The sequence below is a fragment of the Diplotaxodon limnothrissa genome, linkage group LG6 (genome assembly GCF_057381915.1).
Source record: "Diplotaxodon limnothrissa isolate DT_005_m linkage group LG6, D_limnothrissa_male_GT1.1, whole genome shotgun sequence".
Taxonomy (NCBI): domain Eukaryota; kingdom Metazoa; phylum Chordata; class Actinopteri; order Cichliformes; family Cichlidae; genus Diplotaxodon; species Diplotaxodon limnothrissa.
This window is the reverse complement of record NC_140601.1, coordinates 24546408-24598306: the sequence shown is the minus strand read 5'-3', so window position 1 is coordinate 24598306 and position 51899 is coordinate 24546408. Positions and strand designations below refer to the sequence as shown.

At 41.3% G+C, this 51899-nt stretch overlaps 1 protein-coding gene across 1 annotated transcript; it reads right to left on the bottom strand.

The window, feature by feature from the left end:
* Positions 1 to 8665: 8665 nt before the first annotated feature.
* On the bottom strand, positions 8666 to 51599 carry pax5 (paired box 5). The gene is made up of 11 exons (XM_085355987.1): positions 51557 to 51599; positions 43535 to 43700; positions 40112 to 40309; positions 39332 to 39396; positions 36381 to 36506; positions 28550 to 28734; positions 20761 to 20893; positions 14020 to 14121; positions 11632 to 11718; positions 10722 to 10808; positions 8666 to 8748 (listed from the first exon to the last, which is right to left on the bottom strand). The coding sequence occupies exons 1-11, from the start codon at positions 51597 to 51599 to the stop codon at positions 8666 to 8668; spliced, it is 1275 nt and encodes a 424-aa protein (XP_085212113.1).
* Positions 51600 to 51899: the final 300 nt, after the last annotated feature.

Here is a 51899-nt window from a genome sequence, read left to right as displayed (position 1 = left end):
TAAGATACAGTCTATAATTTAACAGAGCTCTTTTGACTAATTTCAGTGGGAGCAGTATTGTAGCGTACAGTTTTGAGCCATATCCATACCATCACAGATTCAACCACAAATGCATTTTTAAGTCTGAGCAATAACCCCCAAATATCTGCAGAGAATATCTGGTTATCTGCTACTATACACCAGGAAAAATGCCAACGGTTGTATATGAATACCACAAAAACAACTGCAAAGAAACCCAAAAGAAGGTGAGAAAAGCCCTCAGTGGTCTTTTAGGATTCAGATGAATAGAAGAGAAAAATGAAGGCTGGAGAAATGTACATGGAAGCACCAGATTTAATCTTGCCTAGGAATTCGTCCAACCTCGATAGCGGCAATAAAACAGCGCTTGTTAACTTTCACTCCAGTGTTAATCCTTTACCGTATGATGCATTTTTACACAACATTAAAGGGTTGCCTTTGGTTGGCATGGAACTAGAATAAACACACACACACACACACACACACACACACACACACACACACACACACACACACACACACACACACGCACACACTTCTTGCAGTTCTGGTGTCCTGGGCAGACACCCAAACTGTGGACAGCCTGGCCTGTGTCTCAAGCTGGGTATGTGCTGTTTTCTGTGTGTGTGGCGTGTTGTCGCCATGTCGTGGCTTGTGTCCTATTATCACCCCTCTCCCCCTTTCTCCTCCTCTCTCTCTCTCACACACACACACACACGCACACACACACACACCTCTGCCCCCTTCTGGACTCGGCCAGCAGCCAAGACTGCAGCACTGGGACACTCCATTCACTAAGATTGGTGAGGTGAGAAGAGGGAGGGGGTGAGATGAGATGTGTGTCCCCCAGGATGAAAGCAGCTCTGTGGGGTCACAATGAGACACAAACAGCCACCAGCTCTGTCAGCAGCGTCTACTGTCCATGACTGAGGCTGAATGTACAGGAATGTGGTATTTATGCCAGAAACAACTGTTTAGTTTGTGTGAGTTTGTGTATCAAAAATCAAGTAAACGAGCAGCTAAACACTCACTCAGAAGCTTTAAATTCCAAAAAATTATTTTTATTCTGAATGACCAATAAAATTATGGCAAATATTTACAAATAATTACTTCTTAGTTTCACATTACAGGTACATAAATGGAATAATTCACCAACAACAGTCACTCAGGTGGACGGATGGACAGGTACACAGACTGAGTATGAAGAAATGCATCAAGCAAACTGCAATTTAATATTTCACAGTAAACTCAAAGCCATGAAATAAAATAACAATAATATTAACAATAAAAATATAAAAAATAAGCATAATATCAAATTCACCATTTACTTTCAGTTTTCTGAACAAAACTGATCGCAGTTCAGGAACAAAATAAACTAACAAACAAAAAGTGAAGAAAAGATAAAAAGAAGAAAAATCAAGTGATATGATATCTTTGGCAAATTCGCACTGCAGTAAAATACATTCAAATATTAAGACAACACACAACACACAAAGAGAAAAAACACCAAGTTTTGTTTGCAACTACTAGAAAATTGAATAAAAAACATACAGGTTTTCTTAAAGAAGCATTTCTTTTTACTTTTTTTTTTTTTAATCCTCCCCTCTAGAATATTTGAAGGCATTTCTCGTCTTCGTTTTTGTGTTTGTAACTCTTTTTCTTCTATTTCATATGGTTTTTGTACAAGAGTTTGTCCTTTAAAACAGGCATCACAGGCTTTGGTGAATGTTACAGATATGTTATCTTTTTTGTCCCATTTTAATGTTGAAGAATAGAACACACTGAATCGTTGGACCCGAATTAAATTTTTGCCTTTTTGTCTTTTGTTTGTTCATTTTATTTAAATTCATATTTTATTTTATTTTATTTGGACCAAAATGTCACAGATATAAATATCTCTTCAAAACCCCAGATAGGAAGTCATGGACACAAAAAAAACTCCAGATTGTTACACGAAAGGCCACAGTAAGGTGAAAAATTATGTATCTATTCTTTTTTTCTTTTTTTCTTTTTTTTTGATTGAAACATCTGCTTAAAAAGCACAGTTGATTTTTGTAGGCTGAGTCGTGTGTATTACTCCTCTTCCACAGTTGAATAATATTAAGATGTACAGAACATTGTAACACTTCAGTATGAGATCTGTCCAGAGCCTAGTTATATCAGCAAGCATGAAACAGATTGTGCCACTAATTGCTGTCAAGATGTGATGCTGAATTCCCCTCAGGTTTTGGGAAGGCAGTAGCCTTCTTCATGGATTCATATTGAGATACAGTCAGGCAGTGCGCACTCGGCAAGAAATCATAATAAAGGAGAAAAAACTCATTTGCATTTATTTCAGGTTCTTATTTGACTTGGAGCTGGGATCAAAATTCAGGATGCAATTTATTTTCATGGACAGTAAACTGTGGAAGTGCTGCAAATGAAATGTATTTGTTTGATCTGAAACTGGTGTTTCTTTGTGTTTCAAAATGCTCTACAGCCACACGGAGAGGAAATAGGAAACAGGAGATGCGAGATCTCACAGAGTGTTCTTGTCCAAATAAAGACGCCGGCAGCAATATTGCCATTGAAATGACCTCGCTTTGGCACGAAAAACACCCAGCTTGATTCCTATGCAGAATTTCTGACAGGACAGCGAGCATCACGTCTGAGGAGTCAGTGGGAAAAAGTGAGAGAAGTAAGAAGGAAAAAGGATTAATAGGGCTGTCTGAAGAAAAAGGGAGGACTTCTGAGGAAGGTCACAGCCCTGAAATCAAGAGAATACCTTTAATATTCCTAATCCTGGTGGTGTGGCAGTGGGGAGGAGAGGCGAGATGGGGAGACAAGTGCATGAGATATGATGAGATTAGGGCTGAGGAGGGATGGGGGGGGGGGGGTGAAAAGGGATGGGATGAGCTTCTGATGGCACAGCAGGTTTGGCCTCCCCTGGGGAACATGGGGGCATAAGAGGAGGGGCTACCACCACTTTGCAAAGGACAAAAGGAGGGAGCAAGAGTATGTCTGTACTTATATTTATGTGTGTGTGTATGTAGCCTCTGCCTGCCACGCTTTCTATAGTACCACCCACGGTGACTAGTCCCCCCCCCTTCATCACTGCAGTCAATGTCATAGCTGCCAATCCAAACAGCTGCCGGCCAGTGAGAATCCAGTCTCTCCCAATGTGAACCAGTCAGGTCAAAGCAATGGCAAAGCAAGCTGTGTCCCTATGAGATGCATAGTTAACCAACAGTCCTGTTAATATGTCACTGGACTCTGGTCTACACCGAATGACAACCACTGAGTTTGACTTGTTTGATTTAGCAAGTTGATGCAAGCGGACAACTGGATTTACCTCCTGAAGGAGAATGACTTCAATCAATTATTTCTTATTGTATGCGTGTGTGTGAACATGTTTAGACATCTTTGTGAGGACAGAAAATTGGCATGCTACTATACTTGTGGGGACCAGCAGTGCACTTATGGTGACAAAATGCCTGTCCCTAGGAGTTTTTGAGGCTCAAAATATGGTTTTAGTGTCAGGGTTACAATTAGGTTATGGTTAGGCTTAGGCTGAGGGTTAGGCATTCATTTTTGATGGTTAGGGTAAGCAGCTAGATTATGTCAATGAGATGTCCTCACTAAGATATGAAATTGTGTGTTTCTTTTAAATACTGGGGTTGGAAAAAAGAAATTCATTTTATTAATGAATAAACTTGATATATTTCTGTCATGTTCTTGGCTTTTACTTTTATATATATATATATATTTGTATGTATATATATATATATATATATATATATATATATATATATATATATATATATATATATATATATATATATATATATATATATATATATATGTATAAACATAGTTTAACCGTGATCTATGTTGTGGATATCTCCCAGAAATTGAACTTTTCAGTCACCCATTTCAGAAATATGCAAATATTATGCACTTGGTTGATGTTCGGATATCTTTTAATGACCCTAAAGTTGGAAAAAATATCTCACTGTCCCGCTGCAACCAAAAAAACCTCCTTGAGATTGGTTTGGTTGATGGCAGTTTAACGGTTGCCGTTGTTTTGATGGAAGATGCTGTCTTACTGCAAACACTCATCAAGCAGTAGTGAAACTTGTAAAAGTGTGATCCAAAACGAAATGGAGACCATTTGCCTTCACCTTTTGATAGCAAGCATCCTCCTGCAACCACTTGCAAACTGGTCAGGGAACACAATTTTTTCGTAGTTACCAGTGGTTACCAGTGTCACCAGTCTCCAGACCTATGTGACTGAGGCTTCAGCAGCTGATTTCTCAGCAACCTTTTGCAACCACTCACAACTCATTGGGGTGATACTCATTTTCCCCTAACGATGGGTGGTTGCCAGGATGTCACTAACTTGTCTAGGCCTGGGTGACTGGCTCTGTAAGCAGGTTTTTAGCCCATTAGCAGGTTCTGCATATACTTGTAGAACTGGAGTTGTGTCCTGTGACTTTGCTGACCCATTTCTTTATGGTCAATGTTCCCACACAGACACTACCACCCACTAACAACGTGATCATCTTAGGAGCTTTATCAAAAATGAAAAATGTTGTGCTATGTCAAAATTTGGGATTATTATCTAAAGATAACTAAGAATTTTGAAATAATATCATAGAATTTAGAGCTACAGATGGGGGAAAATATAAATAAAATAAATTCAGTGGTGGAAACAATCTTCCATGACATGACCTACTGTATTGCCACACAAAAGACAACTCAACAAAAAAAGACATCTGTCTTGGTGTCACCAGAAGTTTAGTCTCAGCTGAGTCGCTTGGATAGAAATCGTATGGCTCTGGCACTGTCACTACAGCTGATGAGTGAGGAATCAATCACTGACTTTAATACAACCAGGACTATTTTCTGCTTTTCGTTGCTGTAGCTGCTTAACAACATCTTTTTTTCCTCCGGGTTTTATGACTGAAAAATCCACATTCGGGGAGATTTATTGACTAATGTGGGTGCTGTTAGATCAGCTGTCAGAGCCGCGATGACACTGTTGTTGCATTGTAAGAATCACTGTGAGTTATTGGTACTTTAATCACCTTTATTTATTTGTAAAAGGCTTTGTAAAATCTTCAAACCCTGTGTTTGCCCGGGTAAATAATAAGACTTCTGTTAAATGCGTTGCAGGGAGGAAACTGAATCTAGTTTTAGTGACTCATAGTAGGTCAGGGGGATGTTGACATATAAAACTAAAGGCACTGTCCTTGTTTTCAGCTGGTGTGGTTCAGGTTCAATAATGCCTCAGAAGGATCAAGAGAAAAAGACAGAAATAAGGAAAGGCTCCCGCTGAGGCGCACGCTGGCAACACAGCAGGTGAGCCGTCATAAGAATCTTTCTTTAGAGTTGTGTATTCACAACTTTTAAGGTCTACAAACGTGAAAGGATCCACTCTATTACTATTTCAAAAAATCCCAGAAACAACAAATATTGAGAAACTAACAGCTTTGTTCAGGGTTTATAGTTATTGTATGTTTATAGAGCTATATATTATGCCTCACACTGCAGATTTGGTGCCTTCAATCTGTTTGCTAGTAGACACTACACAGTAGCAATGAAGCGCTACACTCAGCCACATATACCCAAAACAAAAAAGGAATCCAAACACTCGCAGATGATGGCCAAAAACAACACCGCACACCTTAAGTCTTTTTATAATAGAAGAAAGCTTCGACACTAAAATCTTCAGTGTGAATAACTGAAATCGCTATTGACATTGTGACTTCTCCTTCGCTGATTACTGTACAAGTCTGGTGAGGACAGAATTGAAACTGAAAAAGGTACAGGCTAAGGAAGATATTGCCCTCTCACAAGACCAATATATCGGCCCCTCAGACATTTGGGAAGGGAAAACACACTGATTTCAGATCTGTGCTGAGGGGCAAATCTGTCCTTGTCTGTCTGTCTGTACGAGATGGGTAAGGCCTCAACCCTGGTGTCATGCATTGTCACAGCGCAGAACTGATGTGGCAGACAAACAAACGAAAAAAAATAATAATCAGGTTTACTTTTTTTTCACGAAAGCAGTACTTTTATAGAAACAATTTCAGGATTTTAAACAAGCACATGTTTTGACACATACTCAAAACGGGGAAAAGCAGAAGAAGTACTTAATGGTTGTGAAAGGAAGCTGAAAAAGTAGAATGTCACCTTAAGAAGATGATTGAGTCTCTTTGTGCTTTTGTAAGAAGTCAGCCGATCCACTAGGGGGGCCCATCTTTGGGGAGTTTAAAGACAGAGATAGAAAGAGAGGGTGCCACTGCTTCCTGTTGGTCTTTGGCTGATGCTCGACTGGATCAGCAACAGGAGGGATACTCCTCACATTGGGTCTGATCCAGTCTAGCACCAGCCTTCGTTTGGACACTTAGGAAGCAAAATAAAAACACAAAAAACTTATTAAGTGGCACCTTTGTCAACTGATACCAGGCAACAAACTATAAACAGGAAAATCGCAATCTGATCACACTTATAAACAAAGACTTCTTATATTGAAAGTTTTTTCAGAATTCATATTTCACTGCGTCATCGCCGTCGTCATCGTCACTATTCTAGCACAACAGCGTGACACTATTATAAATCATTACAGGCATTCACTCTCATCACGGAGTGCAGCACAGAAAAGCTTCTTAATATATTACTCTGTGTCTCCTCCATTATAAATAGCTCTTGATCAGGACTAAATCTTGTCTGGGGAGGTAGGATACCACCGTCCTGTACTGTAACACAACCTGATGGAACCGATTTTGGTCCGATGTGAAGATGAGTACTGTTTGTTTTACAGTAGTGGGCTCAGATTTTAGGCTGTGCTTTCCTGAAAAGTCTCTCTATGTCTTGGTCAGTGGCTTTCAAACCAACTCAAATGCAAGTGTGAATGTAAGGCATGGATGTATTAAAAGAGCTGGGGCCTCATTTATACATTTTTATTATGTTCAAAGATTGGTTAATTACTTGTGTTTAATTATGTGACGACCATTGTTTATAGATCTCAAACCAACCTAAATTGACGGCACCTGTAATTTCAGCAGAATTGTGGGTTTAAACAGAAATAACCGAGGACCAAAACAGAAAAGAAAACTTTTTTGAGGACAAGCTCTCTTAAGTAGATTAAGAGAAAATAAAAGAGAATCCAAATTTGCCAGTGAATCTGATTCTGATTAGCAGGAAAATCATGGACAGTTCAGACTTACAAATTAAGATTTTACGAATGTAACTTCATGTTATAAATGAGGCTTTTGGATGCAGCGATGTCATTCAGCACGTCCTTCCAATTTTTCTAGTGGTCAAATTCAGTATTGCAGGCAAAAATACCCACACCTCAAAAAACGTTTTTCCCCCCCATTTCTTGAAAAATACAAAAGAGTCATCTGTAGAACTACTAATGTTTCTACCTCTGATAGGTGGGCCCGTAATCGTTCTGTTATGAATTTATCTGTAGGCGTTGACATCCAGTATCCAGCTCCTCTTAATACATCCACTATGTGAGGACACAGTTTTCTTACCAGAAAATTGGATCATGCTTGACTTCAACTACTAAAACCCCACCCCTGAACAGCAAACATCCAGTCATGGTTTATTAACTATCTTTAGGCGTGCCAAGTTTTGGATTTTTCTACACGCTGAACCCGTGTGCATGGTGCAGCAGTAGAAATCACACACAGCATTTAAGGAGTCTTATCTTCTAAACTTTTTCCAATCCTAAAAGTAAAGAATGAAGAAATGAGGTGAGATGCAAAAATGCTCACTAGCTTACATACTGCATAGTGCACTGGTAACACAAAAGGATTGGATAGTTGACAGTTGTGTGATAGTTGTGTTTGTCGTAAGCAATCCGCCGCTTTAAAAATGACTAGAAATTCAGAGCATGTATACTCTGCAGAACTGGAAAGCTTGACCACTATAACAGTAACAAACGGGACAGGGCGAACATGCGTGACCCTGAACGCTCCCTTTGAAATAATGTTATCTCATTTGATGAACATTTCTGAGGGTTCCAGAGGAAAATGTGTTGAATCTGTGGCAGAACGAATAGAATGGTAACGATATGGGTGATTTTGGTCAGTCAAAGTTAGGATGATTGGATTGTCTTTACTTCACTGTAGCATGGCATAGAAAATTGATTGATTAATGTGCGGTCATAAAAATAGCCTACTGTTTGAAAAAGTTGATTTTTCTCTGATCAGCTTAAATAATTTCATCAAAAATATTCCCAACTGGAAAACCCAGAAGGTCACAATACAGATAGTTTTAATGCTACACACAGTCCGCTGACTTTTGGTTTATGACTGGTTAAAAACTAGATAGGAATACGAAGGCTTGATAGTGTGGGAGGGTCCAAATTTCCAAAATCTACTTGTTTACATAATCGGTTATTGACCTTGACATACCTGTGTCCTCACAGTATTGTATACCCAAACAGTATTGTGCTGCAGCTCAGGAGTGTATTCGTTGGTTTAAGTGTCACTCAAAGAAAATGCAAACTTCACCGATGTCAAAGATTTGAATTCTTCTCCTCTTTGAAGTCCAAGCGTAGGCGAGTTTGTACTGAGCGGTTCCGATGCTATCCATCCCTCCCTCATCTCCTTCTCCTCCTCACCCTGCGACTTCCTGTGTCTACACGAGGGTGTCAGTGGCGGTCGTAGGTGGAGGCTGTAGCGGTGGCAGCAGGGCCTGCCCCTCGTGATGTTGCACTGTAATAATATGGCGATCCTGGAGGGGGAAAAAAGCAAACACACAACTTTTTTAAGTCACTTAACTGAAAAAAATATGAAAACGTGATGTGAATCCAGGTTCTTTAACCTTGGGCTTTTTTCTTGTCTACATAATTAGATTATTAAAACCTGTAATTTCTGCCATGTAAGAGCTGAAAGCAGAGAAAATACATTATTTTAAAATGGTGTGTGCTGAGCAATTTACAGGCAGAAACAGAACAGCGATGGGATTTATCTAAGAGCTGTGTTTGATGGAGTCCAATAAAAGGTTTTTTTTTATCTCTACTATTAAGGCCTAACTAACCATCAAGCATGATCGCTTCATGGTTAGTTATCAAGTGTTTGTATTTCCCATTCAAGCTACAGTTGACCACAGTAATCTGCTAGTGACCTGCTAGTGGTGCCACGCCCTCTTTGCAACCGATTTATCCTAGCAACTGTCAGAAATTACTCGCTAACTGCTTAGAGGTTACCAGGCGGTCACTTATTCCACTGTGATAACAGGCTAAATGTATAATAAAAGAAGTTTATTAAATGTGTAATGAAAGACGTTTTGTGATATTTAAGGATTTTTAGTATTTAAAGTTTTTGAATCATTTCACACAAAAAACGAATATTGAAGAAACTGCTTTCATTTGATCCCTTCAGTATATCTGACAAATCCTGATTAGCAGCTGTAAACCAGGTAAAACTGAAAGTGAACTAAGCAAGAACGTAGGCAATTATTCCTCTGTGGGCAGGAAAAGTACTTTCTCTTTCAAATAAGTTTGACTAATCTGGAGATTTGTTAATACGATTGTCTTGTTCTTTTGCTCATTTCGCTTCCCCGTGGACTTCTGTCGCAATGTCATCACACTGACAGATCGCAGCAATTAACTTGGTCAGAATATTTTTTTTTTATTACAGCTAGAACTGATGTTTAAAATGACAAAAAACAGCAAGACGGCTGTAATAAATCTGAATTCTCCCTGAACAATTTACAGCCTACTTAAATATGGTGTAAATGTGAAATGAGCAGCTTCAATTTTCTGTTCAGATTATATTTTACTTTGAATGTGAGCAGTGAAAGGCAGGGATGAGATGACATGAGCTGATGGAGCTAATGACAGAAAAAATAGTCTCTCTTTCATGTACAACCAATAAAATTAACTCCCTGACTCTTTCAGTCTTTCTCTCTCTCTCTCTCTCTCTCTCTCTCTCTCTCTCTCTCTCTCTCTCTCTCTCACACACACACACACACACACACACACACACACACACACGCACACACACACACAATCGTAGTGACGGTCTAAGCTGACACACTGAGTACAGCTCTACTACTGCTGATCCCCTGAGTCTATTCTCTCCCCAAGGGAGAGGTCAATTCAATACTGTAACCCCAAAGACACGCAGAAACCCACACTTACACACCTCAATACACACAGAAAAAAGCAGTCACCTGCACACACACATCCACACCTGTCTCCGTTCCTTCCATCAATCAGCCTAGCTGTGTGTTGACAGGTTATGTCTGTCCACAGTCCAGGTAATCTCAGGAGCCTCTTTGGGGAAGTGAGGCATTAAGCCGACCTGACAAACTATTTAGTCTCACTCAAGGTTTCAGACGCCCTCTTCTCCCCTTTTGCCTCTTCTTGAAAAACTCCCCTTTCTTTCATGTCTCACCATTTTCCTCATCCGTTCCTTATCCTTTCTTTTGTATCCAAGGCTCTCCCTTCCCCTGCCTTCAATCTTAAGCCTTTCAGTGTCTCCTAATGTGCATCTTGTCCTCATATTATGTGTCCACTCATCCGTTATCATAAACTTCCGTTACAGTCTCTCTGCATTTTTTCCCTTTTTGCATGCTCTACTGTCAGCTTTCCTCATTGTGGCATCCCCCCGTGCATATACAGCACCTGCGTGCTCACAAACACAATGCACTTATTTCTGTTGTACTCTCTTCATCTGCTTCTTTTGTCTTTCTCCACCTACCTTGCATCTGTCCTGCCTGGCTGGTGAAGAGACTGGAGGAGCAGCCGATTTCCGTCCCCAGGAGAGACCCATAATCCTGCTGAAACACTGGGGACAGAGGGATGGAGGGAAGGAGGCAAAAGGAGAGGTGAGGAGAGGAAAGGGTGGGGGTATGCTAAAGGTCATCACAGCGTGACCTCTCTCACCTATTGACCTTTTAAACCATCACCTTCTGACCGTTTCACCTTTAATCATGACCCTGAAATGGCTGCTTAGACAATGACTTTGACACCGACTGTTTTAGCTCAGGGTTAATGCCTCCTCTTAAACACTAATGCGGAGATGTAAAGACAGCGTTGGGATGTCTTTCAGAAACACACATCAATGGTTTTGGAAGTTAAAGGAAATGGATGCTGCCAAGATATCTAAAAACATTTGGGGGGGGGGGGTAGGTAATGCTTGCTGCTTATTAGAGTCCCTCAGATCAACACTGGTGACTCTTTGGGACTAAATAAGCTGTAACTGTTTGTTGCTTGGGCAAGCAAACAGCTAAGATTCTAATATATTATATTACTAACATCATTTCTTTAGATTAATTTTTAATCTAAAGGTGACTGAAACTTAAAACAATAGGTGGTCAGAGTCACTTTCCTCCATGACACCTATATATATTTAAAAAAAACAAACAGTTAATTCAGTTCATTCCTCTCTTGCTATATCTGTTCTTCAGATCCATTCACGCCAAAATTGCCTGTCATTAAAAACAAAAAACCCTCTGCAGACTGTCTGCTACATTACTACAAAGAATGAAATGTAATGCCATGAAAAAGATAAATAGAACAGTATTAGAGAGGGTGGAAGTGGGATGTAAGGTGGAATGTGATGAAACTCCACAGAATACGCTACAATAAACAATATGGGATACACCAACCTAATAGGCTGGGGTTAGGAAATCTCCATGATTCATTGTACGTTGAATACTGCGGATGGGAATATGGACTTCCGGAAAAATCTCCCCCTGTAGGAGAACAGAAAACAGAGACACAAGACATGGTTAAAAACATTAAAGGACAGGGAGGAAAATCCCATCTTGGTTTGGTTTAGGTGAGGACTAGCACAGTTTTAGATAATATTCAGGATATTATTCTTATCTCGTTTGGCAGGAACACATGCTTGTGGAAATACTTTGCTCTCTGAAGCTTTAACCGGCTTCTTGTGTTCAACAGAATATTTTACAGACTAGGTGATAGGAACAGAACAGGAGAGCTCGGTGCGAATGTAGTGGTCCTGCCATACAGTGGATGATAGTGTAGCTTTTCTCCCTCATTTAATACTTACTGTCTGGGGTCTACTCTTCCTTTTGCCTTCCCCTCCTGCTTTTCCCATCACCCCTTCCTCTTTATTTTTCTCTCTCGTCCTCTGGCCCGCCTGACTGCAGCCCGCCCGTCACCCTTCACATCAAAACAACATTCTCCTCCATTTCTTCTCCTCTTTTTTTCCTCCACATATCTCTGTTGACTTGCTCTCTTTTTTCACTCTTTTGCTCTTTCTTTTCTCCTGAACCTTCACTCCTCCCAGGGGATCCCTCTCCCATAGCTGACAGTCACAGACCCTGATGCCCCCTCCCTCCAACCACCACCCGTTCCTCCTCTCTCCTTCTCGTTCTGTCGGTTCTGCCTCACTGCTCTCCAACACCCCCTCTGAGTGTCAGCCCCCCTGCTGCAGAGAGAAAGACAGAGAGACAGAGAGGGAGAAGGCGAACAGCAGAAGAGAGTTGCTTGCTTAATGAAGGTATGATATTAGACAGAGCGAACAAAAAGGAGGATAATTTGCCTGAGAAGTGCTGAGATAAAACGTGCCGGAGCTGGAGAAGCAAAGTTTGTAGATTATCTCCTCGACTCATTCCAGTCAGCTCATGGATTCGTGCAGCTTTAAAAATGCACTGAGAAAAATTCAAATGCCTGCACTGTTTGTGTGTGTGTGTGTGTGTGTATATATATATATACACAAAACAAGTTTTCTTTGTGCTAGTGTGTGCATTTATGTGTGCGTTTAGCTGCGTCTGTCAGGTGGGGTCGGGATGTTGTCTCCATGGCATCCGTGGGTGCGAACATCCTCTCCCTTGTCATCACCGTAGTGACGGCAATGTGTCAGGTTGTTTAGGAGACGAGGAGCGGAGGGGAGAGAGGAGGGGAAAGAAGGCTCAGGGGTCTCCCTGGTGTAGCTCAGTGTCAAGGTCGCGCGCACACACAAACACACATACACACAAACAAACACAGCACACGCATAAACATCCAGCAAACCAAAAACACGCACACACACAAATATGCTGTCAAACCTGAGGACAGGACGGGGTGAGCGCAGGGGGACAGGGTGACAGGGTTACCCATCTTTAGACGTGTTGTTCCTACATGTCCACTGAGAGTGTGTGTTTCTGCGTGTCAGCCTATATGTGTGTGTGTTTGTCACAGACTGAATGATTGGGAATACAACTTGTAAACAGCATTGTTTTTTGACTTTGCTTCCCTCCCGTTTGTGTCTCTCCCTTTATTTTTCTGCAGTGTATTTCACACTGACCACGACCACCACTGCAAGTCTGAGAGAGAGCGAGCGAGAGAACAAGAATAGCGGCTTAGGATTGAAACACAAAAGCATCGTAGAAGGCGGAGTGGAAGGGAATGAATGAATTAGTCGTGGGTCACTGGTGATTCTCATTAAAAACAAATTACTAATGTTGAGGAGGGACAGCTGTGCTACTGTGGCTGGTTTCTAATGATACACACACACGCACAGACACACACGCTAAAGAGAAGCGCAAACACACAAATATATGCACACAAACAGACACACGCACCACCCCCTGGGAGCACTGTCACCCACAGTGTAGACAGACAAGAAAGAGGAAGTGGTGAAGCTAAGTACAGCCTCTGAAAACACACACGCTCTGACAAACATCCAGCAGGAACTTAGAGGATATGTACGTAGAGATGGGTTGACATCATGTGTGGCGAGAGATGACACAGCTATGTACATTAAAAGTAAAACAGCTTTAGCAAGTGTGCATTTGCCATTACTCATTTTGTGGTGACAAGTCTCCACTGTGGGAAGAAAAAGTAAGTAAGTTGTAAATATATTCATTTCAGTATGACCTGCTTTTAGGGTTAGGTTTGAGGCAGTGTTGCATACTTGCATGCTTAGAGAAGGTAAGTCTCCACACATCAGTGTAAGGTGATGGAAACATGACTGTGTGTGTGTGTGTGTGTGTGTGTGTGTGTGTGTGTGTGTGTGTGTGTGTGTGTGTGTGTGTGTGTGTACTCACCAGGTACCATTCCAGTGAGGGAGGGGGTGGAGTAGCTGCCCTGTCCAGTAGGAGGGACATGAGGAGGGTAGCCTGGCAGAGTGGTGCTGGCTAGATCTCGACCTGTAATCAAACACACACACACATTTGTTGTCATCAGTGTCTTCCTACTATAAGTGCTATTACACTGCCCTGTGTCAAAAAATAACCTTTCTACTGTTTTCCAGAAAATAATTAATATTACATAATTCACTGATGCTGAGTTGAAAATGGCAATAAAATTATCATCACATTTAATTTTCTCACAAAATGTGAATCCATTTTTCGCATAGGGCCCTTTTTTACTCATTAAAATTCAGCTTCTTTAACACAATTCACATATTTTTATAGGTTTCTTTTAACTGGACAGAATAAACAATTGACATGGATGCAAAGTTACTGCTTTTGTGCAGTAGGACAAAAGGCTGGCTCTGGAGCAACCTGGATCGTGCTCACAACCCACTGCACCCAAAAGATCTTCAGCATCACCAGAATAAACGAAGTCATCATCCATTAGAAAGAATGGAATAAGATCCTTCTCACAATGCCTATAAGAGGAAAGTCCGGTTCCTGGAGCCAGGAAGCTTTTCTCACTGAGTCTAGACTCAAGCATCTCATCTGCTTCCTTTGTCAGATCCGAATCTGGTACTAAGTCATTTAACTCTGACTAAGTGAATAACCGGGGGACAACTGAGACACTATAAGAGATCTTCAAAGTCTTCATCACTACATTGTTGCAGGCAAAACATCATCAGACTCCTTTCTCTCATCAACTAAGCCAGTGCTGATACCAAAGTAAGCAAAACATACCCTTTTCTTTCCTTCTTTCTTTCTTTCTTTCTTTCTTTCTTTCTTTCTTACAAAAAAACTGTTATTTTTTTGCTGCAGTTTGGATGTAGTGAAGCTTCCACGGGGACCACCCGTGGTAATCGGACCACTCATCACACACACACACACATACATATATATATATATATATATATATATATATATATATATATATATATATATATATATATATATATATATATATATATACATATATATATATACATATACACATATACACATATACATATATACATATATACATATATATATATATATATATATATATATATATATATATATATATATATATATATATATATAGGACAGTTACAAGTACTTGGGGATCCCGCAGGCGAATGGGAACCATGAAGAGGCCGCTAGAAAAGCTGCAACCACCAAGTACCTGCAGAGGGTCAGGCAAGTCCTGAGGAGTCAGCTGAATGGTAAGAACAAGATCCGGGCCATCAACACGTACGCCCTGCCCGTGATCAGGTACCCTGCTGGGGTAATAGGCTGGCCAAAGGAGGAGATAGAAGCCACTGACATAAAGACAAGAAAGCTCCTTACCATGCATGGAGGGTTTCACCCCAAGTCCAGCACCCTGAGGCTGTACGCTAAGCGGAAGGAAGGAGGCCGGGGACTGGTGAGTGTCAGCACCACAGTCCAGGATGAGACAAGGAACATCCAAGAATACATTGGGAAGATGGCCCCAACTGACCGAGTGCTCAGTGAATACCTCAGGCAGCAGAAACCCAAGAAAGAGGAGGGAGACGAGGAACCATCATGGAAGGACAGGCCCCTGCACGGTATGTACCACCGGCAGATAGAGGAGGTGGCTGATATCCAGAAATCCTACCAGTGGCTGGACAAAGCTGGACTGAAAGACAGCACAGAGGCACTAATCATGGCAGCACAAGAACAAGCTCTGAGTACAAGATCCATAGAGGCTTGGGTCTATCACACCAGGCAAGACCCCAGGTGCAGGCTGTGTAAAGATGCCCCAGAGACAATCCAGCACATAACAGCAGGGTGCAAGATGCTAGGAGGCAAGGCATACATGGAACGCCATAACCAAGTGGCCGGCATAGTGTACAGGAACATCTGTGCCGAGTATAACCTGGAAGTCCCGAGGTCAAAATGGGAGATGCCCCCAAGGGTGGTGGAGAATGACCGAGCTAAGATCCTGTGGGACTTCCAGATACAGACGGACAAAATGGTGGTGGCTAACCAACCGGACATAGTGGTGGTAGACAAACAGAAGAAGACGGGCGTAGTGATCGATGTAGCGGTTCCGAATGACAGCAATATCAGGAAGAAGGAACACGAGAAGCTGGAGAAATACCAAGGGCTCAGAGAAGAGCTCGAGAGGATGTGGAGGGTGAAGGTAACGGTGGTCCCCGTGGTAATCGGAGCACTAGGTGCGGTGACTCCCAAGCTAGGCGAGTGGCTCCAGCAGATCCCGGGAACAACATCGGAGATCTCTGTCCAGAAGAGCGCAGTCCTGGGAACAGCTAAGATACTGCGCAGGACCCTCAAGCTCCCAGGCCTCTGGTAGAGGACCCGAGCTTGAAGGATAAACCGCCCGCAGGGGCGTGCTGGGTGTTTGGTTTTTTTATTTATATATATATATATATATATATATATATATATATATATATATATATATATATATATATATATATATATATATATATATATATAAATTGAGATTTAAAGGAAAATTGATTAAAACCAAACTGCAAAATCTTTCTCACAGTGATGAGTGATTTCAATTAATATCACTTAATGAAAAGGGTAAGCAGTGTTTTTATTTTACTAAATCCTGCAGGAGCAGGGCATCCTTTTTTCCTTTTGTTTCCTCCAGTCTTGTTTTCCATCTCCTGGCATCTATTAATTTACCAACTTCCCCCGTCTCTCGTTACCTGAATCTCCCCTTCCTTGCTTTGTCTGTCACTTGGTGGATAGGATATATAACTGCATTAGACTACATGACAGTGTGTCGACCCAAATCATTTCTCTATGTTTGCGCGCAGTAGACACTGGAAGTGCGTGGAGAGGGTGCCCTCCATTCATCATCATCATATACACACACTCAACCACACACACATGCATCAACACCCTCCTCCTGCCCCCTGCACACACACATTTATCATCATCATAAACAGCTCGGATGCTAACACCATCAATCCCATTCACTTCCCTTCCACTTAACCACCACTAACTAAGTGAGGAGGAGGAGGAGGAGGAGGAGGAGGAAAGGGGAACAAGGTGGGAGAGGAAAATACAGAATATAAAAAACAAGAAGAACAGAAATAGCAAAAAGCAAAAAAGAGCAAACAGGTACGAGAATAAGAGAGGAGGGATATGTGCTAGAAGGTCAACAGCCGTAGTAGATAAATATTTGTTTTCATGAGACAGTGAGTGAAATGGTTTGGACATATGACCGGGAGGGTTAGTTGATATATTAGAAAAAGGATGTTGAAAAAGGAGCTGCCAGGCAGAAGGAAAAGAGGAAGATGAGGCAAGGTGGTTGACATGCAGAGGGTTGGTGTGGCACAGGTGGAAGCTAGGGACAGGGTGAGATGGGGACAGATGAATGGCTGTGGTGACACCTAAAGAAGAAATTGTTGAGTAAAAACAATATCACAGTATTAGTTTTCTCCATCTCCCGTATAAGTAACCATCCTGCACTCAAAAGTATTTTAAAGAAAGTATTAAAAGCTTAATTCAGTCATCCGGTATGGCAACCTGGATTTATAATGTCACAATCTACTATTTTATTTATATTTTATTTAGTATTTTATAAACTGCCTGTACATTATATTTGTTTGAAATGTATGGTTCATACATTGAATAAAGACTCAAGAACATAGACTGTACAGTAAAGATGGACACAGGAGATTGGCATGAAGTGTAGCCAATGCTGAAATGCTTTAAACTAGCAGTACCGATAATGACCAGCAGAGGGCAACTCCTCAGGTCTGATTGTGTAGAAGTGTGTAGAAGAAAAACATCCCATCGTTCAGTTTATTTATTACTTTTTTAAATGTTTTCCTCACAAGCTTCAATTTTTAATAGTATTTTTCGATACAGCATGATGAAATAAATTATGATCTATTCAGAGTACAATAACCAATAAGCAGGATGTGCTTTAGGGATTTGCTACTCTTGAATTAACAATTCAAAACAATGTAGACCTGCAGTGTGGTTTTTCAGTCAGATCTATGCCTTGCTTCTTTATGAGTTACACAAATACACATCTGGTCAGTTTTGTGTTGTTTTTTGTGTGTGTTTTTTTGTTTGTTTAGTAAGTTGTTGTTTATCCTATTTAATATCACACTGAATAACCCCTAACCCTAATCAAGCTAGCAACTATTGTGAGCATTAGCTTAATAAAGGATCATTTTAAAAGACCAATAAAGAATATGAAACTGCAGAACAGCAGTCCACACACAAACAGGCAAATTCTAATGGCTAAGCCAATGTTACGTAAGTGGACAAATCATTAATTGTAAAAGGTCCTGCTCTGGTCAAACAAAATTCAGCCAGTAAAAGCAGCACACTTGTTTTAGTTTGAGTATCTTAGAAAAAGCGGAGCAGGAGACTGGCAGATGCATTAGTCTAATGTCTGCAGTGATGCAGAGCCTATAACAGGATGTTGTGGAGAAGAGAGTCGAGCGAAAAGCAAAGCTGTGGGTAGTCAATGAAAACTTGAGGATGGATGGATGGATGGATGGATGGATGGATTTTATTGCAACCCATCAAATATTTGTTGAGCCATTTCACTCAACACTATTTAAAATATCTAGTTTCATAAATAAAAGGTCTGAGATCAAGGAAGTTGAATGGCTGGCAAACATTGTCATGTCTATGGATAATGTGGCCTCCAATTACATTTCAGCAAGTATACATAGATAAAAAATCCCAACTGTACATGTTCCCATGCTAGGGAAAGTGGACAAATGGAGCAATAAAAGAAAAACAGCATTTATGGTCCTTATCAGCAAAAAATGAACATCTTAAATCCTTTCATTTTTCTGTCCTCTTTACTTCCTATTTCCTTCTGCACCTCCCTCTCTACTTGTGTTTCTCCCTCACATATTGCTTCCCCACTCCAGCCTCTATCTGTCCCTCCCCGCCTCCTCTCTCCTGTCTCGTGTAGTAAAGTTTTTCTCTGTGTTTGACGCGACAGCGAGGCATTAGTGCAGACGGGCTACTCATCCGCTCAGGGTCAGTGCACAGGGCAAGGAGGAGAGGGAGGAGAGGCTGAGAGAGAGGAGAGATGGACTCTCTACAGCCCAACTTAGAGGGGGCAGACAGGGCCAGATCCTCTGAGGTGTGTATGCATGAGTGTGTATGTACACGAAAGTGCACACAGCGTATTTGTGCATATGTTTGCCAGTTGTATTGATGTATCTGTTCTCCACAGCTTTCCTGCAGAGGTCAACGAACAAGTACAAGTCTCCTCCACGCTCACTTGCAGCTACAGATGAACACACATCCTCTGCCTCTCTTACTCTCATACTGTCTGCCTATCTAACTCTCCCATTTCAGCCAGCCATCAAAGCAACACATGTCAAACCTGGAGGGATCAAGCGGGCACAGTGTGTGTCCCTTTGTGTGTTTTTGTGCTATAGTAGACTGGGTGAAGTTCAGGATAAAATAAAATGCCCTACAGATTTGGAAAGACCTTAGAATTGAGGGATGAGAGTGTGAGCGTTGCTCTACAGCATGTGTCCAGTGTATCACCACTTCAAGGATGCAATAACATTGCGTCAAACACACAGACGTCTGATCCCCTTAAGGGAGCTCTATTCTCAGGGAAAAAACAGGCAAGGAAATGTATGCATAATATTCAGAAGGTGTGTGTGTGTGTAACAGAATGTGTGTGTTTGCATGCATAAGCAGAAATGGAAATTTTGATCTTGCTCTCTTTTGCTCATGCTCTCCGTGTCTCGCTCTTTCTCTCTTCCAACACGAGCAGGTAATATTCCTCAGTGGTTTCAGGCGGCAAAAACGAGCCCATTCCCAGATATCCCAAATTCCCAGCTCTATGATTCCCCTCATTACAGATGGGAGCGTCAAAGCCTTGTCCAAGTGCTCCCTGGTCTACTCTTAATTAACCACTGCCTCTCCCAGTGCCCCTAAATGGAAAAGGAGGAATAGATGAGGCTCTCACTTTTCATCCATCCTTCCACCTTTCTTTTCCTCCTTCCCTCTGAGTTTCCTTCCTCCTTTGAGATCCAAAGCGTTAAGCTCTTTAAGCCCTGACAATTTTGGAGCTCCTGCCACTGCTGAGGTAGACTTAAAAAGCCTTTACTTTACTCTCTGGGTGTGTGTGTGTGTGTTGTTTAAATACGACTGTCAGAGCTCCAGCTAAAGCTTGACTCTAAAGTATAAAACACCAGAGTTTTGTCTTCTGACTAAAATATTTTATGGAATTTTTATGTGTGAATTATGGGATTGTGCAGCAATAGGTTAGCAGTTTTAATCCTAAAACTAAACAAACCCAAGCAATCTTTTAATTCTCTCTTTAAAAACAACAACAAACATTCACATTTTTTTCGTGTAACCAAATAGGAGGGTAGAAATTATAAAAGAATTCAAAATCTCACTCTTCATAGTACACATGCACTACTTTTTTAGACTCTTTCATACATTAAATATCCACAACAGATCATTCCTCTAAAAGGCAAGAGCAACATGAAGAAAAGAAATGTGTACAGAAACTGATTGGAAACGGGTCATTACCAAGTGAAGCTGAGGTTGGAAAAAATAACTGAGTACAAAACTTCATGGAAAATTAACATTTATATGAAAACCCTTTATTTAGTCATTTCAAAATGTCTCTCAGAGGTGAAGTTAAGATTATTAGCTAGGTGTAACTTTTACCTGGAACTAGTGAGTAGGACTGTGGACCAGAGACGCTGGCTCCTAACTCTGCCCCTGTGCCCGGATTGGCCAAACTGTTCTTCATCTCATCCAGTCCTCCTGCTAATGAAGCCATGGCTGAATAATCTGACGTCTGGAAGAAAGGAGGAAGTAAACAAAGGGTAAACTTATTAACAAAAATCAAAAACAACAAGTACATGTTATGAGGCTAGCTTGTTGTTAGATCTAACGCGGATGCAGTGTTTGTTACATCCTGCTACATTTTCAGCATGCTGCACTTTCCTCAGAGCAGAGAGCAAAAGCGCTTTAGAATGAACACAAACTCACAGACACACACAGACTCACACGCACATACAGAAACACACCTACAGCTGAGAGTTTATTGATCTGTTTACAAAGACAGGGATTTACTGTGCAACCAAGTCCAACAGTCTATAACCACAGGATCAGCTTGCTCTTTCTCTTCATCCCTCACACACACAGGATACATAGACACCCGTATATATATCCACACATACGCGCTGGCATTACATAGACCACGGCTAACACAAAGCCTCTTGTCTCCCCAGATACCAACAACAATAAGAACTGTGATCATCTCAGCACACCTACACACGTTCTCCCAGTGGTGTTAACCCAGCATACACACACGCTGCAAAAACTTAAAAAGCACTCAGAGAAGGCTGAAGTGACAAAACAATATGTCACTGTCTGAATGTGCAGTTTCTTTAGAAACAAAATAATATTGAAGTTTAAAAAAAGGAAGGCTGAAAAGAAATAAAGAAACATGTGATAATGTGATCCAAACAAAAAAACACTGCAAAAAAACAAAACAAAACCCACAAGCACATGAAAGGAAATTAGCTTAACTAGCAAGACACACAAAAGAAGAAACCCAGAAAATACAACAGTATGCTCGTACAGTACACAAATGTCAAATAACTCACTGTCCACAACATGGGTTATGATCTTTGGATCATACGGACACAACTTTGAAAGAGGTCTTTAATAACCCAGCCTGGCTGAAAGGCAGTGAGATGGGTGGATAATGGAAACTGTCCGCTAACCTGTGTTTGACCCCAGCACAGAGTCACGACCCATCCATCCTCATTTCTCTACTAGACAAGTGTGTGTGTAATTATGTGTGGTCCAGACATTACTCATCATGCAGGGACTTAAATCACTGTACACAGTGACTTACTGGGGACTTACCTCTTATTGGGACAAAATCCCCGTCATGCAAATGATTACATTTTAAGGTGAATATATGTCTTTTTTGTAGTGTTGGGCAGGTAGGTAAAGGTTAAAGTCATGTATTGACCTCTGAAGTCAGAGATACGCACATTGCCGTGTGTGCAATAATAATATTAATAATAATAATAATGATAATAATAATAATAATAATAATAACGAAGGCTGTGCAGAAATTGACACTTTAAAAAAAAAAAGGTTGGCTCTCAGCATCAGGGAGTTTAAGCTCATCTGTTCCTTAAAACGCAGAAAAGGAAGTAACATCATAAGTAAGTCAGTGCAGAAAAGAGGTGCACTAGAAATAAAAATGTGGGGCTTACAATAAAATATTTAAGTCCATTCCTTGGTGACTTTGAGACAAGTGATCATATAAATAAACCTTGTATTACAGCAACAAGCAAATGCAAGCAAAGCATACAGGCAAACACCATTCATTACTCTGTGGCCACAATTAAGACTGTGTGGAGTAGTACATTCAGTCGTTTGCTCATTAAATCTGTCTGTTGTGTTAATTGACTACTGCGAGGTAAGCTTTAGCTCTTTTTTTAGGTAAGAGTTCATGTCACATGAATGTTTCTGCAGCAGCGTTTTTAACCGGAAAGCCATAATGACTGAGCTAACTAAACTGCTCTCAGTCAGCTTCAATTAATTTGTGTATGTACTAAACAACCCTACTCACAGTATTGGAAAAGAGACACATATTCATCCGGAGTTCGGCAATTAAATATAAGCATATAGTGTATGATTATTGAGGGGTGGCTTAAAAAAAGCTTAGTAAGTTGGTCATTAAATTCTCCTCCTGACTGCATTTTGAAGCACACTCGACCAACACACTGAACCTCAAACTGTTCCCACTGTACGAGTAAATAAAACTGAGCAAATGAAATATTGCACTTTATCGCATGAAATTCCTTCTGTAGCTTTTCCTCCCATTCAGTTACTACTGACCTGTGTGTGTGTGTGTGTGTGTGTGTGTGTGTGTGTGTGTGTGTGTGTGTGTGTGTGTGTGTGTGTGTGTACACTAATGACACCAATCAGAATTTCCTTTAGGTGATGAGGTGAGAGTTTTGCACTGACCCTTTTAATGCGTCTGCATCTGTGTGTGTGGAGGTGTAAGTGTAGGCGTGTGTTTGTGCTCACTGACCTCTTAAACACCCCTGTGCTCGTCAACACACAACACAACCACTGGACTGTGACCTGCCAAATAAGAGCTTACGCAGTACACTACACACATCCTCCCTCACTCTCTCTCTCTCTCTCTTTGGACTTCAGACACACTTTTAAGCTCTCTTTTCTCTCGCACATCAAACACATCACACACATCACACCTGTAGTTTCTTCATCCAATCATATGAGCTATCACTGCTCAGCCGCCCTCCCCCCCTTTCTCTTGGCCGCTCTCTGTCTTATTATAATGGTGTCTAATGTGTCCATGTATCCGTGTGTAGATGGGGGCCAGGCAGCAGCAGCACCAGAGAAGAAGGGGTCTGCCGTGGTAATTGGCCATGATGAAGTTTGGCCAGTGGGGTGACAGGCCCGCTAAGGAAGATGGATCATTCTCATTCGCCCCCGTAAATGTTGTCAATTCCACCGCTCATACAGCGCCATCAGCCCTCATCAAAGAGGAGGGACGCAGCTGCCGGGCCATGGAGGGGTTGGGGTTTGGGGTTGGCGATGCTGATGGGGAGGGGTTGTTCGGGGCAAGATGGGAGGAAGCAAGTAAAGGTGGCAGGAGGGGGACCTGGCAGATATAAAGGGTCACTATAAAGAAATAATAAGGAATAAGGAGGAGACAGGAAATGGGGCTGAGATGGAGGGAAATGTTAATCGATTGATAAATTAGTGGGATAGAGAAAAGAATGTAGAGCAGGGCACTCAGCAGCAGCAGCATCCCACCAATATATGGTAATACTGAGAACTTGGTCATTTTTAGTTTTTCTTCTGTGACCAATGAGTTAAAGGATTTGAAGTTAACTAACTCACAAACTTTACATTGCTTTGAATCCTAAGTCTTCACATTCTTGGATCTGTCACCCAAAGTGGACTCCCAGGATCAAATTTCACTTCATTACTCCACTAAAGTTACACATCATGGACGGCACTCACTGTTTTCAGCGTTTTGTTTTCATTTTATATAAATGCAGCATGTTTTTTAGGGTATAACATACACAATTTCTCATTGGTTGATTATTGCTGTCTGCTTCGATGCATTTTCTCCTTTCTTGTTTCGTTAACTCTGTCCTCTAAAGGGTTAGCAGATAGCAGTCCTTTATCATAACACTTTAACTCTTTAAATGCAGCTGCACTAAGTTTTAATCTCACTCGTTCTATCACTGTGTCTCTTCCACGCAGCAGCTTGGTCTGCTGAGTCAGAAATGGGACAGATGTGCCCAACCCAGCCAGAGACACACGCATAAACACAAACAAGCACACAAATACACACACAGACCGGCCCTTCTGTACCATTTGCATAATAGTATTTCCTATTTTCACCACTTCCAAAATAGCTCGTGATTTCTCCATCTCCTACTCTCTCTCTCCCATTCGTCACATTGGCTTGAGTGCTCCTGATGGAAAATTGCTTGACTATAAACAAATACAATTCCCTGAGTGGCCCACAGACTGAGACAGGGATGAGACAGATAAATTCCTTCCCCACAGAAGGAATTTATCTGTGCTCAAACTGAGCGTGGCAGCAAGGGGAGGATACTCATTTCCAAACAGCTCCTTATGAGTCACGGGGCCGCTGTAGGCCACATGAGAGGAAGTTTTTACATATTTTATACTTAATTAATTTATCTAAGTTTTGCAGTTGTTTACTGTTATACTTCTTGTATGCATGATTTAAAAAAAAACGTTTAGTGTAGTGATTACACAATGACGCAAAGTCTGCTGGGTTTTTTTTTTTTTTTTTTCAAATTTGAGCAGCATGGTTGATGCGTCTGATCACACTTAAATAGTTTCAGTGTTAATAAAAAAATGTTGTGGCTTTGTGCATCTAAATCCAATCTTCACCTGAAAGCTACTTTTAACTGCATCCAGACGCCCTTTCTGTTACAACCCCACAGAGATTTGTGTCTCCTCCTAGAAACAAAAAGTGTATCTTTTACTTTTCAGTTAAATGTGTGAACCACTACACTCTGGAGCCATCAAATTCAATCTCTAACTGCACTGTGAAATTTCCTACAGGATACTTTAATAAGCTCATGCTATAAAGCGATGAATTTAGCGTTATTTCTAGTTTCCCGACTACTTGTTTTCTCTTGATTTATTATTTGTTGTGTGGGGAAAACATTCTGCGGTCAATGATGAGACGAACTAGCTGAAATGACCTGAGATGCATTCTTCATTTTTGTGTTTAGTGCAGCAGTAAAGAGTAGACAGGAAAGAGGGGAAGACACAAAGGGTCAAGGGGCAGATTCAAACCCGGGCCGCTGCATTTCAGCCACAGGGCATCTGAGCCAAACTGGAGCCCAAGATAGAAATCCTTTTAAGTAAAGAAAAAAAAATCTATAATATCAGTCTCATTTTTCTCCGTCCACATCTCAGTGTAAACTGCTTGGTACTGGGGTGGGCGTTTGGACCCAGGGCAGCACGGATGGGCGGGGGTGCTTGTCAGCCCTGCTGATTTATCACCTGGGTAATAGAAAGTGATTGAAGGGAAATTCAAATGAACTGTCTCTGACAGGCACACATGCAGACACACATACGAGCACGCACACATAAATTAATAGCGGGGCTTAATAGACTACAGGGTGAAGTGGAACAAGAGCAGGAGAGGCAGATGAGATAAAAGCAGGGCTTGTTAGGAAAGAAAGATAAAGAAAAAGGTCTGAAATAAACAGGATAGACGAGTAACTACTGCTGACAGATAAAATAAGATTTGCTTGCGAGCGGTATTGCTTTTGGTCTCTTCAAGTGGGACGAAGGAAGACAAAATAATGAGTAAGCCTCATGTTTTAGTGCAAGAAAGCTAAAAAATAATGAGGAGCTTGACGTAACCACTGAGATTACAGTTTATTAGTATAACACCTGAATCTGAGCCTCTTGCTCTTCTGTCTTTACTTTGGTTTTCACAGTTTTGGACACGTCTTTGTCCGATGCACACACACTGACACGCGTTTCGTAAAAGACGACCCCATACAAAACATCACCAGCAGGGACAAATCTGTCAGGAATGTCAGTCGCAAGGCAGGGTGACCCCCCTTGACCATAACCCCACCAATAGTGGTTACTGTGCACACTCACGCACACGTGTACACACACCTCAGCCCACATACCAAAGAGCCTAAGCTGTGGCTGTCAGCGTTAAGGCTAAGAGTGTCAATCATTCCCAGTGGGAAAAAGGGGGGTTAGCAGAGGTGGAGGACTAGATAGTCATGTAGATTTGTGTGTGTGTGTTTGTGTGCATGTGGTTGTGATTGCTTGGGTCTCTTTGTAATGCACTTCTTGAAGCCAGTTTGACCCCAGTTTGATTCCCCTATCCCAGACACCGACCCCAGTGGCTTGACCAGGCTCAGACAGGACACTGACCTATGAATCATGGGTATTATAGTCTTGAGTCCCAGTCTATAGAGCTACTACAGCCAATCCCTGTCGACCTCTCGCCCTGTGCCACTCAAGTCCCCATGTCGGTCAGAGGAAAGAGAATGGACTAAAAAGCCAAACTCTGCCCTGTAGGTCTAAGGCTGCAGCCTATTTATGCTTCCATATACTCCGACTACTCGGGAGTTTGCTTGTACTCTTGCCCTTGGCACTGACTGAATAAATAAACCAGAAGCAGTGTCAGCTTGAAAGCTCGCTGAAACAAAAATTTCATTTTGAAACATTGGCCAAATATTTCCTTAATATTGACCGTTGGGCTGCTGATTAGAAGGCATCTGAGAAAAGGTAGAGAGAATACAAATGCTAGCTTGTTGTCATTTTGTTATTCAGCATACCACTTACACCTGTCTATTCCACTCAGATTTACATTAATTTACTCCTGAGAAAGGGCGGGAGGTCAATTTAGATGCAACATTAGGACACACAGACACACCCTTTCTCGCTCTCGGTTTTCTTGTCTCGTTTTTTCTCTTTTTCTCTCACATGCAAACGATCACACGCATACGCACATTCCCAAGACGCATCAGCATGCGGACAGCGGCACTGCCGTCCCACCAAGCAGCAGGAAGTGAGGTCATAATGAGAGTCGGGTCAATATGTTCATTAACCCCTGTAGTGTGTCTACATTATAGGAACATCAATAGAGCAGGTCTGACTCATCACAGTGTCTATCAGACCAAAGAAACTCACAGCGGTTTGTCAAGCCAACAGTGAAAACACGACTTGATGCTGACACTTTGAGAGCTCACAGCAACATGAAAGAATTGGGGAAAAGACAGGATGAGTGAAGCGCTTGGATAGAGAGAGAGCTTTTTAAAATGGGATTATTTGTTGTGCAATGTGACAGCAGTCAGCAACATTGACATGGCATGGCAAGGCATAGCAGGCAGGCTTTTTTTTTCTAAAAACAGAGACAAATATTTTATACGACAGTCAGATAAACCTTAAATGTTAACTGATAAACTACAAACTAATCTGGCTTCTGTACTATGTAAATCCCAAAATAGTCCATTACATTTTCAGGTTTCCTGCCTTACATTTTTTTCACTATCAGCAACAAAAAAAAAAAAGAAATTTGCACCTGTGTCCACTGGAAAACCCAAATAACTGTCATATTGGTGGCAGTTTGAAACTCCTGCACACTGTCTCTTTAAACGATGTGACTTGTGCCATTCAACAGTTTTGCTCTTATTGATGGAAAGACCAAAAACAACAATGTGTTAGTCTAGCGCTGTTTGCTTTAATTTTGTTTGCATGTGTGGCACGCAACCGTTGAGCATTAGTTCTTGGATGTTTTTATTTGGAGATTCCAGGTTGGTGAAAGTAGGCCGTCTTCTAATCAAAACATATACCCTGGTGTAAAAAAAAGCGTATGCTTTTTTATATTCTGCTTATTTTTTGTCAGAGATTGTAAATAAAAAAAACACACGTTCTGAAAAGGATGAGAGGCCCTTTAACCTCTGTGCTGCAGTTACACCTACATCCCAGGTAGGCCCATGTATTATTTTCTTGACTATAACCAGAGGTTGTGAAGGGCCACGGTTAGCGGGATAAAAAAATGTATGTCTTTGAACGAGGACAAAGCACTTGTTAGGGGGGAAACATATTTGTTGCTTTGGATCTTTTCATGGTCTTGTAAACAGTAAGAAAAAAAATGTCTGAACTCAGCGAAAAAAGACTTACAGTATAGGATGGCTGAATGGCTGTTGTGCTGTGACAGTGACTTGAAGTACACTGCTGTGTCTGGTGGCCGTGAGGTGATAACACAGGAACCGCCACTTCTGCTTTAGTCAGCTCCTGTTTGTTTTTCATGAGCGGTTATCTCCTGTCACAGCCCCTATTTTTCATTAGCCCACAACTACATTCTTGTTGACTCCTAACCTCTTCCCAACCTCAGCCTCAGCCCAGAGCCTGCACGATGCCTCGCCCTTACCTTGCCAGAATCAGGGCTCACATAGAGGTCAGAGCTGGACTGGATTGGACAGGATGGCTGTCTGTCAAAGAGGCGGTCCAATACCTCGATCTGCTGTGGCGAGAATAGCTCCCCTCTCATCTGCTTCCTGAGGAAGTCCCGCCCACTGTGGCCGTGTCCATTGGCCAGCGGTGACTCCTGCAAACCTGCACAGAGAGGACAGGTGAAAGGAGAGGGGTTAGACAGGCTGTAAATGCAGAATTTTTAAGAGAGGAATGATAACTGAAAGGGAGAGGAAATGAGCAAGATAAAAGGAAGCTTTTGCGAGTCTGGTTTATGTTATGGAGGGAAAACCCAGACAGACAGCGATAGAGGAATGAAGGGAGTAGTGAAAGCGTGTGTTGACAATATAAATCACTAAGACAGATGTGGAGAAAGAAGTTAGTGGACTCAAATGAACTCCAGTGAACTGATTTAAGACTGAGCGACTTCATAGATTGTGGAGGCTCAGAGAAAATGGTATACAAATGCAATCCATTACCAAGCATACACTGTCTCTCCTTCTTGATCTCTAAAAAGTACACTCTCTCCTCTCATATATACACACTTGTCCGTCCCCTCTCGTCGTATCACACATACACACACATCCACACAAATATATATTGCCACGGTATCAGTATTAGACTGTGAGCTCTCGTATCCTGCAGTTATTGCAAGGCTGAGGGACTGAACGAGACAATTATAAGAACTCTGAAGAGTCGCGGCCCACAAATGATTAGAGAAGAGAGAACGAGAGAAAAAGATAAAGAGAAAAAGGGGATGAGGGTGAAAATCCCCACTATAGAGCCAATTCAGCGTTCCAAACCACTCCTGAGAGCCTATTTTAGTCCTGGGGGTCACTGTGTGTTTAGTGTGTGTATGTGCGTGAATGTGTGTCCAGGGTAGTGATATGACAGACAGGTGGAGAGGGGGGAGGGGGCTTCAAATATATATATATATATATTTTTTTTTTTTTTTTTTTTCCATTTGGAGTGAAAATACAGATTCATTTGCACCAGACTAGTTCTAATAAATAAAAAAACTGAAGAAAGAAAGAAAAAAATGTCTGTCTAACCATATTTAACCTCAAGGGATGCTTCCTGTTTTGAAATTCTGTAGTTGTGGATAACTTTTAATACCACTACATGTAGTTACTGAGACCTGTGCTACTGCAGGGGAGACTATATTCTTTTTATAAAGGTTTGAGTGTTTGTTAAAATGTAGTATTTCAGATTTAATGACTTCAAAACTACAGAAGTGAGTTTTGCTAATCTGATTGTATAAGTCAGTGAGAATTTTAAATTACTTCTTCTTTCATTTATGAGCAGGAAACATTTTTCCTAATGACTTTGTGGTCTTATTTACTAGTTTTCAAGTTTTAATTGTATTCATTTTGTTAAATAGTTGTTACCCATCTGTATAAAATAGATGATAAATCAGAGTATAATTCACTTTGTCATAAAGAAGTAACTGAGGTTTCAACTAAGGACTGAGCTGAGACAGTGTAGTAATCTATAAGAATGACAGGTTTCCTCTTTAACATAGTTTTACTTAATCTTATTCATTCTTTATTTGTTCTAGTCACATTCCTAAAAACATAATCTAAAAAAGGTTTTACGACATAAGCAAGAATTACTGGTTTAAAGCAAAGATGCAATGGGTTTTAAGTAAGCAAGTTTAGCTAGATTACATTGAGGAAAATAAGGTGTTTTGTGAGTATACCTGAGGAGTCAGAATTAATTGATCCTTTGTACAAGATAAGAGGATTATGTAAGTGTACATTTTACATCCACAGTAGCCTAATAAGGAAACTGACAGTTTGTTTGTTTGTTTGTTTTTTCACTTTTTCCGTTGTTTTGGTTCATTATTTAAGTGATCTCTGTGCACATCCAAGAGTGACAGGCAGAACAAAGACTATGTTAAAACATTTGGTAGATTGGCATATGGCACTGTGACGATATAGAGGTTAGCACTTCTCCTCTAAGCAGGAGGTTCTGGGTTTGAAGTTGTTTGTGGGCTGTGGCCTTTCTGTGTGAAGTTTGTGTGATCGCAATGTGGCTGGATGGATTTTTTCCAATAGTCTAAAAAGTTTCAGGTTAAACTGGCTATAGGTGTGAGTGCAAATGCACCAGGTTAGACTGAAAACCTTTCCTGGATGGATGGATGGATGGATGGATGGATGGATGGATGGATGGATGGATTACAGTCCCAGAGTTGTATAACGGTACCAAAGCTGGTTGCAAAATGTTTGCTTACAGTTTGATGTGTGTTAGCTAAATTTCAAAAGTTGATAAAAAGGATCAGTCTTGGCACAACCTGTGGCTTTGGATCAATTCAAAGACTTCTAGCAAACCTTTAAATCTTCAGACAGTATCCTACAGTGCTGTGTCACACACTAAACCTCCCTCTACATCTTCAGTACACAAAACCCTCTCTCACAAACAGAGGTTTGATCATAATCTCTCTCTCTCTCTCTCTCTCTCTCACACACACACACACACACACACACACACACACACACACACACACACACACACACACACACACTCATATACAGATGCTGGGAGTAGTGTGTGTATGGTCCAGGTCTCCGGTGACAGACCAATCAGGGTGGGAGATAAAGCCAGTATGATGCTTTAGCCTGGTAACCCAAGGCAACCCATTTAATCCCACCGGCCAGTCCCCATGATGGAATTCAATTGATCAATCATGTAGCTCTGATGGCACCATTTCAGCCAGCTTATTGCTTTCTGCTTTCTCTCTGTTGCACACACAAACTCTCTCATATGTGCGCAGACACACACACACACACACACACACACAAATGCACCCTGAAAGACTGACCTGTGTCTGTCATGGTGGAGCATCCACAAAGAACCAGAGAAAGACAGAACAGGGGAGATGACAGAACCTGCTGTAATCGAGCAGTAAGAACAAAGCTTTTACTTATGATAATCAATATTGTTCATTCATCTGTATGAAGTTGTGTAAAGGTGTGTGTGTGTGTGTGTGTGTGTGTGTGTGTGTGTGTGTGTGTGTGTGTGTGTGTGTGTGTGTGTGTGTCTGTCTGTCTGTCTTGAGGTGTGCATGCATGGGCCTTGGTATGGATGTGATTGAGGCTGTGAGTGTGGGTGGGTGGGTAGCTTGATATCCGGCTGGTCTCATTGTATCCATGGATGGGTAAAGAAACTCATTGCCGTGACGGGTTAAATCCTATTCACTGTTGGATGCGCGCACACACGCACACACACACACAAACACACACACACACACAGCTGCCTCTATCTCTGTGATTCAGTCTCAGAAGGGAAGCGCTTCTCTTCCCTCTTTTTCAGAGCAGAACAAAACAAACAATGAGCCCTTATTGTTCTCTCCTTTCTGCCTTTTTCCTCTCTCTTCCGCCTTCTCTGTCTGTCTCTCTCTTTCTCCCTCCCTCCTGCCTCTCTTGCTCTCTCTCCATCACAGTCGTCTTCCATAACAGCCTGCTGCTGCCATTTTTCCCAAGAATCCAGAAGCAGTTGAATTATTAAATCCAAATACCCTAAAGAATTAGATGAGTTGTCACTTATTTGTCTGTTTTCCTGCCTGCTTATACATGCATGTCTGCAGAGGTTAGAACACCACCAGTGTGCTCCTTTTTGCTCTTGACATAGATAATCATGCTGATAGCCTAAGTGTCACAAGTCTGACCTCACAGCCCCAGCTCTTCCCTGCATGTGTGTGTGTAATGATTTTTTTTTGTCTGTGAGAGTGTGTATGTGCCTGATCCAAACTCTAGAGATCAAAGTTTTTGTAAGCCGGGAGGAGCTACGCGCGAAGGGCGACGATCCCCTCCCTCCACCCTGCATCTCTTGCTCACTCCCAGCATCTTTTATTTTGTAAGCTGCCTCATGTCACAGTGGATGCACAAGGGGGTGAGAGGTCAATCTGGCATTCTGGGTAAATGCCATTGAAACTATTTGTTGTTATATTTTGAAAAATGTGCATGACTTAAAAATACTGAGAGTGGATTTCCCCTCACAGATTTGAGGAAGAAAAAAACAGCACTCCCTTTAGTGACCGGCCCACCTGTCCTGAACTCCACATGCATGTTGGATGCTTGCACACACACACACACACACACACAGCAGCAGCAGCAGCAGCAGAAGCTTCAATGTGTAAAGTGAATAGGTTAAGGTACAATAGTCCCCTTTTGGCCCCAGAAGTCAAGTTCTTCCATTCACACCCATTCATCTCCTTTCTGGCCCCAGTCACCCCCAACTTCCCCTCGCTTTGGCTGGGGGCACAGGTCACCACAGGGTTTTACCCCCACAAACTCCTCCTACCAACACACAAGAACACATACATACACAACACAAGCTACTGATCCCTCCTTCCTGTGTTCACGTGCACAGCAGCTGTTTGATATGCTCATGGCTAACAGTTTCCATTGCACGCGTTGACGTCCTCACAAGCACATACAGCAGATATGATATGCAATGATATGATATAAAAAAAAAAACAGCAATTTCATCACAACAAACTAAGCATCATTTCACTCATACTGCACACCTTGCAACAGATTAGGATGGCCAGACCAGCTCAGCACCAGAACTACTGATTTATGTTTTACCAGTTTTAAAAGTCAATGGCCTGGAGAACACGTTCTAATGTAGATGTGTTTTTAGCAAATCGAGGGGGCAATATTGTTGACCAGATGGCAACAGTTCAATTGAGGAGTCAGTGGGGTGCCTCTTGTGAGCTAGAATATCATTTGCTTTATTTATACCTCTGTCTCTGTAGATACATTCCATTATTGAAAACATAATATTTTCCACAACACATTTAATTCAAAGAGTAAACACAATCTGCTGCAGGAATTGAGATGCTGTGGACACCAGGGAGTGTGGAGTTCAACAACATGTAGCAATGAGAGACTAAATAATTGGTGGAGGCACAAAATGAGTTGGTACCAAGTTAAAATTCAACTTCATGGGGGGTGATTGAGTGAGACAGATGCAAAGAATACCACTGACTGATGTGAGAATTATGGGAATTAGACAAGAGGTTTACCTACACTAGCAAACAGCCTGTCAGCTACAAAACAATGGATGAACCACTCTGTATGTTTACTGATGTTGGTACAGTTTACTGGCTATATTGGCAGAGTAGCAGATGATGTAGTGGGACAGAATATTTTCAGTAACAACTTGTTTTTTGTGGTCAAAAGGTTTCTTTTGTTCAGTTTATGTGGTCACTCCACATGCTCCAGTATAAGCTTATGGCTTAAGCACATTGCGAAGCAATTTGTAACTAGTTGTACTGGTTTATCAGCAGGGTTAGTGGATTTAATCATTAGGAAAAGGTATAACTTCTCATACCAGTTTAGGAAAGAGTCAATGGCCACTGTTAATCCTCTCTGTCACGTAGGAGGCTCACTAAAAGAGTATGGGCTGCATATGTAATAAAATGCCTGTTTATTAAGCATGCAGACCATGCCGCCTTAGGATCATCAGAGGATTCAGCTAACATTAACCTGCTCTAATAAATGAATTAATAAATAAAAATAAGAGCTGCAGTGTGTTTGGGGATTTTTTACACAAAAAACTCAGGAAAATTGCAACAGACTGACTCAAGGCTCCCCCCCCCCCCCCCCCCCCGCCCCCCCCAAAAAATGGACCAATGGTATCATTGTTCTAAATGCGTTCTGAACTACACAAACTGTCACATTGCTGTATGTGTGATATATCCACCTGTACAAAGAGAGACAGACAAAGTCAACAAAAGAGCCTTGGTGATGTCCGGTGTGTCACTGTAGTGTACTGTGGGTTTATGCCTTCCTTCTCCGTGTGTAAGAATGTCTGCAAAGACGGGCATATGGCCGTGACTCGTCGTCAGAAGCTTGCCTTATTGTTTGCCTGTGTATGTGTTTGTCTGTCCATGTCTGTGCATGCTGTTCCCCCTGTCGCCCCTTGCCGTGTGTGTGTGTCATTATCCAGCGGGGGCTGCTCTAATGGAAGCTGTGATTAGCAATGCTGTTAATTAGACCACAGAGCCAACCGCGCAGACCTCTGGCACAGAAACGCTGCAGATAAAACACACAAGCGAAACGTGACACGGAGAGACATAATGCTCGAATGATGCTTTCTGAATGCTTCAATGAAACGAGAAGTGATACAATGTTTCGATTCGAACTGTGAAATGGAAAGTCCAGCAGCAGTCATAGAAAACCGGCAGACAGACCACACATGTAGCACATGGTGTAGTGTGTCATGCACATAAAGAACAAAGTGAAACAATAATACCGCTAATTAGGCTACAGATACTTTCCTTCAGCAACAGATCTGACTGCAGAGTTTCTGCTGAAGACAATACAGCACAGAATGGGGTGGATTAATACTTCATATTATTTATGTCAAAGAGGCATGGATGAAATCAGTCAGAGACCAGTTTCACTGTGGCCGTTCAGACTTATGATCACTAACACAGGTGAATCTGTTAATCTTTCAGTCTTTACTCTGTCAGTGAGCCAAAATGTGGACATGACAATCACTGTGCTCTGTGCAAGTGCTCTGATCTTATTCAAGAGCAGCAACTAAAATCAGAGTCCCGTCAAACTTAGTGTAAAATTTAACCGAATATATCTAAAACATTTGAATTTGATTTGTTTCTCTTCAGTTCTGTTGCGCAGATATCATACATGCACATCAAGGTAAGTCAAGGTGTGCATGCGAGATAACTTAATGAATACGAAATGTGGAAAATGTGAGGGAAAATTGCCATTTTACATTTGTTTCAAGTGTTAATGTGAGAAAAGGCAGTTTCCTCATCGTGTAGGTTCTTTGTCTGCCCCAGTTTTTAAAGTCTAGAGTGTGTCTCAAGCTTCACCGGGTGTTTAAGCCTGCTTTTAGAACACTATGTCACATTTTGCTTTTATGGATACACCAAGTCTTCTACCTCAACCTTAACTTTGTAACATATTTTGACGTTTTATGCAGTTGCAACAGAAAGACGGAGGAAACCCCAACCAGCGGATGATCGCTGAACAGGATGAGAGTGCAATTTGTTGTTATTTTGGATTGAGCTAAAACCTCATTTATCAATGGACAAACTGTTCACATAGTAAGTCAAACTTTGATCCAGTGTATCAATGATATATGTGTGCATGTCTCTATGTCTGCGTTGGGTCTAAAGTCTTTGTACTCTACTGATGGTTAAGTGGGCTGAATCCGAGCATATCAAGGTGCACCTGGGATTCACCTGGAACCTGCTGGAGTGTTCTGAAAATTCATCAGCAGTGGGAAAAAGGATCCCACACTGTATCTGTGTGTGTGTGCGTGTGTGTGTGTGTCAGGGAGAGAGAGAGCGAAATAGCCCCCAGTGGCATTCTGTCACCCCCTCTCGCTCCGACATCTGGTCCTGTCTCATTTACCGTAGGAGACCGTCTGTGTGATGGCTTTTTAATGCCACTGACACCCCCCCACACACACCCCCCCACACACACACAATCAAGCAAACACGTGGAGGCATATCAGCGTACACAAATATATACATCCAGTACCTATGAGCACATACACAAGCTCGCATATACATTAGCACGCAACATTGACCAAGTATGACAGAAGTATATGATCGATAGTGCGTGCATGAGCTGGCCTCTCGGGTTGCTATCCCATGAAACACTGTTAGTAAATAAATCTGCGTTCCTCAATGAAGATATTTTATTCACATGTCCCGTTGCTGTTGCTTGTGTGTTAGATTCTCGTGTGCCTTGTGCATCCACCAGGAAAAATTAGCAAAGTGGGACATATACAAAGCATAACTGTTTGCTCACCTTCATCCCTCTTCCTCTTGCCTACATCAGCAGCTGAGCTGATACCCAGAATGCCGCTGATGGAGTACGAGGAGCCGGCCGAGTCGCTGGTCACTGCTGAGACCTGTGTGGCTGGCACGGACGTTGCTGCAGACAGATCACATGACAATGCCAACACTTTAAAGGATATACTGAGAAAGCAAAAGAACACCCAAAAAACAGATGACTGAAATGAGGAATTACTTAATCTCAGAGTCGTATTGTAAAATAAAATGGGGGAAAGCACAACACATTTATTGTGTTATGTGGACACTTACTCTTGTAAGCTGTGTGATTTTATTAAAAAGGCATAAGTGACTCTTTAACTCACTGAAACATTTGCTTTCAATAAAACAATTACTTATAAAGAAAAGAGTGTATTTTTTAAAATGTTCATGTTTTACTTTATGATCACATCTCAGATAAAATGATAAGAAAAAGAAGACAGCAAAGTGTTTTATGAATTTCTGGCTGTTGCTGAAATATCACAGACTGTATATTTTAATGTACTGTGTCACAAAACTCTATAAACACTCACCAAAATGAACTGAATCCAATATATTTGCATGTGTCTTTGGATCTCATTTGAAAGCACAAATATTTAATTGAAAATAAACAGTAAGCTATAGTTTTTGTGCACAAAGCTCTTTCTGAGAAATTCTTTTGTGTGTCTGTGTGTGCGGATGCCTTTCAGGCTTGAAAAACAACAATCAAGTGTCCTTATTCATATATTTGTGGCATGATTGCCACACAATATAAATCTTAATTATTATTCTTTTTTAAAAAATCAATAAAAGTCCATTTTTTCTCTCTAAATTTCACTCGGTTGTATCGGCTAAATTGAAACTAAAGGAAAAGACACAAAAGACCAGCCTCTGTTAGTGTTTTGCTCTTTGTTGTCTCTTCCTTTAATCTTCCCCCTGGAGGAGACAAGTTCTTTGCCGGGTGACACAGCGACATACTTGTCACCGCTTCAGTAACACGGACACACACACGCATCCTGCAACCTCCTGACACGCAGGCACAGGCTTAAACATACAGTCGCTCACTTCTTGGTCCCTTATCTGTACCCCTGTAAGCGGACGTGGGGCTGAGTGACAGTATGGTATCCCAGGAGGGACAGAAAGGTGTGGAGACAGACATACTAATCCCCTCTCCCAGCAGACCCCCCAAACAGAGAAAGACAAGACTGAAATGGCAATAAAGAAGAAGGAGGGGGTAAAAAAGGCAGGTAAACCAGAGGATCAAAGTCCCTTCAAGCCGTTACTCTTTCGCTAACGACAAGGAGAGTATAATGAATGCATATCCCTCCTATTCCCATCACTTGATTTAGCACTTCAATTATCTGATTTTCCTTTCTCTTTCTTTTCACTCTTTTTTTTATCAGAACGTAACGCTTTTATTCTGCAAATCCAAATGTTCAATTTTCCGCCTGGGAGTGGGACCCATTTATCTGTGTAATCTGTAAGCGTGTGCGTGTGTGTGTCACTGCATCTAGGGTGTGTGTGTGTGTGTCGCTTAAATGTGAGTAAAAGGCAGGAGTCAGGGAGCAGTGTGTGTGAAATTAATTTAGATTAATAGACAATGTGCGATTATGAAGATATGAGAGACTCTGAAACACAATCCACTGCAGGGCAAAGTGAGGAAGAGAGAGAAAGGCTATCGTATCTGTGTGTACGCTGCGATATTCATCGAATAAAAGGAAATAATGTTCAAGCCATAGATGCCACAGATATAGTCTTTCAGTGTCTAACAGGATAATTAACTGTATACTGACAAAGGTTACGGGTCCTTTATTAAAAATATATAATGAGAACCTTCCGATAAGTCCTTTAATATTTGTCTGGTTTTGGATCTCATCCAGCTGCACTTAACATAATTTTAACTCGTGCTAATCGAAACTAAAGCAAAAGTTTACCTGTTGCTAATATACTCAAACTTATTTTCAAACTACTATGTTGCTCAAACAAAACACAGCTGAATTAATCTGACAAAGGGGGCAGAAAGCTGTGTATCCTTCCCCACTAATCACTGCTTGTAGCAATATGGATGAAAAAAAATGTGTTTATGAATATGCATAGTGTAAAGTTTGGTGCATAGGTCACAAGAAGTCCATTAACCTATAAGTAATAATTTGGTGATGTAACTGAGAAACCGTAAATATGATCTTTTCTAGCCCGTGAGAATATGCCTCACCAGGTGCATCCTCGCTTTGAACTTGAATATCATTGTAAATAATCAATTTCCAGTCATAACCTCCAATAATCAAAGAGTTAAATGCTTGCCAGTGTTGCTAATCTAGTACCCATTTGAGAAGGAACTGATAAAGATCTCTAATGCTTTGATATTACAATGACTTGAGCATTTTTGTTGACTTATTTATGAAACAGTTATATTTAGGATGACATGGTTTCACGCCGTGGATCCCTTTGATTGTTGTTATTGGGACTATTGTACGTCTTAATAGTTACATTGTACACTACTGTAATAATGTTACCAGTGTGCTTTCGGTTACAGTCGTCATAGCGGATGGGCCAAGAATATGAAAGCTTAATATGTAACTGTTATTTTATATCCAGCCGGTCACCTTTGTTTGATCGTACCCTACCTTACTCGTTCTTCAGTCAGCTCTCGGTTGGCCCAAAAAGGCTAAATGAACCTGACCATCACACAAAACTCTGGTAAAAAAGAAACAAACCCTAAACATACTTCTTACGTGGAAAATGACAATCTAAAGCTGACTGTAAGGATGCAATGTAGATTTGGAACTTTGTGGCACATAGCATCCTGTCTTCACACAGGTCCAGAAACTCTGTTTTCTTGTTCAGCACAGAAGATCCTCTCCGGAGAGATTTACACAAAAACACTTCTTTTGTTAAAAAAAAAAAATTGGCTTTGATGGCTGGAAACAGGATTTTCGAACAGCAACCTACCTAGGTTGTGAGCCGACACTGAGCCCGTTTGACCAGGCTGCTGCTGAACCTTAGTCCGGATGATCCTGCAGGAGGAGAGAGGGGATATTAGTGTGTGTGAAGTGGTTTGTGTGAGTGTGCGTGAGAGAGATCCTGAGTGACAGAGAGAACATGACCATCGTGGGAGCAAAACTGTGTATATGTGTCTGTGCGTGTGTGTGTGTGTGTGTGTGTGTGTGTGTGTGTGTGTGTGTGTGTGTGTGTGTGTGTGTGTGTGTGTGTGTGAAGTGGCTGAGGCAGGCTGACATGGCAGAGGGGCCTCACACTTCCTGCTTGGCTGCTCATGCAAGCCTTTTCTTCCTCTTTCCTTTCCTTTTTCTTCCTTTCCTCCCCTTTTTTCCTCTCCTCTCATTTCCTTTTCTCCCTTTTCCTTTCTTTCCTTTCCTTTTGTGTCTGTTTCTTTCCTTACCCCCACACACCTTCCTTCCCTTTTGTCTGCCTCTTTTGCTCACTCCTTCTCTCTCTTATTTCACCATCCCTCCCTCTCTCTCTCTGCTTCTATGCTCAGGGGAAAGGGTTGTCATTGTACCATCGTGTTGAACCACTGAGCTGCAGCCACTTCATACATATGGAGACTGGGGCCTCTTTACTATTCTCTTTTCCACTCCCAGACTCACACACAGGCACACACACACATAAAACACAGAGTATTATATTGCTCTGAGCTCTACCAATAGGCTGTACCTGTTGCTATACGCCCAAACTCAAACAAACATACACAAAGCATGCAGACCGTCGTACCTGTTAATGGAGCTGACGCTGGGAACACTGTCGTTGTCACAAACTCTCTCTGCTAGGAGCCTGTCCCGGATCTCCCAGGCAAACATGGTGGGGTTTTGGCGTTTGTAATCGGCGATTTTGTCGACCACTTTTGGTGTAGCAACCTTTGGTTTGGATCCCCCAATTACCCCAGGGCGGATACTGCCCGTTTCATAGTACCTGCCAATTAAAAGACACTTGCATTGATCATACGGGGAGGAACGAGAGGACAAGTTAATAGAATCATATGGAATATGAAATCTGCAAATTCTGTTTTTAGTTCGTTTTTTTATGCATACAGCTCCTTATTAAAATGTGCCAAATCCAAACCTGAAAAAAAACTTTAATTAAAAAAACATAAAAGAGAAACAAGGCCGAGTTTAGTTGGGTTAAAGTACTTAATCAAGATTGTGCCGCCGCATCTGAAAATATTTCAGTTCAAGTTTCCATCCAAATAAAAATCTGAACATGCTTTTTTTTAAAAGCATGAGGTTGGTGCTCTTCTATACTTTCCTCATTTTCTCAAATATACATCAACAGGTGTGGAGTCAGATCTCGAGGCTCTTCACAGCACGAGGACAGTGAATAAACTAACACAGAGCCCAACAGTGTGGCTTTTTTTCTGTGTTTTTAACAGCGAATGGACAACAATGTAGGTCAGTGGCAGAGAGGAATAAGATACAAATGTGAAGGATTTTTTTAAAATAAATTTCTCGTATCGGTGTCCTTATCCTTTAACTGTCATGTTGCCATGTCAATTAAAATAGTTTTTGTAGCCTGTAAATCTTCTTAGTGTCCAAATTTTTTGATCACTTGTGGTTCTTGTCCTAATTTGCTTAATTTGAGGTATGAAATGGGTGTGATTATTTGCTAATCCTCCATCAGCTGCATCTTTTTTTTTTTATTGAATTTGAATTTCAAACAGAACTTTTTATTTGGGTAATTCTGACAATTGAAACTCCGTGTTGGTTTGGGCTGATCTTTTGATGTGGCGAGGAATCACATCGCATAAAGCAGGGAAGATCGCAAAAACAGCTTCAGTGCCCATGCGCTGCATGGACTTATGAATATTGCATTGCTCAGAATGCAATGAATGTTTGGCCCAAAGGTGGCTCATATCTGCCCACATGTGAATTCAGTCACAGTTCTCCTTAAAATGAGCCTGATGCCAGTTGTGTCATAACTTTTGGGATATTTTTGGCCACATAATACTTTCTAGGGATGTACCTGCCCAACAGCTGTGGAAAGTACCCCAGATGAGGTCCAAATGTGTCTGCTATATAGGCTTAAAATCCTCTTTAACCAAAAAGGTTCTGTATTAAATCGAAATATTGCCGTGGAAATATTTCCTCTTGAAAGCACCTTGAAGATTTAATGATTGCACTGTGTATTTATAATCTGTGTGTGGATAGAGTTTGTATCAAAGACTTTGTATTTATTCACACCGGTCAGATAATGCTGGTCAAATATACTGCAAATTCGAGGGAATCTTTCTGTATATTTGATCCTTTCTTTTAGTTTTCTTTATTTCTGTTTTATTTTGTATCTTTGACTGATTTGCTCAGCTCCTTCTCGCAAACAGAGACTCTGCTCTCGTTGGGATACACCTTGTTAAATCAAGGCGTGCTAAAACCCTCACTGCCAGTTACATAATGTTGCCGATTTCGCTGCAGATGTCAGAGTCAGCTGAAAGGCTAAATGCAATAAGCTCAAACACCTGTCACGCAACATTTTTAGGGCCTGACTCGTCCCGCGATCGGCTTCTGTTCTCTTAAGCAATTTCACGTTATTACGCAGATGCAGGAAGAGGATGGCACCGACACACACACATGTGCACACGGGACGCACTCACACAACCGTTTCATGTCCACCATGGCTATGTCATGAATGTATTTGCATGCAGAAGGGGCATGGGGGGGACAGGGGGTGGGAGGACAGCAAATGCGCTACACAGCTTGCAGAAAAAAGGGGGGATGCTGTGTGTGGATGCAAGCTGTCAGTCAGTCTTAAACCTGCTGCTGCTCTCCTCTCGCCCTCTCTCTCTCCACTGTACGGTAGAGTAATCCTTTCCGTGAAGATGCGAGTTCCTGTAAATGTGCACTTCCTTGTCTTTCTTTCTGTGTGTGTGTGTGTGTGGGGGGGGGGGGGGGGGGGGGGGGTGAGTGTGTGTGTTCCACATTTTTGACTATTCGCAGCTGGAGTATAAACACAGCTAAAGGAAAAACAATCTATTTTCAAATGGAAAACTATTTAAATTATTCACAGCTGAATCATTGGTGAATAAATGAGCGTAGTTATTGATATCTGCACAACGATGAGCCAATACACACACACACACACAAACACACACAGGGTGGTAGAGTTGGTGTTTTTGTTCTGCTGGCACCAGAGAGAGAGGAGAGGATAAAACAACCCTCCCTCCCTCCTTCCATCCCTCGATCCCCTCCCCTCCTCCCCCCTCATGGTAACGCTTCAGTGAGTTGAACGGCCAGGAAAGGGGAGAGAGAGAGAGAGAAAGAGAGAGATAGAGAGAGAAAGACGGAAAGAGAGAGACGGAGAAAGAGAGGCATGGGAGAACAATGAGCAGCACATTTTTTGATATAGCTGAGGGTCGCTGTAGCTAATCCTTCCCCTCCGTCCTCACAAATGGTCTCTCTGTCTCTCATTCGTTTTTCTTTTTCCTGCACTCGTCTTCTTTAACACGCCTTTTCCCTTTTGATTGTGTCCCTTGTTCATGTCTTTCTCCCATTCTCCATCTCCCTCTGTCTTTTTTTGGTGCAGAAATATGGTGCCACTTTCATTTTGATGCTAATTCCAAAAAGTGATGAATCTTTTCCCTTTTGTCCCCCTTTCTTCTCTGAGGGATGGAACGAACAGGGATTTACTCTTGAATTTAGCTTTGAAAAAGGCAGAGGGAGAGACAGAAAGAGAGAGAAAAGGGGGAGTGAGGAGAGACACAGAAATATAGGGGGGGGGGGGGGACAAAAAAAATACAGGATATAAGGAGAGGGGAGAGGAAGGTGAAAAGCAAGAAAAGAGCAGAGAACCGTGTGAGAGAAGTAAGAAGCAGAGCGAAAATGGAGGCACTTTGGAAAACGCAGCTTGTGCATGTGGAGGAAACTGAAGAACACAGCAGAACTGACACCAAAGGAGTCAGTATGACCTTACAGGAGCTTCAGTCTGACACATGCTGAACCAGCCTGTGTGTGTTCTTTTCACCTGATGGAAAAAAAACTAACCAGAAAAACACAAATAAATCCAACAAGTAAAGGTGAAGATACTTGGTCTTCCACTGCATCGTTTAAAGGTTAACTTATTGTGAAAAGGGATCCTTTAAAGTACTGAATGAGGAGGTTGATGTGTTTTGATCACACACACGAGTGTAGGTGCTGGTCGGCTTCTTACCTGCCCAGTATCTTGCTGACACATCCATGACTGACTCGTAGCTGGCGTGAGATGTCGCACGGCCGAACCCCCTGATGGGCAAGTTCTACTATTCGCTGGCGAACTACATCTGGGAGGGGTCTGCCATTTACGAACACACCTCCAAGCTGGTTCACGCCACCATGTCCTAGAAGAGAATGAGAATTTGAGATGGGCAAGAAGCCAATGAGGAACAACAGAAAGAAATGCATGAAAAATTGCACTGAAATCAAAGATAACCTTGAAATCTAACTCGATATGGAACCAAAAAAAAAAGGACTCAGTGGAAATTAATTACAAAATCCTCTCATTTCCTCTGATTACATTCTTGATACATGGCAGACAGTTGGATAGGCAAGAGTCAAAGATCTTGATGTAACTTTTTCAACACAATCAAACATACAAATTGATCCATTATCCTTATATTCGCATATCAAAGACTGACCAAGACTTGGTTCAAGTTAAAGGTCAAAACAATATCAGACAGAAGAACACAAAAACTTAACAGCTTCACTGTATAAAGTAGCAGCAAAAACCAGCTTGTTTAAGGGCATTTCAGACAATCTTTACACCTCATATCAGCACTAAGGTAGTCTAGTCTGCAGCACAGCAGTTAGAGGCTACTTCCTCTATTTTGGGAAAAGGTCAATTGATTGGTTCGTATATAGTGCTTTTCCATTCTACTTAAACACTCGATGAGCTTTATTTTAATAACATCACTTCTCATTCAGTAAATTGATGCTGGATCTGTGCCATTAACAGCTTGTTTCTGTACATTTACATTTGTTTGCCTGAGAAATAGTTACTTCAGCAACACTTTCTAGGCTGCAGTCCCACAGCTGTTGGCCCTTGGCTTAGCTGGCTTAGCTTAGTTAATTTACTATCTCAAATACATCTGTTTTCTCTCCCGCCTGTGATTTATCCTGCTCAGCATAATAATACTATTCCAAAGTGCAAACTTTGCCCAATTTCACCAGGGACAGGCTAAGCAAAGATTTTGAGTAAATGAAGGGATTTTAATTAATTATTGACCAAGGCCTTGCCTTGGCCCCTTAGCGAAAGACACCGCTAATATTCCCTCTGAGGGATGAAGGGATGAAAGTACAAGGAAATGAATGAAAGACAGCAAAAGTAGAATAGAAGAAAAGACTAGCTGAACCTTTGCATAATTGAATAAACTTCTTCTGTATCCATAAGTCACAGAAAACCACAGCCGTCTATTAGAAAGTTGCATAAACAGATTTAAACAGCAGCCACAACTGACAAGGGCAAAACTGCAAAGGAGAGTAATTTATATATATGCACATGATCTGTGTCCATCTAGTTTCTTTCAGCTCTCCTATAGTAGAAAATATCCAAGCTTCTACTGACTGGAAATACATTTTGAGCAGGTCAGCAGCATATCACAGAAGATGCACTTAAACAGACTACACCATTTATACATTTGTAAACACCACGCTGTGAGACCCCGTGAGCCGGGCCAGGTCAGAATCCTGGAATTTGGGGTAAATGATTAAACTGCATCCACCAACAGAAATGCTGCATGTGAGCAGAAAACAGTAAGAAAGATCAGGACTGGTTCCCCAGGTTTCTTAAACATATGTGTGTGTGTGTGTGTGTGTGTGTGTGTGTGTGTGTGTGTGTGTGTGTGTGTGTGTGTGTGTGTGTGTGTTTCCCTCCAAAGGCAAAGTTTAAATGAAATAGAAAAAAAATTTCAACCATTTAATCCACTGGCTTTTGTATTACCATAGTGATTGCGTCTTTAGGGGAAACACACACACAGACACACACTCTCCCACACACACTAATCCTAGCTGTGGGGGTAATAGATTTTAAACACATTACCCCAGCAGGGATACCCCCTAAAACACCGTGCTGTCCCCTGAACCTGTCCCCCTGTCCTCAACTTCTCTCCATCAGCATAAAATAAAGGAAGACACACACACACACACACACACACACACACACACACACACACACACACACGCACTTTCGCAGCTTTCTCCAGCATAAATATAAATAGGTCAATACAGGAGAGATAAATACAAAAATGTGAAGAGTGGAGAGTCTCATTCTGTGAAATCAAACAAAGCTATTTCCAAATGGCTAACGTGGACGGCGACTCGCTTCCTTACTGCTTTATTTTTTTTTCAGATAGAAGAAGTCTCATTATGCAGACGTCTGCTGCAGAGCACAATTTGAAAAGCAATCGCTCTTTATGAAAGACAGGAAAACGCAGGCAGAGTAATATGACCCTGTGAGCTGGGCTCAGCCACAGCTCAGAGACAAGCAGCATGAACTTTACCATCAGCTGTGTTTAATCGATTTGTTATTTACTTTTAAACCTGTTCAATCAAAGAAGTCATTCACCCAATTAGCGCTTATGTATTGTCATTTTTCATATTTCCGCTCTACACGTTTAGTGGATTCATCGGAGGAAGTACTGCAAAGCTTCTGTAGACTGTTTGCTTCGTATAGCATCAGATGTGTTACTATCCTGGGTTTGGATGTCCTAAATTTATAACAAACTGGAAGGACGGAGTTCGGAAGACTTCACAGAGATTTGAATGATGTACTGTAGACGCTACTGAGTCACACTTCATCAAAATGTCAGAGCTTTTGGGAAATTTACTGTAGAACAGAGACTAAAGGTCCCTGTCTGCTCTAACTCTATGAATAAGAAATGTTAAATCTCACCCCTTTTTATTAACTTAACAGTGGATTTGCAAATCATTCAGTGCTGAGGTACCATGTTTTTTTTTATGTTCTGTATGCAAAAGGTTTCTTCGTGCTTTCATTATATTTCAGATGGCTAATAATACAGTAATGTTACGTTGAGATATAGCAGTGGCTGAATGAAGAGGACCATTCACCTGAAATAAGAAACGTGTTTTATCCTTGTGATAAGCTCTTCATGAGTTCTTGATGTCTATTATCTATTTTATTTTCCAAAATAAGAATTTGTACCTCACAACTGTTCAGTGTGCTCTGTTTTATTTCCCATTAAGGACATTTCTGGCTTTCAAAGGCTTTTTTCATACTAACGGGTACTGTGAACTTATTGCTCTTGAAAGCATACACAGTAACGAGTCAAATGGAACTAGATTTATTTAATTAAAACATCCAAAATCACAATTTACAAATTTGCTCCGGTGGGCTACATAACTTGAACAACATCATAGCCCCCTTTATCACCCTTAATTCCTCCAGTAAACTTCCCAACCATACGTTTTGTAAAACATGTGAACAGATTTTATGTATTTATCAGAAAATTCATAATCAGAATTTAAGTAGAAGAGACGAGTCTGCTCATAGTCATTCATAGGCAGTCAGTTGACCCTCCTGGAGCCTACAGGGCACCCCTGACCCTACTGTTTTTGTAATAAGGGATCAATTTGTTGATCTACTAAGACTTTACTGGGAATACTCACTGCCCAGTCCTGTACAGCATTCGCAGAGACATCTCAAACACGTACAGTTTCAGATCTTCCTTAAAGCAAGAAAGAGTCAGCTGACCTCCACTGGAGAAAGTCAGCTCTCTGACTCTTTTTTGACATTCTGTGAATACCTTATAAGGTTGTCTAAATGTGTAAATGCATTTCTCCTCCTCCTCTCTTTATTATTATTTCCTATAACCTCTCAAGGAATAAAAGAAGGTTTTTTTCTAGAATGGTTTATAGAAGCCTACTGCGCTACTTCCTCCTGACCAAAGGTATCTGCAGAGAAGACGCTCCCTCGCTCTCGCTCTCCCTCCCTCCCCCTTCCTCAGATAAGAGTAAATGAAATGGTTCCTTTCACCCTTCCTATCTGGGCCAGGGCATGAAATACGCCTTGCTTTGTAAAGAGATGGAGAGGAATGACTTGTGACCTACAAAAACCTCCCGATAACTATTTATTCACTTATCTGTGTATTTACTGTTGGTATTAGGCGTTCAGACTCTCACCATTCTTGGGGTAGGCTGTGTGGATTATGTGTTTGAAATTTATTTTTCTAAGCCCATAAATACTGATAGGGAGAAACGCAAATCTATAAAAGCATTTGTTTATCGGCCTCAGTAGCGTAATTCTCTGAATACGCTGTACAAGTTCTCATTTCAGAGGGTTATATGCCATGTTTAGGCATCAGGCTGGAGAGGTGAACGGTGCTAGCCCAGAGCAAGGCCGAGTAAGAGAACTCGGAAGTTTCTCCTAATTTTAGAAGAAATGATTTCCTTTCTTGTCCTTAAAACTAATTACAGAAGAAACCCGGGCTGATGTTCCCACAGCTGGGTGGGTTTACTGACAGATGCCAGTAATTCATCCCTCTGACCAAGCAAATTAACCACTTGCTCACAGAAATTCAATCAGCAGCTCAGGAGACTTTGTTGCAGAATGAAGATTTTGCCAAATTACTAGCCTTGGCTTTTAAATATCTTTCTACTGAACCTCTGAAGTCTCCAGAGGTGGTGGTAGTGTGGGGGTGTTGGCAGAGACAGCAGCTTCATTTTCACCCTGCCAGGGGACCAGCGGTCATTATGCATCCCTCTTGTATTTTATTTATTTACCCTTTATAGGAGCTGCCTTAAGAACCCAGCGCCACCTTAAACGTTTGATTGATTCACTGTTTCCGGGAGGGGGAAATACAAAGATAAAGCAGAATATATTCGCGCTCCCCCATCCAGAAAATAAGGTCCATTAGGCTCTCTGTCTCTCTCTTCCAGCCACATTCCTCAGTGTCTCTCTTACTCTCTCTCTTTCCCTCTGTCCACATAGCTCTCTCTCTCATCTCTCATCTGGGCCGTCACGGCCTGACGACTCAAAAATAAAGCAAAAGAGAAATCGCGACAAAACGCCACCGGTCCCCTCTCTCTTTTCTCCGCTCCCTGTCTTAGAGGGGGAAGAAAGGAAGAAAAAAAACAACTAGAAATTACTTTAGGCCGAAAACCTGTTTGGAAAGTCGCCTGCGAGAATACAGATGAAGCAAATTTCCTTGAGCAAACAGTGGATAGATCGGTGAGATGTGCCAGGCGGGCGTTTTGGACGTATAGTGCTATTTTGTATTTTCTTTACGTGAACAGAGGGATAATTAATATTTGGTGGAAGAATCGAGGCTCAAAGAAACTCACAGAGGAAAAAGTCCCCCAAAACTAAATAATTTAAAGTAAACTTCATATTTGCAGCGGACACTGATTATGACGATGGCGTCTGAGTCGATCTGTTGGATTAAGATTAATCCATTTTTTCCACATTTCTTTGCTGTTGTTCCGGCTCAGTGTAGCTCTACATTAGAAAGTCAGATCTATATTTTCTTTACGCTATAACTCGCGAGTCTCTACGGTAGGCCACGGCCTCGCCTACTTAATATTCAGCATGCCTCTATTACCATTACAATGCGTGATTATGAAATTCAACTCATTACCATCACAATTACCTGGTATAGATATTTTAAATATCCCTATTTTATGGTGTTGCTCGTGGTAGAAATAACTCTTTAAAGTTAGTGAGTGCTCAGGCTTGTTATGAGCCACATATGTGGGCTATTCACGTTTCAATCATCGTTATAAAAGTGTGTAAGGCAAATGATTGTAGGGAATGAGATTTTAAGCAAAAATAATAGCAAGAAAAATAATATTAATTATAAGTGTCAGCCGTGTAGGTGAAAAACCTCCGATTTTTGTCAAATAAAATATTTGGGAAAGGCTTTTGGGACGAACACGCACTTGTTACGCCCTCACAATAACACATGAAACTTTAGGATCGTGTGTTATTGCCTCTGCTTTAAATTTAAAAGTCTGTGGCCCGTATGCTTCACAGACTTCCTGATGAGGTGAAGTACACCTACACACCCGTTTGCACGCACACACGCACACCAACACTGGCATGGAGCGCACATCCAAACTCTCCCAACAACATTTCCACGCGTCACAGTCGATTCCTCCCGACCTCTCTCTCTCTCTACCTTTGACATTTTTAGGTGTAATCGTTTTAAAGCGTCTCCGCGCTTTGACATATATAGCTTTAGCCCCGCCGCTGCCATCAGCACCGCGGATCATTGGCTTTGCTGAAACGGCAGGGAAGAGGAAACGTGATTCGTTCTAGCTTTTGGATACGTGTGTGCAGCACTTTTTTTCTCCTTCTTCTTCTTCTTTTCTTTTCTTTTTTTAAATCCCACAGAGCAACACACCGTGGGAAACTATGTCAGTCACATAACACGGCTTCTCTCCGGGACTAAAGTGCAATATAACGCATAATGTATTAGCCACACGCTGAAACGCTTGTAGGACGCTTTATTTGACTTTTGAGTGTAAAGAGAAAACACAACATGTACTGCCACCGTGCAGTCTGCTGATTTAGGGGGTGACATTTTTTATGCAAATTTGCAAAAAAAAAAACAAACGAATTTAACAGTTTAAACGTCTTTTTGAGCATCAGCCTTCAGTCTTTACTGCCTAACACTCTAAATACAAAACACTGCAGTAGTTTCAGTGCACACTGTAATAAACCTGACATTTTGCTTATAATTACAGCAGAGGTTTTGTGCTCAAATTCAGAATGATTAATATTAGCAGAAGACTTTCTTCTTTTTTTGTTATCATCACTGTTTGACTCTTTCTTCATAAATACGCAGAGGTGCGCAGCAGCACATTTTTGGAGAGGGGAAAATGAACCGAAAAAACAAAGCAGGCTCCGCCATGTCACGACTGAGTGACCAAAAGTTGATCCCCCTCCTTCTGCACAGCCTTCCCCTGCATATATGTGTGTGTGTATATATATATATATATATATATATATATATATATATATATATATATATATATATATATATATATATATATATATATATATATATATATATATATATATATATATATATATATATATATATACACAGCTACTCTGTTGAAGTGTCCTCAAGCAAGACACTGAGCTACATAAAACTGTGTCCTGCTGTGTGGTAAAAACGAGGGCTTAGTTTTTGTAGGTACTCGCATAAAATCTCAAAATCTCCCGGATCCGTGTGTGTGTGTGTGTGTGTGTGTGTGTGTGTGTGTGTGTGTGTGTGTGTGTGTGTGTGTGTGTGTGTGTGTGTGAAGTGCAGTCTAACCTGGTTATGTGCAGAAACACTGCGGTTACTGTTTGTGGATCAGGTTCAGCTTTTAGTCATGCTTTGTTACCCCAGTCTCTCTCTCTCTCTCTCTCTCTCTCTCTCTCTCTCTCTCTCTCTCTCTCTCCCACTCTCTCCCATTCTCTCTCTTTCCCTCTCCCCGACCCTCTCTGACCCCTGAACTTCTTCGCTTCAAAAGAGGGAAGCACAGCAAACCATCTCCTACAAAACATCAAATCCGACACAATGTGCGCAACCTGCATTTCATCACACGATTCACAAATCCCCTCAGCTCCTCATTCTACCCAAAACTCATGTCGATTTACACTTACTTGACATTTTAATATGCACATTTATGAAAAATGATCCAGCTTTAAATTGTAAGAAACAATTGGTAAGGTAAGTAATACAAAAAAATGTATAATTTCATAAGATATAAGATTTGTAAATGTTTTCTGTCCATATTTAAAGACTGAGAAAATATCCACATTGTAAAGTCACTTATAATTGATTTTTTCAAATAATAATAAGAAAGAATAACAAGCAGCCTAAAGATACGCGTGCGCAACATATTTGTAAAGTACTTTCAAACAATCCAATATTAAACACTTTTTGTATTTGAAAAAGAAAATGCCTAAAATGTTTGTTTTGTTTTGTTTTTTGAGTTCTCCGAAATCGGGAGCTCCTATTTAAATTAAATAAAACAAAACAAAAAAACACGTTTTCATATGTTTTTGTATATATTCTTACAAATAAATCGACATTTCAATTCTTCGAATTATGATTTTTATTTTTTTTATTTTTTATTTTTTTTTACTCTTTGCTGTTATTGTTGCACATGCACGCAGAGCTGTCGGTCTGGGAGACAGTTCAGTTCAGGGCAGATGCAGATGAAGGAAATTATAAACGCATACACTTACTGTGCATTGCCGCAAACGGGTCGTGCTTACAGTGAATCTCCATCGGAAAGATGGGGCTGGAGGGCCCCAGCGAGCTATTACGAGTCTTTAAAAAAATGCCAACGGACTCCTCGCTTCAGTCGGCCAATATTACTGAAAGACCGTGACCTCCAATGAATGAAAAGCGCCTGTTTCCCTTTAAAAGAGGGAACTTTTTTCTTCTTCTTGATTAAAAAATAAAATACGATGCTGGCAAGGCGACACTTTGTGATAAACTGGTACAACGATATTAAAACATCGAAAATGGAGGATTTGCAGTTGGATGGGGAAGAAAGAACCGGCCTCAAAAATATGAATCAAAGAT

Bases quoted from the DNA above. Each gene is read 5' to 3' on its own strand.
- pax5 (XM_085355987.1), bottom strand. From the start codon at position 51,599: ATGGAGATTCACTGTAAGCACGACCCGTTTGCGGCAATGCACA. The intron at 39,397-40,111 runs GTACGACGGTCT...CTCCTCCTGCAG, and splicing joins AGCGTCAGCTCCATTAACAG to GATCATCCGGACTAAGGTTC. The intron at 28,735-36,380 runs GTGAGCAAACAG...CTCTCTGTGCAG, and splicing joins CAAGAGGAAGAGGGATGAAG to GTTTGCAGGAGTCACCGCTG.